Genomic DNA, 72089 nt, shown 5'->3' with positions numbered 1-72089 from the left:
TTCTTTTCCTCTATCTTTTAACTACAGCCCGATGCTTGGGACTATAAAATACATCAAGAGGATGAATTTCCTCCACTCTGAAAATAATTTATGTTGAAGGAAAGGTCGAGATGATTTCAATCTCTTGTGTTGTGATAGTTTTGTCAGTATCCCTATCAGTGAGCGAGCTTTGTCCAGTGTTTTGGAGTGTGTTGAATATTATTTCCATTTCAACACCTTTTTCCCATCACTGTCCTCTTAGTTATTCATAAAATTGTTGCCATGCCTCATCCAGTTGATTCTTTAATGGGATTTCATTTGTATGCACTTTGGTGGAAACATCTTCCACTTCTTTCTCTGTTGTGGCATTTTCAGATTCCTTCTCAGTGTTCTTTTCAGGACTCTTCTCTAGGCTCTTCTGTTGTTATGCTCTGAGTCATGTTGTGAGTCTTGCTCTGAAATTTGGGCCGATTTCTGCTCTAAGGCTTGTTTAGAACCTTGTTCTGATTTCTTCTTTGAATCATGCTCAGAACTATGTTCTGAGCCCTTCTATAACATTTGGCTTGATCTCTTTTCTTTTTGAGAATTTGGCTGAGGGATTTCTAACAAATCCAAAGGGACCTTTTGTAACCTTTTAATCCTGTACTGGTGGAAACTAGATAAATCTTATGGCTCCAATCTCAGAGTATCCAAATGTTGCACTTGTGAAAACATCTATGCTGACTCGAATAGGTCATCAAAATCATCCTTCTCATGGATGAAATGTCTTATTTTCACCGAAGCAGTGAAATTTTGTGCAACCTTATTGGGGTAAAACTCTCTAGCAAGGATGGTGGCAAGCTTTAAACAAGTAATGTGATCAATTTCAAGCAAAACATCCTTGAAATCGTATAATGCATATACACCACATTGGAGGGGAAAGGAAGGCCAAAGAGACCTTTTGGATTCTTTTAGGGTATTGGTTATTCCATCCCCTACAGTTTGGTAAGCAATTTCTCTAGCAAGCAGTTTTTCTGGCACATACCATGGGAGAACATGGGGAGCTACTATGCTTCCAAGGACTTCGACATAAGTAAACAGTTCTTCCCCAAACCACCTACCTATTTGTAAAATATCAATCTTGGCCTCATCAGATAACCTTGGCGCAGATTTTGTAGAAATGGGTTTGGAAATTTGATTCCCACAATATTTTTTGATATATGTGAATGGGGGTATGATCTTGAATAGTCCATTTCCACCCCATAGTTGGGAAACTGGAAGAGAAACAAACTACATCTATAATGTAGGCACTCATAAAAAATGGTGGGACTGTTCTAGAGGTGACATGTCATTTTTGTCTATATTCCTGAATTTGTAAGGCAAGGTTGTTAAACAAGATAGTGCCATAATCCATTATGTTAGAGTTTACTGTTGCATCTATTAGGGGAACCCAATCAACAGAAAACTTGGTTGTATTGGCATACCCAAACAATCTATACATAATATTTGTGATATAAGAGTAGGGAGCAATGAGAGGTGTTATAGGATACATACCCAATTTCTCTTGTTTGTGCTTGTTTAAGTTGGACCTCCATTGCCTAATTGGGTCTAATGGTTCCTCATTCTCTACTGCGAGATTCTCGAGGAAGGCTTTATCATATACCTTCTGTGGGTCTGTTATATGATATATTCTCTTCAGGTCTTCTGCTGTGAAGGAACCAATAATTGTTTTCCTTGAAGTCTAGAATGCCCCATCGGCAATGTTAACATTGTATATTATCCATTTTACCAGATCAGTTTATGGTAAAATCTTAGGTCTAGCAGCAATTATGTGCAGGAAAGAAATTGCAGCTTCAAAGTGAGAGACTTTAGAAGAGGTAGTGACGTTTGTTGTTTCTTTACTCTGAATTATTCTTGGACCCTCGCTTTCCAGCAAATGGTACATGGTTTCCCGTGAGGAAGTACCTTTGTCGACAGTGCATGTTGTATCTGAGAATAATGGAGGCATTTCTATTACATAAGATGTAGATGATTGTGTGGCTTCATTGGGTTTCTTTCCTTTCATAGATTTAATCGTCTTACTACACAATTCTCTCTCGAGCAAAATCTAGCAAATTGAGAATACAAAGAAATGAAGAGAAATAGGAGTTAAACACAAAAGCATTCAATCACATAAGGCTTTGAAATGATGGAAAGGGAAGTTTAAATGAAAATCAATCCAAACATGCCATCAAATCTCCTTGGGCTTTGAAGTCATACATGCCGTTTGAATCCTTTAATAGCTGAAATCATGACTTTGCGTGGTTATTTATTATTCATTAATATATCACATCAAAAAACCCCTTCAAATGGTAAATAAACTTATCTTCAAGTACCCTGCTGATATGCGATAGAGATATCATTGTATTAGTTTATTAAGTGTGAGAGATGTGCAATTGCGATAATCGCAATAGGCAGTTTCGAAAGTAGCGAAGAATGATATGGCCAAAATCTTTTAAGAGATTTCAATTTTGTGAGAGGTGACATGGCATTGTAGTGGGCCCATGGGTTTATTATTAAGTGCACCTTTCATTTTTTAACTTTAGCTTTATGATTTTCCTTAGGCACGTTCTTTAAAATAGCTTTATTGCAATTGGGGGGATTGGGGATGATACAAGTGGGGAGCATGTTGATACCCTTGCGATTTATCCGGATGCAATATTTTTTAAAGAGTATGCTTTATTGTTTTGTCAATTCTGGTGGCTTATCGCAGTTCGCAATCAGGATGTTCCTTAGTCTTATTATATATCGCTTTTGTTATAAGATTTTGATGCGGGCAATTTCTGTTGAAAAAGGAATATCATTAATACTTAAGATTTTTTAAAGGAATATATATGTTTTGGTTCCCGGGGGCTATCTTTTATCACAAACGCAAGTTTCAAATGGGTGAATCAAACTTTTTTGCTATGAAACTTTGTGATATGCGATATTGTCGAGTTTTCTTTAAGGTAATCCTTATTCAAGTCATTCAATCTTTTATGAGGATTTGTTTATTAAAAATTCTTTTTTTTTCTTAACAAAATCCCTAGACTAAACTATATTCCTATGGTTTTAAATTTTTTAAGGGTCCCTATTTATTTATACAAGAATCTCCTAAGTTATTTATAAAAATAAATGGGGAATTGTTGCAGAGCACAATACCTTGTTAAAATAATGCACTTTAAATTATTCAAAGAGTAGAATGATTTTTCTATAAATAAAAAAAAGTTGTGGTCATCATGATATTAATTATAACATCCACAAAGAAATTTTTCAATTAGATTTATCTCTGGTGGTTGTGAGGAATTATTCTTGTCCTTCCCACTCAGTTTCAATTTCCATAAGTGACGTGTTGAGCTCACAACAGGCATATTATAAAATGATAGCACACTTCAAATGAAATTGACCTTTCCGGAAGGTGCATGCTCTGAGGAGAATTGGCTCCAATCATATTTGAGGCATGTAATTTGATTGTAATTAATAAGAACAAAAAGAAAATTGATGATATAATGGTTCATAAATAAACTAAAAATGTCATTCCTTCTATATTGATTCTTTAAAAATAGTTTTCTTACCAATTTCATCCATTTGAAAGGCATCAGAAAACTTGTCACATTTAGTTTTCAATCGTGCTTCAATCTCAAGAACCAGTGACATCTGATAGCCATTACTATCCTGAGAAAGAAAAATTAATATTCATACAAGTAAAGAATGACCCTATGAGACACAAGTGCTTCAACAATTTTGCAGGATATTTTATTCAAATAAATGATATAGAAGCTCTCTGTTGTTTATCAATATTTTCTAATGTAGAAAACATGATTCCAACTATTCATAAATCATATATTCCACATTGGCCCTTGTTTTTGGGAAAACTAGTGTCTTTTCGATTGACTAGCCCTCTAGGTTTGGTAGCTACCCTAGAAACAACAGTTTAAAGCAATTCGTGATTTCCTCTATGTATAATAGATAAGAGAAAGACAAAGGAACCAACTTGGATCTTCCACTTAACTCCTTTCTTGATCTCTCTCCCCCTTGACAGAGCTTGCAACTCCTCTCCATACTTATCCCACTTGAAAGTACCTGTAGAAACACAGTAACAAAGAACCGTCAAAGCATCTTGATCTATTATATCATAATCATTACGGAATCAAAAATATAATGAACATACAATGGCATTCACAATTTCACAGTTATATGGAGGAAAACTCGAAGAACTTTATTAAATAGAAGGGAGAATTACAACCCAGTTGTCTGATCTAGCATTATCCTCCCAGAATCAAAGCCCTCTTTACCTCATGAAATAGCAAGATCACCCAACAATACAATGCTCTTTCTCAAATACAAACTATCAGCACTTCCTTGCAATTCACAATATTCCAGCCTCTGGATCTCTTAGATGAGGGATCCATTTATAGATGTGTGCAAGGGTGTGAGTCAACTCTAGGTTTTGATTAGTGTCATTCCACTTGTTACATTTGGTTCCACAAGAGAAGAGGTAACTGTAATTTAGATCTCTTACTCATCTTTGGGCTAATTCAGAGAGGAAAGTGTCATAGGAGAAGTTTCTAGAAGATTCCATGAGCCTCCACTTAGAAAACTATCTCAAAAATTTGTCCATCCTCACCCACCGTACCCTATAAAAGGCCTAACCAGTATGCATCACACCTGAGCAGTGTACCACTCAGTATGCATCGCACCTGGCCAGTGTGCCATTTAGTATGGTTCATTTTAGGCCATTTCTGGATGGTTTTTCAGCTGGAACTTTTGGGGAATGATGTAATCAGATGACCATATTCTTTTAGGGTATGAAACAACTCTTTTAGGGGTTTATGAGCCTTGGTTTATCGACATATAAGGTTTGGGGTTGAAGTGCCCAAATATGTCTATAAAAGTTTCCCCCTAAAGCATGAAGTCGTAAATCTTGATGTCGGTGAAATGCTTTATCATGACGATCCGAGGTTTTGAAACTAGAAGGTGACCTGTATAAGATACAATACAATACATCATCATAATATAATTTTTTCATGATCTAGCTGAGGCAGGCATTCCCATGCTTAGCTTTATAAATTAATTTCATGTATATAGACCAAATAGTTGTCTGCAAATGCAGACTGGTGATTCTTTAGGTGTAGAGTCATCATCCTTGGTCCGGATGACCATCTTTGCAATGTCCTTGTACATTTGATGTTTTTATATCCCTAAATATATCACAGCGCTGATAGATGAAACTAGATCTAGGGTATTCAAACTCATTCAATCTTCACCCGATGTACAAGTCGATCCATGTGAAAAGATGTTCTGAAGTCGAACATGGAAAGACATCACCTGATTACCAGCCAGTAATGTGAGCTGTTAACAGACGCGAGAGGAATCACCGATAATGATAATGACCCTCAAGGTACTACAGTACAATTTATGTGGTGTGAATATATGATCCGATGTCGAACACCACGCAAAATCTTTCGGTCAAAGGCCATTGATGTCAACCTGTCGCCGGAAGTGAGAAACTTGCCATTGAGGCATGCAAGCTTCAAAGTACTGAAAGGGTTGTTTCTAAGTCAACTTCTTGGATAATGAGCTGATGTCGACAAGAAGTGACTCATCGTAGGAGGGCCTTAATGTATCCCACATCTACGACACAAAATGAAGCAAATGATTTTCTGGAGGTGAAAACGATCGATGACACAAGGTTCAGGAATGGCGGTCATGAAAAATGGAGGTTGAAGGTATTGTAGTGGATGAGGCATTAACTGGATGGTGAATTCTTGACTAGATGACTTCTCTTGAACATATCGGCGACACTGAGATGAAATGGTAGCGTTAACCCCAAAAGATGGATGGTGTGAAAGACCAATGGTGATACCACAGGTGAACAGAATAACCCAACCCAGCTCAATCACGGAGATGAAGTGAAAGTGTCATGTTCAAGAGAAACCTGCTAACATAAAGTTTTCAAGTTTTCTTCCCTTTTTCCCTAGTCATTGTTGACCAGTACCTCTTTATTTTTGTCAAGCTTGAGGAGGATAACATATGCTTGTTCTATAATTTTCCCATCAGGCAAACCTGTCACTATGTTTTAGCGAGTCTAGAGACAGTGAAACTCGTTCTTATCTTGGTGGACAAGTTTGCCGCTATTGTTTTAACGAGTTTAATGACAAGGATAACTCGGTCTTTTTCATGTTTAAAGAGTTTGAAAAAGGACGAAAAGGAAACTCTGTCTCGTCCAGGAATGGATGAGTTTGTCACTATTGTTTTAATGAGTTTAACGACAAGGATAACTCGGTCCTTTTCATGTTTAGAGAGTTTGAAAAGGGATGAAAAGAAAACTCCAGAAGTTATTTTTCATAGAATAATCCCTCAGGTCCGAAAAAGATTAAAATAATACAAAAGGGATGACTTTTCGATCACTTTAACGAGCCAAAAAAGACAAGCGCTTGAACTTTTAAATGAGATAATCCCTCAGGTCTGAAAAAGATTAAAATATATAGGAGGGATGGCACTTCCAATCACTTTAACGATCTCGAGAGGCCAATTGCTCGTCAATATTTTCATATTTAATGAGTCTGAAAAGGGTTTAAATAATGCTCAACGATCTTTTCATATTTAACGAGTCTAAAAAGGGTTTAAAGAGGACTCGGCGATCTTTTCATATTTAACAAGTCTGAAAAGGGTTTAAAGAGGACTCGACAATATTTTCATATTTAACGAGTCTGAAAAGGGTTTAATGAGGACTCTACGATTTTTTCATATTTAATGAGTCTGAAAATGGTTTAAAGAGGACTCGAACATCTTTTCATATTTAACAAGTCTGAAAAGGGTTTAAAGAGGACTCGTTTTTTTAGGAACGAGTGGTGTCTAGGGGAGCAACTGGTTTTGAGTAAATTTGGAACTTCTCAAAACGTGGTCGTTTCTGGGAAGGGGTTGGCTAACAAGACCACTCATCGCAACAGTTCCTCAAAAGGGTAAACAACCAAGTGGAAGCGTATGATTGGCAAAAAAGAATGGAAGTGATGGTAGGTACACAACCAACGCTCAAAAGGTTGATAGGATGGCAATCACAAAGGGTATTTACCCGAAGGTTCTTTTTTAACAAGCTTGAATCCTGGGGGAACTATGCTCGATTTCAGTTTCATTTTTTTACAAGCTTAAAATGAAAAGATATGCTTGAACAAGTTTCTATTTCTACGCAAGCTCAAAACTAAAAGAGCTAGAAACAACAAAGATAAAAAAAACTAGAAAATGAAAAAGCTAAAAATCTAGGAAATGAAAATTGAAAAAAAGAAATGAAAAGTTTGCATGCCCCCAACATAGTGAAAAGGAGAGTCTCCAGCAGCTATATGGAAACTTAATGTGGTTAGGCAGGATGTTTTCATCCGCAAAATAGACAAAACACTTCCTTGGCTGCGTTCGCAGAATAGAAAAAGGTGAATGGTGTGTCAGACCAATCAAATAACCTACAGGTAAACTTATCTCTACAGGGAAACTTATCTTTTCAACTGGGTTCGTTCGCAGAATAGACAAGGGTGCATGCCCCCTAAGCTTCATTACAATCACCAAACTACTCATGGCAATTAGGTGGACGGAATGAAGGTTGGAAAGACACCGTTGATATAAAAGGACCATTTAGGGATGATGATTGACTTGGAGCTATGCTTGAACTAGGAAATGAAAGCTGGTCAATGGTGACAATTTTGCTTTCATGCGGGAAACAAATTACTCAGAAGAGTGTTGAAACAATAGCTTCCATGTTATAAACATAGTCACGTCCAAGGAGTAGATTGTAATCTAATGGTCCTGGGACTACCATCACGTTCATATGAATGACTTTCCTTCCCAAAGTGATTGGTAACTTAGGAAGGATCCCTAACGGTCGACTGGTTCCTTTGTTAAAGCCTAACAGGTTTTGTGTAATAGGCATAAGCGATGGTGAACCAAGCGCTTTCCAAGCAGTTGAGGAAAGGATACTCACTGAAGCCCCTTCATCTATGATAGTGCCAGATACAATCATTTTGTAAACTTGTAGTATGATCTAGAAAGGTACATAAGAGGGAAGATAGGATCTTGTTGGTCGATTCCAATCAAAGTAAGTGACTAGACTACTTGGAGGGGGTACCGAATAAACAGGAGAAATAACCCTTGAGTTTCAAGAACTGGAGGATTTTCCTCCTGTTGTGAAGGAATGGGTGGATTTCCCCCAAGTTCATCAGAATTTGATGTAACAAACAGAATTTGAACAGTATCATTATCACTCTCTTCGTGAAGGGTACGATTTTCTGAAGGTAAAACTGGGTCAATTGTCACCTCGACCTGTTGAATTTGGTCTGGTATAAACTCATAAATTTCACTTTCAGAGAGAGTGGTTTCGACTGACGGTTGATTTAAGTCAGCCAATTTTATAACCAATCAAGGAATTGGGGAGAGTTTCTAGTAACCAGATGGAAGTCACTGTGGTCAAGCAGATGGTTATCCAATACTCTTTTGGCTTCATCCAAAAAAGGACAATGGTGAAGGGTGTGGTTCCCTTCACATAACCTACATGGAACTTTGACCTTTCCTTTCTGTCCATTAACTTCATTATCACTAGTTGATGGTGTATTATCAACATGATCACCAAAGGTTGATGACACCGGGTGGTGTGAACGGGGGGACCATTCTCTCAAGATCCGTGGAAAGCAAGGACAATCTCGATGAAAATGGTCTCCTCTACATGTTATGCATGGAAATCTGGGTTTAGGAGCTTTAATGTGTAGGTTTTCAATAGTTGATGCATCCAAATCAATGGTTGCTTGGTTGCCCCCTTGTTGAATTGGCTTCTTCTTCTTCTCCTTACCTTTCTTCTTCTTCTTAGCCACCTAGTTATTAGCATCACTACTTTCACCAAGCGAAGAGGAAGAAGGGGAGGGAGAAACAAATGAAGAAGAAGGCGAAGGGTCAACTTCAGTATCAACTGGATGCTGATTCGATTGCTGAGGAATCACGTTATTTTGAACCACAGAGGTTGAGAACAGCCATACTGGCAGGCCAATGGTAAGTCCCAGAAGGGACAATGTGGCCATATGAGGAGCACCAATATTTCCCCAAGAAGTAAAAGGACTAGGATTCCCCTCAAGAGGGATTCCTTGATTGGTGGACTCCATATATCTCAACCTAAGATCAACTAAGGAACAAGGATGTTATTCCGTATTTAATTAATTTTAATGACGCTTTGACACAACTTTGCTTTTTTATTTTTTAAGAGTCGAGAAAAAGCTAAAGATGACTCTAGTCCCCTTTGATTTTTAATGAGCCTGAAGTGACAAGTGCTCAGATGGACCTTTTCTTTTAAAGAGTTGAAAAGGAATGAAAGTGACTACTCTAGAAATCTAGATAGAGGGATTACCAAACCAATCACAAAACTACAATATACACCTTGGTGATAAATTAAAAAGAAGTTACCAAGGACTTATGTACGGCAGTTAATCTTCCTGAATGTTGTTTTCAGTGCATTGCGATCAACAAGGCGGTAGACTCAGCTTCTTATGGATAAAGGATATAAGCCTATTGTGGTCTCCCAATATATACGTGACGGTACAGGGAGCACAATTCCATGCTAGCACTCATTGTATCAAGGAGGAGGAATCACCCAACCTTCAATGAAAACGATAGTTACTAGATTTTATGATGCCAGAACACGTCTCTAGCCTAGACCTATAGATGTGTTGCGTTAAGATCCAAAGCATTGTTAAGTTCATTGAAATTTATTTCAAAGTTGATCTTATTTAAAGTTTTCCTTTAAATGGTTCACCGCCTGATGATGATTTTGAAATTCCTAAAATGCAATCTATAATGATAAACAATCATTGTTTATTTTGAGCAATGAAAATCATAGCTACTATGGAAAAAAAATTACAATTATTTCAAACAAAGAGCAAAGAGCACACACTAGTGCATTTTCCTAAATCATTTTTCGCACAAAAACTAAATGCAAATGCAAATCCATGTATTTGTTTTCATTCTCTTTAATGTGAAAAATTCCAAAAAAGAAAACTAAATGCATCAGAGATCTGAAATATTTCTTTCAAAGCGACATTTTCGACAATTTCCTTTTCAAAATAGAAAGGAAGACTGAATGACACTTTTCAATTTCGAATAGAAAATGCTTTCAACACTTCAAATATCAACAAATCAAATCAAATACATGACAAAAAGTTCAATCGACTATCCAGGGAAGGAAGACTCCATGACACTTCTCTTTTTGACATAAGATGATAGCTATGACACTTTTTGTACCAAAACGATAGGTCGATTTAAGCAACTTTTCGACAAAGGATTGTAAATGATGAACAAATACATAAAATCATTTACTAATCCTAATCAATGGAGGCTGATCTATGTGATGCAAGAAGGCTTCAGTAATGAGGTACTATTCATAAGCAGTAAAAAAAAACTAAACAAAGATGAAAATAAGGACAAAAATCCCAAATTTCAAGAATTGAAATAGGTTCGATCAGTCATCGCACTTGGGCTTCACAAAAACAGGGATGCATCACACTTTTTAGACTCGGGAGGTGCGATGCATACTAGTTGACAGTGACAGACAGTGCAATGGGCCAGGGAGCGCAACTGAAGTGGGTTTTGGTTCAAATTTACAGTTGGTTTTAGTGAGTTAAGCTTAGCTATGATGGACAGTAAAGAGAAAAGTACAGAGGAATGCCTTGATAGGTTACTGAGCTACCAAAAGGGCATCTAGAATGTTTGTAAGTCAAATGTTTAATTCATAAACTAAACTAGAGATTGACTGAAGCATCATTCATCTACTATGCAATTACAGAGCAAGAGCAGTTCAAAGGCTACCTGGCTGACTTCAAGCTTTGTCTATAGTTTATAAAACAAACAATAACAACAAAAAAACATCTATTCAATCCCCATTGGAGTTGCCAATTTGTTTCTGGGAAAACTAGTGTCTTTTCAATCGACTAGCCCTTTAGGTTTCGCAGCTACCCTAGAAACAACAGTTTAAAGCTATTCGTGATTTCTTCTATGTATAATAGATAAGAGAAAGACAAAGGAACCAGCCTGGATCTTTCGCTTAACTCCTTACTTGATCTCTCTCCCCTTTGACAGAGCTTGCAACGCCTCTCCGTACTTATCTCGCTTGGAGAGTACCTATAGAAACACAGTAACAAAGAACCGTCAAAGCATCTTGATCTATTATATCATAATCATTACGGAATCAAAAATATAATGAACATACAATGGCATTCACAAATAATAACATTCACAATTGCACAGTTATATGGAAGAAAACGCGAAGAACTTTATTGAATGGAAGGGAGAATTACAACCCAGTTGTCTAATCTAGCATCATCCTCCCAGCATCAAAGCCTTCTTCACCTCATGAAATAGCAAGATCACCCAACAATACAATGCTCTTTCTCAAATACAAACTATCAACACTTCCTTGCAATTCACAATATTCCAGCCTCTGGATCTCTTAGATGAGGGATCCATTTATAGATGTGTGCAAGGGTGTGAGTCATCTCTAGGTTTTGATTAGTGTCATTCCACTTGTTACATTTGGTTCCACAAGAGAAGAGATAACTGAAGTTTAGATCTCTTACTCATCTTTGGGCGAATTCAGAGAGGCAAGTGTCATAGGAGAAGTTTCTAGAAGATTCCATGAGCCTCCACTTAGCAAACTGTCTCGAACATTTGTCCATCCTCACCCATCACACCCTATAGAAGGCCTAATCAATATGCATTGCACCTGAGCAGTGTACCACTCAGTATGCATCGCACCTGGCCAGTGTACCACTCAGTATGGTTCAGTTTAGGCCATTTCTGGATGGTTTTTCAAGTGGAACTTTTGGGGAATGATGTAATCAGATGACCATGTTCTTTTAGGGTATGAAACAAATCTTTTAGGGGTTTATGAGCCCTAGTTTATCGACATATAAGATTTGGGGTTGAAGTTCCCAAATATGTCTATAACAACCCCTCCTTTCTAGGAAAATCTAGTTCACCATAACTTCATTAAAGTTTGAGATTAAGAATTTCTTTGAGGAGGTTATCATTGGAAGTATAGACTGGAAAATTTTAATCCATGCCATTTCCTATGGATGAATCAACATTATGATGAAACTCAAAATGTAGGAGACATTTCAGAAGATATGAAACCAAGGAAATTTGTCCATTGCTAAGCTATTCAAGGTGCAATTTTCAATCATGAAATGCATCTACCCTTGGCAATATGAGGCTCACTTGGAATTGCAACACAAAGTCATTTCAAAAAATGACTTTAATCTTCACCTACACTTTCCATAGTTCCTTCTTACACTCTTGATAAATATTCAATAATTTTTTAATTTTGTCTTTGAATAAAAATGAATAATAACGCAATGCACTGCTCCAATGGTTGAATGCTTTGAGCTTCATGTAATAAATCTTGGGATCAATTCGCTAGGCTAGTTAACTTTGTTGTGTGCCTTAATATTCCTACTAGATCAAGAACCCTAATTATCACCAATAAGTTTATGTTGGATACCATTTTTGAAATGCAAGGAAGTACCCGGTGGTTTTCCTTTAAGATCTTACTTGGAAAAAAGAAAGAATGTGAATCAATAAACTAAAAATATTTGGATGGAAAGAGGGGTAGGTCCCACCTATGGATATGATTTCCACAGCAGAAATCAGGTGCCAACTAAGATTTTGTGGTCACCACCATGACATCTCCAACAGATTCAAGCTTTGAACATGATAGCATTGGTGATCCTAGCCCTCATAATGAGGTCTCATCACATGGAGATCATCCTAGACATAATAATGCTTTCCTTTGTGAGGAAACTTTTCGAAGTCTCTGAAGCTAAAATCTTCAATCCATCCCTAAGTAAACCCTAATGCAAAATGACTCTCTCTTTACAAATAAAAACCTAATAAGGAAATTTATATCACAATTTCCAAGTTATGGAGTTCCTGAGCTCTCAAGAATAATATTGATTTCCAAAAATTATGGGTCAATAAATTTCTCCCCCTATGGCCAAAATTATATAGCCTCTTCATTAAAGGAAGATAGATATTTGATCTCTCATAACATCTTTTATCACAAAATCAACCCCTGATAGGCTACTAATCAGGAAGACTTTGAGTAACTATTTCAAACCAACTTTTGGCTGAGGCTTAGCCTCCTCAACCTGAGAGGGTTCTCTCACTAGGTTAAAGATTTTGATAATAGATTAGATGGCTAACTCTATGAAACAAATGAATAAGTGTAAATGGTTGAAACACAATTAATAAACATCCATTGGGCTTATGGAGTCAAAAATATTAGTATGACAACAGTATCAGCTGAACATGGAAGTCAGGGCATCAAAAGTTCAATATATAAGTTAGCACATAGAGACATGTAGGAAACACAGTCCACAAATGTATGAAGGAAGTTAGAGCATGTCAATGAGTTCTAAGTATCATACATTCATACTACTACAAATAAGGAAATAAGGACAAACATAAACAAGCCACCATTGAACTCTTTCTGAATCCTGAGAAGTAAAGCCAAAGTCTGTATTCATAAAAACATAATCTTCTACAATGACACAATATGAGTGTTTCTCTGAAAATTTCCAACCCTTGATACATTAGATTTTCTCCCATATATAGATTTCATTACATGACTTATATTCCTTCCTCCAGCATGAGGGGAATTCGAATTCTTCCTAATTTGACACCTATTGACACTTAAAACCAACTATTTAATGTAACTGACTATAAACTGGCAATTCTAGAGACCTAAAACAATTAGGAGTGTAACTCCTCATTATGTTGGTAGTATCATTGATTACAACACAAACACATTCCCTAACAAGTGGCCTTCTTCATTTTGGCTTTGGTGGTGGCTTTAAACTCCCTGCTGACCCTTGATGCCTTATCCTTTGACTGTTCCTAGATATTAGGAAGTTGTTCATGTTCTTCTGCTTTTCGTCTCCAAAAAGGATCTTCGAGATTTGTTATCCTTGTTGTTCCTCTTAATTACATAAAATGCATTAGATTAGCTTGTTTTCCATAATCTGTAGACCTCGCTCCTATAAACATGGTAAGACAAAAACTCCTTTAATGTTGCTTGAAGCATCATGAACAATTCTAGCTATGAAATAATGACCATTTTCATAACATAAAGCTTGGAGTTCATAAATGTCTTTCCTTTCCTTGTTTTTCCCTTGCTTGATGTTTAAACCATATAAGTAATCCTTTTCAGAAGCCCATCTTCAAAAAGAGTTCCTTTTTCTTCTCAAAATTGGCCCACAAAATCATGATGTGCAGCTACAGCAATTTCATAGCTTGCTACAAAACTGTTGTGCATTAGGCATTGCCTATAGTAGTTTCGTAGCATGCGACGAAACTGCTGTGTGATTTCAAAAACACAGTTTTATGCCAAAATTTGACTTCCTTGATATTTCTTTATGTTGAAATGGATTTTCCATATACCATGGGGTTGTTCAAAACTGAATAAACTGATACCATTCTTCAAAGTAAACTTCAAAAAGGTGATCCACGTCAAAATTTTAGGGTTAGCCTTACTTGCTATGTAGTTTTTCTTAGCTGAGGATGTCCTTCAAGCTGGTTTAGTTGTATTTTCAAATCTTTGATTTGCCTCTTCATAATTCGGATTCCAGCTCTCAATTTTACATTGACCTTTCTGATGTATCTTGCTTCTTTTATTGCAGGGACCATCCAGGTGAAATATTAAGCATGACAGCTAACCACTTCAGGTATTGAAACTATTTTATCTTCCCATAGAGCCTCAATTTTCTTTAAATTAGCTTCTTTGATTGCATGTTTCCTTGAGGTTTTTCTAAGTTTGGCAATTTCAAGATTTGTAAGCTTCAGTTTCTTATTCAACTCTTCAAAACTACATTCCTCCTGTTGAGTGATAACTGCCTTACCTCTGTCATTTTTGTGCAGTTGTGATGATGTTTTTGATGGAACCATAGGTCCTTCATGTAATTTTTCTACCTCCCCTATCTCACTTGTTTCTGGATGTGCCTCTAATAACTTCTCCTTCATCTGTCCTGAAAACTAGGAGACTGTTCCCTGCTCTGTTCTAGACTCCTTAAACAAAAAAATAAAAATGAATTTGACCAGGAAAAATCATAAAACTTTGGAACCAAACGAGTTGTCCAAATTTTTTTGAAATTTTTTTAGTGATAACAATGGCTCCACTTGGGATAGTGTGTCCTTGTGGTGCACTAAGAACCTGCAGTTCTAGTGCTGCTACCCATATTTTAGAATAGAATTTTGAAATGCTGCCCAATATGCTTTCCATGCTTTAATGATTTCTGCAAGAGGGACTCAACCTACACCTACTAAAAAAAATGCTCAGTCAACCTACCCTGAGCTTATTTTCACATTCCTACCTACCCTATCAGCGACAATTTCCACTTTAGGTTAGGCAACATAATATTTCCAATAAATCCAATCAATTGTATTTCCTGATATTTGAGGCTCTTGACTGCATTCGACCTCAAAATAACCATGATAGTGAGATGACCAAATGAACTTATAATGTACTTGATCTTCATAATGCAATGGAAAATGAAATATTGGTGTGCAAAGCTTTACCATATATTCATTTATAGGGTCAAATAGGACATGGTTATTTTGATGATCATCATAACATTCTACATCTTCAGACAACTGATCCTCAACCACACATGATTTCTTTGATATTCTATCCAACTGCTTTTCTGAATGATTCCCACAAACAATGTAATTTTCCTCATTATTAAGATCATTCATTGATGTAAGCTTCTGCAAAGTATGACATAAAAAATAAACCTTTTCCTCTGCCTAAGGGTTATAAAAGCTATCTTCTAGTACTTCTTCTTGGTGTTTGCAATTATTTTCATCTTCATTATGATTCGAAGATTGACAAGTCTGTTGCATCTCTACATCAATCTTAGAGGATGTAAGATGATTTTCATAGGTATACTCTTGCTAATTTTCATGCTGCATTTCATGGGATGTTATCCTTTCTTCTAGTTGTTGAAATGTATTGTTATGAAGAGCCTCTAGAATTTTTTCATCCATAGATTCATCATCATCATAAAAATCCTCCAAATATTGAATAAGACTCAAAGAATATTTACAACAATCTTTGATGAGCAATAAGGAAGGATGACATTCTTTATACATCTCATAGAATTCATCATGAAAATTAGCAAGCGAATATATTGAACCATTTTCCAAACTTTTATACCAAGACCATGCTTTTCCTTCTAAAGTGGTCATAAACATCTTCGTGAGACAATCTTTAGGGAAGTGAACCTTAAGACTACGTACATGCATATGGAAACTAACCGAATGAAGAGCAACATTGTCTTTCTTTTCATCTTTGAATATTGGAAGATCATCTAACTAATTAACCTTTGGCATAAGATTTGGAAAATGAGGGTTATGAGACCGATTCATAGGGGCATACCTGGCATTCATTCTTGTAATGGAACTCATCTTGAAACTTCATCAAGCTACTGATCTTCTAGTAGTGGATTCACCTTCCAATTTGTTATTCGATGTGTGGAGTCGCCAAGGTAGATGCAGCCTCGAAAACTTTCTGAGCTCCTGCTACCTTCAGAAGTTCAGCTTCTTGATTTTGGGAATGAATAATCTTCAGACTCTCGGTAGGCGCACCAAAATGTTATCACAAAATCAACCTCTGACAGGCTACTAATCAGGAAGACTCTGAGTAACTATTTCAAACCAACTTTTGGCTAAGGCTTAGCCTCCTCAACTTGAGAGGGCTCCCTCACTAGGTTAAAGATTTTGATAATAAATTAGATGGCTAACTCTATGAAACAAATGAATAAGTGAAAATGGTTGAAACACAGTCAATAAAAATCCATTGGGCTTATGGAGTCAAAACAATCTTAGTATGACAACAGTATCAGCTAAACATGGAAGTCAGGGCATCAAAAGTTCAATATATCAGTTAACACATAGAGACATGTAAGAAACACAGTCCACAAATGTATGAAGTAAGTTAGAGCATGTCAATGAGTTCTAAGTATCATACATTCATACTACTATAAATAAGGAAATAAGGAAAAACATAAACAAGCCACCATTGAACTCTTTCTGAATACTGAGAAGTAAAGCCAAAGTCTGTATTCATAAAAACATAATCTTCTACAATGACACAATATGAGTGTTTCTCTGAAAATTTCCAACCCTTGATACATTAGATTTTCTTCCATATATAGAGTTCATTACATGACTTAGATTCCTTCCTCTAGCATGAGGGGAATTCGAATTCTTCCTAATTTGACACCTATTGACACTTAAAACCAACTATTTAGTATATCTGACTGTTAACTGGCAGTTATAGAGACCCAAAACAATTAGGAGTGTAACTCCTCATTATGTTGGTAGTAGCATTGATTACAACACAAACTCATTCCCTAACAAGTGGCCTTCTTCAGTTTGGCTTTGGTGGTGGCTTTAAACTCCTTGCTAACCCTTGATGCCTTGTCCTTTGACTATTCCTGGATATTAGGAAGTTGTTCTTGTTTTTTTGCTTTTGGTCTCCAAAAACGATCTTCAAAATTTGTTATCCCTGTTGTTCCTCTTAATTACATAAAATGCATTGGATTAGCTTGTTTTCCATAAGCTGTAGACCTTGCTCCTATACACGTGGTAAGACAAAAACTCCTTTAATGTTGCCTGAAGCATCATGAATAGTTCTAGCTACGAAATAATGACCATTTTCATAACATAAAGCTTGGAGTTCATAAATGTCTTTCCTTTCCTTGTTTTTCCCTTGCTTGATGTTTAAACCTTGTAAGTAATCCTTTTCAGAAGCCCATCTTCAAAAAGAGTTCCTTTTTCTTCTCAAAATTGGCCCACAAAATCATGATGTGTAGCTACAACAGTTTCTTAGCGTGCTATGAAACTGCTGTGCATTAGGCATCACCTACAGTAGTTTCGTAGTGCGCTACGAAACTGCTGTGTGATTTCAAAAACATAGTTTTATGCCAAAATTTGACTTCCTTGATATTTCTTTCTATTTAAATGGCTTTTCCATATACCATGGGGTTGTTAAAAACTGAATAAACTAATATGATTCTTCAATGTAAACTTTAAAAGGTGATCCACATCAAAATTTTAGGATTAGCCTTACTTGCTATGTAGTTTTTCTTAGTTGAGGATGTCCTTCAGGCTGGTTTAGCTGTATTTTCAGATCTTTGATTTGCCTCTTCATAATTCGGATTCCAGCTCTCAATTTTACATTGACCTTTTTTATGTATCTTGCTTCTTTTATTGCAAGGACCGTCCAGGTGAAATATTGAGCATGACAGCGAACCACTTCAGGTATTGAAATTGTTTTATCTTCCCACAGAGCCTCCATTTTGTTAAAATTAGCTTCTTTGATTACATGTTTCCTTGAGGTTTTTCTAAGTTTGGCAATTTCAAGATTTGCAAGCTTCAGTTTCTTTTTCAATTCTTCAAAACTACATTCCTCCTGTTAAGTGATAATTGCCTTACCTCTGTGATTTTTGTGCAGTTGTGATGATGTTTCTGATGGAACCACAGGTCCTTCATGTAATTTTGCTACCTCCCCTGTCTCACTTGCTTCCGGCTATGCCTCTAATAACTTCTCCTTCATCTGTCCTGAAAACTAGGAGATTGTTCCATGCTCTGTTCTAGACTCCTTAAACAAAACAATAAGAATGAATTTGACCAGGACTAATCATAAAGCTTTGGAACCAAATGAGTTGTCAAAAAAATTTTGAAATTTTTTCAGTGATAACAACAGCCACGTTGAAAATTATCTAAGGGACACTACCTAGAGACAATAGTATACCCTTTTTCACTACAATCCTAGTCAAAGATACCATAGCTTTCAACTCTACCCAATTATTATAACCTCTCCCAAGGCATAGTTTAAAAGAAATATTATATGAACCTGAAAGAAACAAGGAAGATCTAGCACTACACCTCCAAATATATTCGTTAGCTAGCACCATCAAAGAAACCTAATTATCTCTAATGACCTAATTTTTCTCATAGATTTGAGCTTTGGATATGACTTAACATCATCAACATATTTAATTTTATTACAAATTTCTAGCAGTGAGAAAGACTGCCCTTCAAAGAGATTGGCATTCTTAATGATTCATACACACTGGAATAAGCAGAGATCATTCTTCCCATTTCTTCTTACTTCCAAATAAGATAATAATTATTTTCCCATACTTCTTTAATGAAGTAGAAATCCATCAAAATGTGCCATGCAGATTCAACGATGGCTTCCACCACAAATAGGCTTCTCCTTGCTAATATAAAAAAACTTGTTGAATATCTAGTGTTGGTTGTGTAGTATCCATTAGCGGGACTTTTGGACCATATAAGTGTATCTTTTTTCATACTCGACCTCATATAACTACTCTAAAACTATTGAATGAAGAGATTACATTGCTTATCTTTATGTCCATCTAAATCCAGAAATCTATGTATCTCTTCCATTGTCCTTTAGTGACTAGTATGAAGCTACGAGTTCACTAGTTTTTCACTTAGCTAGTAGTATATCTTGGGGATACTTCATATCAATGTTTTTGGGTAACACACATCACTCATCCCCAGTTGCTTTCCATGCATAAACTCTAGGGATCCATGAGTTCCAAAATGCAATACAACATCAACCTTAAAGATGTTATCTAAAAATGAATAATAAGCAACAAATCCATGGTGTGGACTTGTTGATGTTTCATATATGAAAGCTGGTTTCACTCCAATAAAAACATTGCCAAATTGTTTTCCATATACAAACAAGTTCTATGCATTAGAATAAGGTTCCTTGGAGGCTTGCCCCAATTTTCTTCCACAACCTTAGCATAAGGTGTGAGCTGTTACAACTCTCGGTGGAAACAAACTCTGGATTATGAAAATACAGCGTTCAGATGCAGGGGATGTCAACAAACAGGTCATCTGTTTAATGCATGCAAAAGTCAAAACAAGAGCAAGCCGCACCAAAGGAAGCCAAAAGGATGGCAGAACATAGATGACGTCGCAAAGAAGAGAGCAGCAGAAATGAAAGCCGCACGGAGAAAAGAAGAAGAAGAAACAGAAGCAGAAGAGGATGATACCACTATAGAGGAAGATGAAACAGAGAATCAGAAGGAAAACACATCAGACAACAAGGCTTCACAGGTTCAGATGACAAGCGTGGACCAAAGCATGGGAGGCACAAAACGGTATCATCACTCAGACACATCAAACTTAGACAAAGAAACAGGCTCTCAGAATGCTGGTAACCAGTTAGTCATTGCCTCGACCGAGCCCACTCAAGGAGAGTGGCGTAAGGTCGAAAAGAAGAAGGGGAGAAAAACTTGAAATTTCTATTTCTTTTCTTTTCTCTTCTCTTCTCAGTTCTTTTTCTTTGTACACGTCTGTGTTGGGTGCGAAAGCACTCGAGCCCAAGTGTCTTCTTACGGAATGCTTCATTGCATCTGCTAGTGTAACTTTTCATTAAATTTTTTTTAATAAAAGGTTACCGTTTTTTTCAAAAAAAAAAAAAAAATAAGGTGTGAGCTGTTGGTACTCTCTTACATTCATTTTTTAAGCAACATTAAGATTTCAACTGTTGAACTTAGATTCTTTTTCATGAATTATGTCTTCAATTAGTGATTCAGAATTATTTGGTAAACCTTCTACATTATAGCCATCTTTATTTAGTTCCTGTAATAGACTAAAAAATTGAAGAGAATACATTGAGGTAAGTTGCAGTGCCAACATTTCCTTTGTCAGGTGGGAAGCTAAATAAAATTATGGCTATTTACTTGTCCTCCTACAGAAAGTAATAATATATTTCATCAGTGAAGACTATCATTATAACTAACTTCAATTATCTCAATTAGGTTGTAACATGCAAAACAAATTGAAATGGAATTTTGATATGATCACCTTTGCTATTCACTTTAGCTGAGCCCACTTGATAGCCCTTGTACAAAGTTGTTCAATAGGCTAATGAAGTGCATGGGGATTTCCTATACATCAATATCAAGAAGTTAGAAACAAATTTTTATAGCCACTTCAAAGAAACCCTACAAGGCTCGAGAGAAACTTTGATCCTACATATTTGTTTGATACCATGGCCTTGTTTTGGTATTCTAACATTGATGTAATGATAATAAGAGTTTCAGAACAAGGTTAACAATTTTAGAAAAGCAAGAAACTCCAACAAGTTTTCTTCAGTTGGGCAATAGTTTGCTTTAATTGTTTGTGTTATGGCATTATAAAAGTCATACAACTACCAATTTGGCACTCTGCATTGTTTTCATTGTTGGGATTACGTGTGGATACAGTGCATGGATGTTTTTCCCAGTGGGAAGCACCTTGCAATTTCTAATGGGATCACCTCCAGGTCTAGGTAATACATAACAGCTCTCTAAAGCTTGCTTCAATCCCCCAATTTCATTATTAGCCACAACTAGCTTAAAACAATCATAAAGAAATCCAAAGAGAGTGTGGAGCTTCTCTTAATTAGATGAGCAAAACCTTGTCTTTTCTAGATACCCAATCCAAGGCTCCTTTCTTGCAAATCCAAGAAATGAACCAATTGTATCTACAACATTGACCACTTGACCTCTCTTCTTTGGGTTCCTGTCAACAAATGTAGAGATGGACCCCCAAAATGCTTATGTTATTTGCTTTAACAACTTGACATCTTTTAGGACTCCATTGTAATTATTTGTGTAAATATCGTCTATATTTTCCTATACTTCTTCTGCAATAATCCCTGGTGTTATCACTAGGTTAGAACAGGTTGAGTTGTGTCAACCTCCAACCAAGCATAACTATTTCAAACCAACTTTTAACTGGAAGTTAGCCCTTCCAATCTAAGAGGGCTCTCTCAAAATACATATAAAATTCACTGTATAAAACTCAAATTTTTCATATGGCTAACTCTAGATTTTTATGTGATTTTGCAGGTGAAAGAGAGTGTGTTGGCTACCACCATTCAGCATGGAATCAGTTAATAAAAAATTCAATTACAAACAACATTGTTTAATGGAAGTTGAGGCATTTTTGGCTTTAAACTAGTGTGAAGTAAACATTTACAGTAAAACACAGCAAATTGAAGGAAGTTGGAGCAATCTGACATGAATTCCAAGTAATCAATATTTTATGAACACTTATAACAACATAAAAGCATGACAAGAAAACATAAAGCAAAAACTGAATCTCAGGTAGAAAAATAATTCTGCTGCAAAATGTATATTAACTAGATAAAACATTTACATAAAGTGGACTTCTCACATCATCGATCAACCCCTTCAGAGTCAAGAAATTAAACATGTATAGAGTGTGATCTCCTTTACAAAATCTTCTACCTAGACTAGATTCGATCAATAGCTAAGAGACCCAATCCTATTTGACTTTGGTCTGAATTGGATCCATAAAGATTATCAGAGAGCCATGGCTATATCAAAACAAGACAGACTTCGAATTACGAGCACAGAGCGATCAGGAAGACCACTAGATGTTGGTAGCTTGCAGCCAGCAAGGAACGACAAGGGCCTCAGTAAAAACACGCTGACCAAGGCCCATGTAGACCGCGCAGGAGGCAAAACTGGCACTTGAGAAGCCTGGATTGGGAAACAGAAGGCATTTTTGATGCACGCTGGGAAAAACCCCTTGAGAAGGAAAATCCCAGAGGCACTCAGTCACATGGAAGCCAGGAAAACTGTGGGGAAAGCGCTAAGGCGAAAGGCGGGTCCCACGCTCCAAAACCGGCAGTATATCGAGGGCACCCTCAGGCGGTAAGCAGATTTGGCTGAAAGTGAACGATTCCATTCATCACCTGATGCATGGCAGGAAGATGAGAGAGAAAACCACCGCTCATCATGCGCTAATGGTCAAGCAAGTCAACCGTGCGAAATGAGCGAATGTCGTAGGATCTGGGGGCTCCAGATCTGACGGTGGAGATTGCGCCTGATGAAGAAATTGGAATTGACAGGGGAATTAAGCCGTGACATAAAGAAGTTTGACGTCTGATTTGACCGTTGAGTTGGTGGATGACTCATTCCAGAGTGTAACTGAAAAACCGAACAGTTGAGGAAGAGCTGGCGTAGTTCGTAAGAGGACAAGTGGCCACTCCCTGTGAGCTGTTGATGAAGATGCAGAGGCAGGGAACTCCAAGCGAATAGCAGTAGGTGAACCGAAGGGGCAGAAGAGGAAGCGAGCAGTCATGAGATAGAGTGGCTTTAAGCCATGAATAGACAGAGAACAAAACAACGGGAAAAAGAAAACGAAGACAGAGAAAGCAAGAGCAAAGAAGAGATAATAAAGAAAGAAGCAGAAAGATAGAAATCCGAGCTAACCTGTAGCATAAGGCAAAATCGAGAAGACAAAGAGCTTGAGAGGTTCAAGCAATCCCTAAGAGGATTTTTTGGGAATTGAGCACCACATTGGGCTCCTTCCATTAAAGACTAGAGAAGTCAAGACTTGGATAGGAAAAGAGTCCTTGTACTCTAGTGGCTTGGGGAATCCAAGAACCACCCTGCCAAGCATCATTTTTATTTCAGGAGACTCAAATTGAGCTCCTCATTGTAAATCTCTGCTTTAAAGACATAATAAAAGAAGGCCACCATTGAAAGCTGGACCAGAGACATAGCCCTGGAGGATAGGGTGAACACCTTATTAATTGTTGTGTTCTTGCTTTTGCTTACTGTGTTTCTCTTGCTGTTTCCATTTTCCAGTGTCTGTGTATTTTGCAATCCGATCGATCTATTGCCTAAAATAACATATACACACACCAGAACATGAGTCTGTATTACCTTCATTCAATAAATATTTAACTGAGATCACTCAAGGGTGATTTTCAGATCAAGTGGTATCAGAGCCCTAGGTTATTAAGCTTAGACAAGCTTGTGTTGGTTTAGTTGTTGAATGCTAACTAGATCAAAGCTCAAGTTGGGAGAAGGAGAGTTGGTTGAAACTAATCCTAAAATTGGGAGAGTCTATACTCAAAAGACAATGTTAGAAGAAGGTTTTGTAGGACCAGAACCTCAATTCATAGATAGTTTCCTAGCCATAAAGTCCATGGTAGAGGAAATGTATAGGAACTTTAGAAAACATAAGGAGGAAGATTCATCAGGCTTCAAGCAAGACAAAGGAGAAGATGAGTCTCACTTCCATGACCACTCAAAAGCAAAAGGGAAAGAGGAAAGCTTTCTCACACCTCCTAATAGCCCTAAACATAAAAAGAAAGCATCTTTGATCAAACTAGATGTTAAATTTGATTTACCTATATATGATGGAGATTTGAATGCAGAAAAGTTGGACAATTGGATTAGACAAATTGATGTTTATTGTAGAGTGCAGAGTATTGATTCAAACAAGAGCAAGATTCAGCTGGCAAGCCTACGCCTTGGAGGCACTGTCATGGTTTGGTGGGAAGGCAGGACCCAAGCTGACATAAAGAGACATGGTAAGACTATCTATGTCTGGAGTGAATTTGTTTCTGCAATCAAAAAGTAGTTCTATCCATTGGCCTACATGTAGCAAGCCATGATGAGTTGGAAAAATCTTTGACAGTTGAAAGGGCAAAGTGTGCAAGGGTATACTCAAGAATTTAGAAAGAGAGCATTGATTCTAGGAATCTCACTAGACTCACCTGAGACTCTGTTGAAGTACATTGGTGGTCTACACAGCTACATGAGGCACACTATCCTCATATTTAATCCCACTATTATAGATGAGGTATATGTACAAGATACTCATCTAGAAGCTAGAGGAAAGAATGGAAGTCCAGAAGTCGGGGGACCATCCCAACCCACTACAAGCAATAATAAGGAGAAAAGAAAGCAAAAATGGAAAGAAAAGAAGGCTAATACTGCACAGAAAAGCAAGGCTTCGTGCACTCACTATAAAAAGGATGGGCATGATGATGAGCACTGTTGGGTTCTGCATCCAGAGCTAAGACCTAAGAAGTTCGAGGGAAAGAAGAAGAAGACTATTGCAGATATTAAGAAGGATTTAGGGTCAAACTTAGGAGATGAGACAACTATTGCAGCCACAGGTATAAAAGGTAAGAATTCTGAAGCATCTACTAGTAATTCTGCACAATCTATTATTGATGAAGAAAATGAGAGAAAAAGACATGAGCTTTTCCAGATTCGAGTTATTTCCAAACATCAAAAGATTGATACTTTGTTTGATAGTGGCTCACAAGTAAATTTAATTTCTGAAGCAATTGTAAAGAAGTTGGGATTAGTAACTACACCTCACAAGAAACCATACCCATTAGGATGGTTAAATGACAAAGCACAACTACAAGTGACTAGACAGTGCAAACACAAGTTTTCTTTTGGGTCAGCATTTGTAGATGAGGTTGAGTTAGACATAATTCCTTTGGATATATGTGGAATTGTTTTAGGAAGTCCTTACTTGTATGACAGAAAATCTATTTTCTATAGAGTTGAGAACAAGTATCTACTTGTTAAAGATGGAATCGAATACTTTGTAAGAGCTCATAAGCTCAAGAATAATTATACTTTCTGTTGGTCACTTTAATTGCTTATTAGTTTAAACAATCAAGTGCTACATGAATTGTCAACCCAGGGAGGTCTATTTGTTTCAAAGGCAATCACACACTGTATATGCTCAATCCCAAAAGCAATGAAAAGTTGTAGTAACAATTACTCTAATCACACCTTGCTTTAAACAAACTGAAGTTGTACTTTGAGGTATAGCAGGAACAATCTCTCTATTGCAAACAAAAATCAAAAGAATCCTGGATTACATTAAAAAGAACAATCTAGGAAAGGAAATCAATCTGCAAAGGAAAATACTAGTTGTGCTCTAACAAAGAACAGGACCCTATTCCTCAAGCAGGAACCTTCAGCACCTGTTTCTATTTACCATGCTTCACAAACTCACTCTAGAAAACAAATTAAAATAATAATTGATCACCTATGAATGAATTTATGGAAACAATGCAATAATCAAATAGAAACAGAGTTTCAACAATACATACAGAGTTCCAATAACGCATAAGTAAATTCAGAAAACAAATTTTAACAAGGTATGAATGAAAAAATAATAGTTAACACACTACAAGAACTAATGGGTGAATCTTGTGATGGAGGTGGGCCCTTTCCTTCTCACAAGATTCCCCAGAAATGGAACTTAAGAAGGAATGCTCAGAACAATATTTTATTCATCTATCAAAGTATCACATTACAAAAAGATTCGAGTACCTTTACTCCCAGCTAGACCTTCCCGTATTCTGTCTATCCCCTCTAATGTTGATGTCTCCTCTTTTTAAAGAGGAGACATCTATTACAATTGATTACATTTTGTATCCTATCTTTGACCTAATATGCTAAAATAGGATAACTGATTCTTCCATTAACAAAATTCTGTTACAATTGTTGTGACAATGCCGACTTAGGAATATAGTTGTTACGGCTAGTGTAACAGCTCCTTCGATGATCTCTTCCTGTTTCTACCGAATCTAAAATGCAAATCACAAGATGTTTCAGAAACGAGATTTGCACATTGTTCTAACTGTTTCAGTAATGTAGACCGCAATGATAAATCTGCAGTATTTAAACTGTTTCAGCAACTATCCAATCAACGATTAATTATGAAAGTAATGTAAAATTATATGTAAAACAAATCAAACATATAGTAATGAGAAGAAATGTTATATACCTTTGGAAAATGGATTAAAGTAATAACATGGACTTTAATTATGGATTGAAAAAGGATGGAATGATAGCAAAATATATGAGAAAAAAGGGACAATGTAGGGTCCTAACATCCCCCCAACTGAAAGGGTTCCATGTCCTCATGCAACTTCACTCTGAATCTAAGTTGGGGTACTAGGCCTTGGAGTACAAATTACTTAGGCAGTAACTATAGAAGGTATTCTCAGCTAGATCTCTAAAACCGTGCACATTTTGTAGCCTCTACCATGCTACTGCTTCTTCCTTTTTAGTCAACCTATAATGAGCCTTATATTCTTGTGCTAGCATCCATAGAAGAGGAAAACAAAAATGATATCCTATCCATTTTTCAGCACATTGCTGAACACATCTGATATAGTCAGGTACCCTTGAGATTGCTGCTTCAAGATTAGGGGGACTAAAGGGGTTATACTCCTGCCTTTCCTTAGAGGACTGTTTCCAGAATAAATTGTTTGCTTTTAAGGCAACAACTTCCTTAGTCTTAACAAAATGTTGGTAGTCCTGTAGCACTATTGCTTGTAGTTGACTGATGTGTTCAACCATCCTTGGTTCTTTCAAAAATTGAGAATATTCCCAAATGAAAATGGCAGGATTTTGTGGCTCTAGTCGAATCCACAGGAGGCGGTTGTCTTCATTATGCTTTGCTGCAAGAAAGGCAGTCTACCATGTGATATGATTGGCAAGGAAAGAGGCAAATGCCCTGATCTGAACATCACCAACCAAAGGGTTAAGATTGATCTTCCTATTTTCAGGGATAGCCTCATTGTGGAGATACAACTCATAGAGAAAATGTTGATAAGTCGTGGATGCTTCAGTGAAAGTATCCACAAACTGCTCGGGTGTAGATACTTCATGAGGTCTCCCATTTTTAATTGCCTTTATCTGAAAGAATGCTAGGCGTTATACAAGAAAAAGAGAATAATTGGAAGATGGTTTCCTGGCAGCTAATAATTTGTGAACAAGATCAAACATATGGAATAGTTTACTCTTTAGCTCTTTATTCAGTTTCCTCTGTGCGTGAGACTGCTGGAGTACTTGCTCTAAGGCTTCCCAATTTGAATATATATGATTTTTCCAGAATGACTTATGCTCCTACAAGATCTTATCTTGCAACATAACATATGCTTTCTTCCATTTATCAATTTTTTATTCAGTACTGGGAGTCTGAGTAAAAACAGTTTTTGTAGGTAGAGGTTCAGTCTGAGTAAAAACAATTTTTGTAAGCTGAGGTACCTGATCTTCAGCTTTAACAGGCATAGTAGGCCAAGGTATTTGTGGTTTGGCTTCTTTTTCACAGGTTTTCGAAGGCCCTACTGGTTCTTGTGTAACAATAGGGCGTTCCTCTTTGATTGCAGGAGACATGGATGCATAAATTTTTGAGGGCCCTATTGGTTCTTGTGTAACAGTAGGGCGTTCCTCCTTGATTACAGAAGACGTGGATGCAGGGGAGGCTCCAGGCAGTGGAATTTCAACTACTTTATACCCTGCTTGATGATAAATATTACTACATTGGCTGCACATATATTCCTTGTACTAGTCTTTCTCTGTACTTTTCTTGGTTGTGGATGTTGCATGGCCTAAAGTGTACAAATTAAGCTCTCTATCATAAGCTTCCCTTGTCATTACTAATTCCTACTTATAGGCTTCAAGTTCTAATTTTAGAAATTCGTTTTCCTATAAAAGGGAAGCCAGTGTGACTGGGATTTGTGTATTAGTCATGGTCTCAGTAGTTGGTTCTTGTGTGGCAGCTGCTGAATGAGTAGCTGGTTCTTGTGTGGAAGCTACATCATGTGCAGCATCCTAAGCATCCAGGTTTTGTATATCAGCAGTTGTTTCTTGTGGGGCAGCTACTAGTTGGGTAGCTGGTTCTTGTGTATCAGCTACGCCATGTGCAACATCCTAAGCATCCAGGTTTTGTCTATCAGCAGCTAGTTCTTGTGGGGCAGCTACAGAGTGGGTAGCTGGTTCTTGTGTGGCAGCTACCTGTTGTGCAACATCCTGGGCATCAGGATTTTGTGGATTAGCAGTTGGTTCTTGTGTGGCAGCTGCTAAATGAGTAGTCGGTTCTTGTGTGATAGCTACTTGCTCTGAAAGAAATGATGTCGTAAAATCCTAGGCATCTAGTTCTTGTGTTTCAGTGCCCGAGGGTGAGACAGGTAAAGATTCAGGGACTTGGGACTGTGGTGGGGTATGGGGTTTTAGATGAATAGGTGGGGAATTTAAGATGGTGGCAATAGTTTCCGCTTTAGTTGACACCCTCATTCGTCTTTGGGGTAAAAAGGCAGGGAGAGCAGTAATTTTCCTTTTATGAGTGGGTTTCTTCTAAGGGGGAGGGCTATCAGAAATGGAAGCTTCTTTGGTTGAGGCCCTCATTTGTCTTTTTGGTAGGAAAACAGTCTTAATCTTCCTTTTTCTTTTTAGCATAGCGATGGGAAGGTTATCTTCAGAACCATCACTAGGAATATGAACGATAGTTTTAGATGATTTTGCTAAATTGTGGGATGGAGTTGATGTGGTGGGAGGGTCAATTGGATTGACTGATTCTACTGGTGGGACTTCTGGGGGATCAGGAATATTCTTTGGTTGCTGCTCGTGGGGATTTTCAAGAATTTCTTGAGGATTTTCAGCAACTTGCTGAGGGATTTCAGTAGCTTGCTCAGGGTCTAGGGGTGGATTATTGAGAGGGGGAATTTGTTGAGCAAAACCCCTCTGAATTAGTAGCTGGACAAGATGGTGATGGGTGAGGGAAAGGAGTGGGAATTTTACCTGTCTACAGTAATGTGACATATTCTTTAGACACCCAAGTAAATAATATGGAATATTCAACAGTTGACCATGTCTCAAATGATTTAACAAGACAAAATCATGCTGATAGACTACCTGGTAGCGACCTTCACAAGTGAGATAATGCTTGATGAATTCAGCAACCGTCGGCCATGGAGGTGGTAATGAGTGAAGTCAGACACCCCGGCCTTTGGGCTCGACTTGTTCTCCTAGCAGGAGAAAGTCCATTTGTGCATTGAGAATGATATGCTTGCAACTAAACCATCGAATTCCAGTGACTAGCAGGCCTAAAACCGATGCTATGTCATGCTCTGAGACCAGAATTCAAACTCCTTGAATAGTAGAATGGCCCTCCCATAGATTACATGAAAATTCAAGGACCTTTTGTGGATTGAATCCCTGGAGCCTCTAAAAATAATTTACCTAGCCTGCCCGCTGAAAAATCTGATATATCTCTAGATGTAATTCAAGTAGAGCTATCGAGCTGGGCTCATGTCGAATAGTAGGTCCTCCCATAGTTAACCTGCTTCAGTAAAATTCACAGTCAAAAACCGAGTTACCGCACTTTGGACATAGTAAATTTTGCAAATGAGAACATGGAGTAACACCGTAGAGGCGAGGTGATAAGACGTGATAGTGGGTAAGAAAAATGACGGTAATTAGCTTGCTGTGAAATGATGGCGTATAATCTTGGTATTCCCCCCCAACTACGGTTGAAATAATAGCTTTAAATGTACGGGGATCATGGTAATAATGGCATAATCTTCTCATTTAACCATAGTTTAATAGTATTTACACATAATATTTACATACCTCATGTTTACCTTTAATCCATATTTCGAAAAATATAGTGCTCGTTGCCAATAGATCACCAATAGTCATGGAAGAAGCTTTTGAAGCATGAGGGTGATTATATTAAAGGTCTGTGTAATCATAGGAGAAGGCAGTGAAAGGACAGAATTAGCATAGAATTGGAAGAAGTGATTTTCATGAGGGAAAGTACTGTGTGGTGATGTATTTTGAAAAGAAATGGTGTTTCAGCAACGGGGAAAATGAGTAAATAATAGTGTTTCAGCAACGGGAAAATGGATGAAGGGTGGTGTTTCAGCAACGGGAAAGATGGGGAAAATGTTGCTAAAGGATATTGTTCCAGGAATGGGAAAAATATGGAAAATGTTGCTGAAGGGTATTATTTCATTGATAGGAAAAATAGGAAAAATGTTACTGAAAAATGATGGGAAAGATGGGGGAAAGAAAGGAGGGGAAATGATGGAAATGTTTCTGGAAGATGGGTAAATGAACTATGGATGGATTGAAATGAGATGATAGTGCTTCACAGGATGAAGCTTGGATCTTCTTGTAGTAGGATCTTCCTTTTCAATCAGCCTTTCCTAAATCTGGAATCTACAAAATAATCAATTGCAACATGCCAACCCTTGATAGGGATTATTAGTTAAGAAATCTAATCTAATGCTAAAAATACAATGCAGAAATTAAATGCAATGAGGGGAAGCAGGCTCCCCCAAAAAAGAGATAATGTGAATCTACCATGCACATGGCCTTAAAATCCTCTTTGGAAATGGGTCATTGGTACAGACGAAGCCAATGACCATTTACTAATAATGGTGTTCTAGAATCATCAATTGTTAGAAGCCTTATTGTTCCATTGGGAAAAACACTATCTATTTCGTAAGGTCCCAACCATCTTGTACATAGTTTCCCATGAAAATTTTCAAACTGAGAGTCATACAATAAAGCCCAATTACCTTTTTGGAACTACTTATGCTTGATGGTTTTATCATGCCACCTTGTCCTTTGTTGTTGGATCATAGTTGTTTGATGGATGGCATAAAACCTCTTTTCATCCAATTCCTGAAGCTGCTGAAACCTGGTTGTCTGTGCATCAGTCAAATCAAGGTTAATAGCTAAAGCAGTTCTTAAGGTTTTAATTTCAAATTCCACAGGAAACACAACACTTTTACCATAAACCAATTCATAGGTAGAAAATCCTATAGTATTCCTCCTAGTAGTTCTGTAAGCCCATAGTTCTTCGGGGAGCCTTTGAGACCAATCCTTCTTGTTTTCCTTCACTGTTTTTGTTAGAATGGCTTCTATGACTTTGTACTCTCCACCTATCCATTGGCTTGGGGGTGGTATGGTGTAGTCATTCTATGATGAATATGATATTTTTGAAGGGTGGTTTTAAAACCATGAGAATTGAAAGGACGTCCTCCATCTATAACTAGCTCTCTAGGCACTCCAAATCTAACAAAGATTTCTTCATATAGAAAAGCTAAAACAGATTCTTCATTAGCTCTAATGAGTGCCTTAGCCCCCATCCATTTAGTCATATAATCTGCACAAACCAATATGTAAACTCTTTTATTGGATGGAGTATTAATGGGCCCTACAAAGTCTAGAGCCCATCTTTCAAAGGGTTCAAGTATTACCTGGGGATTCAATGGCATTTCATCTCTATGATTTGGTTGACCCATTCTCTAATAGCTATCACAGGCCTGAACATATTTCTTTGCATCCTTGAAGAGTGAGGGCCAATAATAACCCATCTTGATAATTTTATGTGCCATTCTCTTATCAGCAAAATGCCCTCCACAAGGGCCATCATGACAAGATTTCAGTATATCATAAACCTCATCTTCTCTAATGCATCTCTAGATTTTGTGATCTAGTCCTGTGTAGAAAAGACACCCACTTATCCAGCTATACCGAGAACTTTGTTGAATGATCTTTCTTTTCTCTCGATGTGATAGGTGTGATGGTAACTTTTCCGCAACCAGATAATTGGCAATGTCTGCATACCAAGGTGAGTGAGCACATACTGCAAATAAATATTCTTCAGGAAAGGAATCATCTGCTAGAGTATTATCATCAACTTTTAACCAAGAAAGAAAATCAACAACTACATTTTCTTTACCTGGTCGATCTACAATTGTAATATCAAACTCTTGTAATAATAATAACCACCTGGTAATTCGGGTATTTGCGATAGATTTGTTCTTTAGATACTTAATAGCCGAGTGGTCAATATGGACAAAAGTAGAGTAACCAGTAATGTAATGTCGAAATTTATTAATGGCATAAATGACTGCTAAAAATTCCTTTTCAGTAATTTTGTAATTAAGCTCAGCAGGAGTCATATTCTTACTAATGAAGTAGATAGCATAAGGAAGATGGTTTTTCTCTTGTCCCAAGACAGCTCCAATTGTAGTATCCAAAGCATCACAGGATATATGGAAGGGAAGTGCCCAATTAGGTCCCCTAAAAATAGGAGTTGTAGATAGCTGATGCTTGAGTTCACCAAATGCTTTCTGGCAAAGATCAGTCCACTTGAATTCAACATTTTTCATAAGTAACACAAACAAAGGAGAAGTTGTTTTGGAAAAAAATTGATAAATCTTTTGTAGTATCCTGCATGTCCTAAAAAACTTCTCACATCAGTTTGTGTTCTAGGAATAGGAAGGTTCTGAATTACCTGTATTTTGGATGGATCTACTTGAATTCCCTGAAATGAAATAAAGTGTCCAAGTACAATTCCTTCATTCATCATCATATGAAATTTTTCAGTACTTAAGGAAAGGTGAGCTTGTACATAATGTTTAAGTACCTTTTCAAAGTTTTGTAATGCATCCTCAAAAGATGCACCATAAGGGGTAAAATCATCCATAAATATCTCCATAGAGTCATTAAGCATATCAGAAAAGATTCCTATCACTGCTCTTTGAAAGGTTGCTAGTGCATTACATAATCCAAATGGGAGAACTCTATAGGCAAAAGTTCCCCAGGGACTAGTAAAAGTGGTCTTATCCTCATCTTGGGGTGCAATTTTGATTTGATTATACCCACTAAAACCATCTAAAAAGGAGAATAATTTCTTCCCTGACAAACTATCTAACACCTAATCAATGAATGGAAAGGGAAAGTGATCCTTTGAGTGGCTTTTTTTAAGGCTTTATAATCTACACACACCCTCCATTTCCTGTTTTTCTTAGGTACTATTACCAATGGAGAAAACCATTCATTGTCAGATATGGGATATATAAACCCTGCATTAAGCAATTTTTGAAGTTCTTCTTTGACAATTTCCCTCAAATTGGGATTCATTCATCACTGGGGTTGACAGATTGGTCGGCAACCCTCCTTGATATAGATGCGATAAGTACATAATTCATGAGAGATTCCCTCCATATCTGTATAATCCCATACGAATGCTTCCTTATTTTCACAAAGTAACTTCATTAGCTGTTGTGTTTCAGCATATGTCAAGTTGGGGTTTATGTTCAATGTCTTGCCAAGTTCGATTTCTACTGTTATGCTTTTAGAGGAGATGGTAGTTGATTTTTGATGTAGATCTTCAAATTTAAGCTTTTCTTGGGTATCAAATTCCAAAATTGCAGTTAACTGATTATGCGTTTCAGAAGTGACCGAGGCAGGTTCACAAATAAAATTATTAATTACTTCATCCTTAGTGGTATATTTAAGGCTTAAAGCTTGTCCGATAGTCAAAATAGGTTGAGTAGCATCATCATCATAGTCCAACCATATAGAATTATTATTATTAATCATAGGTGTTACATGAGGGTAGAGAGTAATCTGCTTGGTTTCACATCCATTAGAAATTGTCATTGAGCCAGATCTACAGCTAATAAAGGCATTGGCTGTAGCCAACTAGGGCCTTCCCAGAATTAGAGGATGTCCCCCCAACTTTGTTTTAGTCTGTAATACCACAAAGTCAGCTGGGTAATTCCAGGATTCAACTAAGATGATTAGGTCTTCAATGACTCCTTCTGTTTTGATTGTGGAACGGTCAGCTAACTCTAGAATGGTTGGTGTCTTTCTGATCACATTCTTCAGTTGTAACATTTGTGAAGTTTCAAGAGTCATAATATTTATAGCAGCACCTAAATCTAATAGAACTCGTGAAATGATAGTTTTTCCAATTTGTACTGTAACAGTAGGATGGCCGGGATCACCATATTTAACAGGAGTAGATTTACCGAACATTAAGGCTGATAGATCACCCATAACATGAACTGTAAGGGGATCTTTAGCTTTCCTACCAGGTTTCTTAATACAAATATCTCTCATAGTTCTAGCATAAATTGGTACATCTCTTAGTGCTTGTAAAAGTGGAATTTTAACATAAAGATTCTGTAATGCCCCCAAAAGATTGAAAGTAGGTGGCTCAGGTGTTTTAGTCAAAGCTAATGCTCAAGGAATGATGGCTCTATTGTTTCAGCACCCTTATTAGAGGGTGGCTATACCTCCTTATGTGAATTATTTTTCTCTATCTCTTATTTATCAAAATCAGAAGGGGTAATATCATCAATAATGGGTTCGACTATTTTCCCAGATCGTAAATGAATATCATTACATTGTGCAAGTAAAATAGAATGTATAGGCTGGTTCTGAATATCAATAACTTGCACAGCTTTATTACTAGGGTTAGTGTTTGGTTGTACAAGTAGCTGGTGTCTCATCATTTGATTATTTGGTGCAGCGCCTGATGGTAGAGGGAGTGGTTGCTGGAACTGAGGAAATTGATTTGGAAACAAGAGTTGCTGACCCCTCCAGTTTGGATTCCATTGATTAAAGTAAGATTGTTATTGTGGAGGCCAAGGAGTCAACATTGTTGGGTCTACAACGGGAGGGTTTGGTTGTTGCATGGGTGGGTAATTCATTTGATTGAAGGGAATGTATTGCATCTAGTTAAAGGGAGGGTAATTTACTTGACTAAAAGAAATATAATTGTTCCAACGATTAGAAAATGGAATATTAGAGTTCATACCTTGTCCTCGTGGTTGCCATTGCCTTCTCTCTATCAGCAGATAGACTGCTTCAGCTTCTTCTTCGATTGGTTGCAATGCTACTTTTATTCCTGGTAAAGAAGGACATTTTTGTGTTTCATGATCCCTCTCACAAAGGGTACAAATTGGCACTTTATCCAATGGGCATTCCCTTAGTGGGTGTTTATCTCTACATTTGGAACAAAAGATAGCCAGAGAAGCTTCTGCTTCTGCTTGTTTCTTTTTAACCTGCAAGGTGTCAATCTGTGAAGCAAAAGAACTTAACATTTCAGTTTTAAATTCCTCAAGTAAATTACCTATTTCTGCTCTTGTTGCTCCTCCATTGGCTGATTTTTGAACTCTTGAGTATGTATTATCCTTGCTATTTGATCTATTCCTTGCAGCTCCTCTTGAACATCCTTTGTAGAGTTTAACAATTTCATCATATGATTCTTTAGATATGTCCCCTTTACCAAGCATATTTAACATGTCTAAACAATCATCCCTCGCCCCTTTCAACAATATTGTTTTAAGAATATCTTTACTTACATCGGGATGATTGGATCTCTGCAAATTATATTGTAGCCTTTCCACAAAGTCCTCCAGATTTTCGTCCTCCTTTTGTACCATCTTAAATAGTTCCTCCCTTTTTTCTCTCGTCCGGCAGTAGCCTTGATATTTGAGTAGAAACTTCTATTTCATCTGTTCCCATGTTGTGATCACATGGCCTCCCAGACTCATGAACCATCTTAGTGAATTTCCTTTTAGTGTTGTTCGAAACAGCTTCAGTCTTTTAGCATTAGTAACATAATCATAACTTCTGCATAATATATCAAACTCAAAAAGAAGCTCATCAGGATCTTCAGAAGATAAACCATGGAAGTTAGGTAAGGCTGAAAGTGGGATATTCTTCATGGGAGTTGCTCCTCTGGGAAGATCACCAATAGGAAATCCCAAGGTAGAGAGAGAATTCTCATCTCTTCCTTTAGGTTCTACCTGTCCTCCACCAAAGAATCCTTCATTTTTCTCTTCCATTGGTTGTTCTCCTGCTGCACTCACTCTGTCTTCAATGTTTTCTGTTGGCTCTTCAACGTCTTCGATTGGTTCCTCAATGTCTTCGACTGGTTCCTCAATGTCTTCTACTAGTTCCTCAACCTTTTCAGGGCCCACAACTTCCTCTGTTTCGTAGTTTGTTTGAAGGGAGAGTTGAGGCTTTGGCTTCTGAGAGCTTAGCCTCTGAGAAGTTTCAGCTTTTGATATGATATCGTCAATAAAGGTCTTTCTTCCTCCTCCTTTGCCCTTGCCACCTGTATGGTTAGTTTTCTTGCATCCTCTCATGCATTCTGCATATCTAAAAGAAAAACATTAATGCTTTTGAAATCTACAATTGCCTTCCCCGGCAACGGCGCCAAAATGTTGGTCACTTTAATTGCTTATTAATTTAAACAACCAAGTGCTACATGAATTGTCAACCCAAGGAAGTCTGTTTGTTTCAAAGGAAATCACACACTGTATATGCTCAATCCCAAAAGCAATGAAAAGTTGTAGTAACAATTACTCTAATCACACCTTGCTTTAAACAAACTGAAGTTCTACTTTGAGTTACAATAGGAACAATATCTCTATTGCAGACACAAATCAAAAGAATCCTGGATCACATTAAAAAGAACAATCTAGGAAAGGAAATCAATCTGCAAAGGAAAAGACTAGTTGTGCTCTAATAGAGAAAAAGACCCTATTCATCAAGCAGGAACCTTCAGCACCTATTTCTGATTACCATGCTTCACAAACTCACTCTGGAAAACCAATTAAAATAATCATTGATCATCTATGAATGAATTTATGGAAACAATGCAATAATCAATTAGAAACAGAGTTTTAGCAATACATACAGAGTTCCAATAACACATAAGTAAATTCAGCAAATGGAGTTTAACAAGGTACGAATGCAAAAATAATACTTAACACACTACAAGAATTAATGGGTGAATATTGTGATGAAGGTGGGCCCTTTCCTTCTCACAATATTCCCCAGAAAATGGAACTTAAGAAGGAATGCTCAGAACAATATTTTATTCATCTGTCAAAGTATCACATTACAAAAATATTCGAGTTCCTTTACTCCCAGCTAGATCTTCCCATAATCTGTCTATCCCCTCTAATGTTGATGTCTCCTATTTTTAAAGAGGAGACATCTATTACAATTGATTACATTATGTAACCTATCTTCGACCTAATATTCTAAAATAGGATAACCAATTCTTCCATTAACAAAATGTTGTTACAATGGTTGTGACAATGTCAACTTAGGAATATAGTTGTTACGGCCAGTGTAACAGCTCCTTCGATGATCTCTTCCTGTTGCTGCTGAATCTAAAATTCAAATCATGATATGTTTCAGCAACGGGATTTGCGCACTGTTCTAACTATTTCAGCGACGTAGACTGCAATGATAAATCTACAGTCTTCAAATTGTTTCAGCAACTATCCAATCAATGATTAATTATGAAGGTAATGTAAAATTATCTGTAAAATAAATAAAACATATAGTAATGAGAAGAAATGTTATATACCTTTGGAAAATGGATTAAAGTAATAACATGAAATTTAATTATGGATTGAAAAAGGATGGAATGATAGAAAAATATATGAGAAAAAAGGGACAATGTAGGGTCCTAACACTCTCATAAACTCAGGGTAGATGAAACGAATGATAAATTCATGTAAACATTTCTTACTGATGGTTGTAAAGGAAAAGAAACCTGATAAAACCAATGTATTTGAGGGTTGTAATGCTAAACAACAAGCTAATTTAGAAAAGGTTGTTTTAGAGTATGATATCTTATTTCAAGAACCTAAAGGTCTGCCACCCAAAAAAGAAATAGTACATGATATTATTTTGTAGCAAGATGCTCCATTGCCTAACATTGGAATGTACAGGTTGTCTGCTTTAGAGAATGCTGAAATCAAGAAGCAGGTGCAAGAGTTTCTCGAGAAAGGGTTCATCAGACCTAGCACATCACCATGTGGGTCACCAATCATTTTGATGAGAAAGAAAGATGGCTCGTGGAGAATGTGCATCGATTACTGAGCACTGAATAAGATAGCGAATGTGCATTGATTACTAAGCACTGAATAAGATAGCGAATGTGCATTGGTTACTGAGCACTGAATAAGATAACAATCAAAAATCGTTATCCCCTTCCTCGCACAGATGATCTTTTAGATCAGTTGAAGGAAGCTATTTATTTTTCCAGTTAGACTTGCACAGTGGATACCATCAGGTCAAAGTTGCAAAACAAGATGCATGGAAGACTTCTTTCAAAACAAAGCAGGGATTGTATGAATGGCTGGTTATGCCTTTTGGCTTAACTAATGCTCCTGCTACTTTCATGAGATTAATGAATGATGTACTCAAACCTTTTCTTGATAATTTTGTTATTGTGTATCTGGATGACATTCTGATATTTAGCAAAACATGGGAAGAACACTTAAAGCATGTTAAGCAGACACTAGATGTTTTGAAAAGCGAAAAACTTTATGTTAAACTCTCAAAATTTGAATTTGGCAAAACTTCTCTGAATTATTTGGGTCATATAGTAGGGGGTGGTGAATTGAAGATATATCCCTCTAAAGTGGTAGTCATTGTGAACTAGCCTAAACCCAAATATGCTACAGAAGTTAGAAGCTTCTTAGGAGCAACACAATATTGGAGGAAGTTCATTTCTAACTTTTCCTTAATTGCAGCTCCCTTACATGCTTTAACAAGATTGAACAAGGTGTTTCAGTGGGTAGGCAAATAGCAGAAAGCCTTCGACACCTTGAAAGAAAAGATTAGTACAACACCTGTACTAGCAGTGCCTAGTCTTCAAAGACCATTTGAGATCCAAACAAATGCCAATGATTATGCCATGGGAGCAGTGTTGACACAGCACGGTAAACCCATATGTTATCATTCTGAGACATTTAATTCTACAGTAGTGTTACACTAAAAAATGTCACCATGACTACTTACAGTTAGTATGGCTCAAATCAACAGTCATGCTACCCTCTTAGGCAAGTCTTATGCCTCTGCTATCCATCTCAAACTCAAAGAAGAGAGAAAGTCTTGTAAAAAATGTGTTTATCTCTGGGGTCGTAGGTTCTCTCTAGCCTTACCTGCGGGGACGCTCACAATGTTCACAAAAGTTGCGTCCTTGGACGCTCTGTATGTTAAGGGACAGGTGCGTCCTTCTGTAAAAGGCAAAATGCGCGAGTTTCATCTTAAAAAAGTTACTTGTGGTTACTTCTAGAACTTTCTAGAGGTCAGTTTGATGAAATGGATGCGCCTCCAGTTGGTTCATGTATCCCTATTAAGGAGGAACTTATCCCATCAATAAGGGAGCTATCCCACCCAAAGAGGGGGATTATCCCATTGATGGTGGACCTGAATAACCTCTTTACAGCACTATAAATAAAGACATTGAGCCAGAGGGAGGAGAGGTTGAAGCTATACATTTTCTAAGGGTAAATGCTGCAGGAATTAGGACTCCCATTTAGAACCTTGTGAGGAGAGATTGTCTTTGCTTGATTCTACTTGGAAGTGGGTGAGCTTTGTCAAAGTAGAGGAAAACCCTTGATGGACCCTGGGAGGAACTTGCACAACACCAAGGCCAGGTTGTAAGAGTTTCTTTGTTTCGTTATTAATACAAACTGGTTCATTTTTCTCAATAGCTTGTTTTAATGAGTTATTTCATGTGTTCCTTGGTCTGCATGTTGAATATATGTTTTATTATATGAGATGCAAGTGCTTGGTAATTGTTTGATTGTTTGTGGTTGCAGGAATTGATGTGAAGGAGGAGCTCATCCGGATCGGCAAGGACGGACTACAACAACAGCGTTTTGGAATAAGGGAAGCCTAAACACTTGTAGTTTTCATGTTTTAAAAGGTGTATTTAGAGAAAGATCGCTCCATTTTGTCTTGTTTGTCGCTAGAGAGTTTAGACTCCTAGGGAGGTCAGTTGTGTCCGCACAAACGACTTTTTCCGCCACGACAAATTGGCGACTCCACTGGGGAATCCATTAATGTGAAAGTCTTTTCCTTTGTGTGAACTTTGCTCTGAGAAAATCATTTGTATTTTCTGGTTTTTGACTGTGAGAATTAGTATTTGGGTGGCTTAGCTTTAGATTTAGTTAGATTTGGTTTTTCTTAACTTTTCCAGAAGGACGCACCCTCTGAGTACTGCACAGTGCGTCTTTGGACGCGCTGTTGCCGTTTGCACAGAGCGGGCCCGCGCCTGTTCTAACGGGTGGCCTGCGTCTTCCTGTAAAAATTTAGGAAAACTCCATTTTTGCTTTAATTGCTTTTAGATTTTGGTTTTTCTTAGTGTTTTCTGCCCAGATCCTTTAGTACCCTGTCAAAAATTTTCACCTGAACTTGTTTCATTAGCATTCCTGCTTTTAGCTTTCATCAATTGGGTGTTTTGAGTCTCTTTTTTGAGAAATTCTTAATTTGATTTCCTTTGGTCATTACTTGGAGGTTTCTCTCAGTCTTTTCACAATTTTGCATCTTTTTGCTTTTGTTTTTGCAAAAAAATTTCCCCCTCATTCGCCGGGGGGGGCTAAATTGTGTATGAGTGTGAATCGCCTTTGAGTGTTTTTATGTTTTGATCTTTGGAACTCTCACCCAATTTTCTCGACTTGCACTTGATTGGTTCTTAGATTACATTAGAATCATCTTGTGTTTGAGAATTCTCTTGCATAGATCACATTTGCATAATTAGAGTTCTCAGTTTCAGAATATGAATGAAAAATGTGCATAGATTACATTTGCATACTTTTCATGTGAATTGTGCATAGATTACAATTGCATAGTTTACATTCTGAAAAATCAATCGTAGATTTAGATCAGCTTTCTTTGATTTGAATTTACACAAAAATAAAAATAAAAATTGGTTTGGAATTGATTTGCATTAGTTTTTCTTGATGAAATTAGTGCATTAGAGAATTTGTTAAATTTTCTCTTAATGATCAATTTTTTGCATTGTTGGAAGTGAATGGAAACTCTCTCCTTACTCTAGTTAGGATTCATCGAATTGAAAGGATTGCATTATCATATTCGATTGCATTCAGTTGAGTCGGGTCATAACACCATTGGTTTCATCTCCATTTACCCATTTGAGTAATAACAGCCTTAATAACACAGCGCTTAATTAAAATTCATCTAGTAATTTTTACATTTCTAGGGCTCTGAAACACCAACATAGCTTAGGCTAGGGTCTTGGAGTAGGTGAGTACTTAACTCTCCAAGACTACAAAACCAAACAGATAGTTTATCTTGAGTAGAATAAATCCAATTGTTTCAATTGCACTCTGGGAAAGCTCCTCTTAAAGGAGAAGCACGAGCTCGTGTCCGAACCAGTGAGGGGATCATTCCCCCCTCGTTGGGAACGACGCCAGACAGTACGTATTACAAACGGTAAACCTCGGATTAACCATTGTCGAGGAGCCAGGGGTCACTTATCGGTAAACCTTGGATTGTTGTCAAGGAGCCGGTAAGGGGATTGAGCTTGCTACTCTGCCCTTGCGTGCTGTCGAAGTTTAGACTGTTCCCCCAGGTGTATTTGTTACTGTTGGTGACCTTAGTGACCATAATCTTTAGGGTTCTACCGAGGTGACGGTGGAGGGAAGGTCCCACTGTACCTGGAGCAGACGTCGGTTATACTCACTTGGATTTTCCGGGGGGTTCACTTCACTTCGAGACGGTTAAAGTGGAGGAACTTGTGCCGGTCTATTCATTAAGCAGGTTGTCGGGGTAACTGTTCCACCCGCCATTTCTGTACTAAATTCTGCGAGGTTGGGCTTCATCACCAACTAGTGTTTTCGGTCCGGAGTGCTTACTGTTTGTGTTTGGTTTGACTCCTAGATTTGATAGTGCGTGTTAATTTGTTTGTTTTTACTTTGTGAGACCATAGGTGTGAATTGTGAATTTTAATTGTTAGGTGTGAATTGTGAATTGTGAATTGTTAATTTTAGTTTTAAATTGTTAATAAAATTCACTGAAGTGGAATATAATGGCAAATGTTCCGGAATTTATCAACCTAGGAACCCCTCCTAATGAGAATCCTAGTACTTTTCCTTACTTTGGAAATGTTGGTCCTCCTTATATGGCTACTTTGTCATTACCTGGATTTACAATAGGTTTACCGATATGGTTATTTTCAACTTCGTTGGCCCAAAATACTCCAATTGTTCCATCTCAACTGGATGCTTCGCCTCAACAGAGTTCACCATCTCAACATCACCAACCTTCTGTTGACCCTTTACCTTCTTCGCCTAATCTTTCTTCCTCCATTTCTTCCTCTTCGCCTGGTAAAAGCCTTGATGTTAGTAACCAGGAGGCTAAGAGGAAGAAGAAAGGGAAGAAGAAGAAGAAGAAGAAGAAGAAGCAAGATAAGAAAGAAGTCAACCAACCAACCATGGCTGTAAGTGTTAGTTGTGTTGAGGAAAACTCCGACATGCACCGTAAACCTAAATACCCTTGCAGGCTTTGTAAGGGTGACCACTTCCTTGTCAATTGTCCTGGTATTCCAAAGGTCTTGGAAGTATGGTCAGAAAAATCTCATCAACTTTCCATTGATCCATCAACCAGTGATAGTCAGGTTCCTGGGAAAAAGGGTAAAGTTAGGTTTCCTTGTAAGTTATGCAAAGGGAGTCATCAAACTCACATTTGCCCTCACATGGATGAAGCCTCAACATTGTTGGAAAACCTTACTGTTCCACAGCAAGAATTTCCAACTGGTTACCGTAAACTTTCTCCCAACCTACCGTCAACTGACGGAGTGATTGATCTAAATTCAAGTACAGTCGATCACACTCTCCCATTGGAGAGTGAAACTCATGTCACTCAGGTTGATGATCCATTAGTTGATCAAGTGGTCGATTCAATTTCACATTTGGTCGATCACACTCTCCTTTTCGAGAGTAAATTTCATACCGCTGATGTTCTTCTTGTTACATCGGATTCTTCTATGCCGGGGGGCATTTCACCTGTTTCTACAGGACCCCCTCCAAGCACTGAGGTCTTTTCCTTTGATTGGAATAGACTAACAGAACCTCGTCTTCCTTCCTCCATCCCTTTCCAAATCATTGTCAAGGCTGGTGGTAGGGACATACATTGTACTCAGGTAGATGAAGGTGCTTCTGTTAGTATTTTATCCTCAACTGTTTGGAAAGCTTTGGGTTCCCCTCAGCTTGCGCCTATTACGCAGAATCTGAAAGCTTTTAACAGAACCATTAGTGAACCTTTAGGGATCCTTCCTAAGTTTTCTATTACCTTGGAAGGTAAAACTGTCTGTATTGATCTTATGGTAGTTCGAGGTCCCTTGGATTTCAATTTACTCCTTGGGCGAGACTATGTTTATGCAATGAAAGTTGTCGTATCGACACTCTTTCGCATGATGTCTTTCCCTCACAATGGCAGTATTGTGACTGTAGACCAGCTTTCATTCCCTAGTCTTGTCTCAACTACCAATAATATGACACCCCTAAATGTTGCTGATTCTAAAGTGGTATCTACCCTGCCACGGGTTAATTATGTGGCAACCGGTCCCATGATTTCAGTTACCGATGGAAGTGAGCCTCTCACTGTTTGCTCATCTTCCTTGGATTTAGATCCGGTAATTGACATGGAAAACTCTATGGGATTACTTGAACACGATGTTCTTATCCCTTTTGAGTCCCTTGACGTGTGTTCCTTCCAAAAAACTATTCTTCCTTCGGATGAAGACCTTTTGGAAGCCATGATCAAGGTGTGTCCATTGACATGTCTTTCTTCCAGTTGGAAGCCATGATCAATGTTACAAGGATAGTTTGTTCCTCTCTCAACCTCGTTAAAAAATGAAACTGGATGGTACGAGGAAAGTTCCTTTTACTGTGTCAACCTCGTTAAAAAATGAATCAGTTGGTGAGGATAGTTTTGTTCCTGTGTCAACCTCGTTAAAAAATGAAACAGGGTGTTAGAGGATAGTTCCTGTTACTGAGTCAACCTCATTAAAAAATGAATCAGCTAGTTTTTAGGTCATATAGATAGTTAGAAATCAGTGTGTGTGAGGAAAGTTCCTTTTACTGTGTCAACCTCATTAAAAAATGAATCAGTGTGTGCGAGGATAGTTTTTTCCTGTATCAACCTCGTTAAAAAATGAAACGGGCTAGTGTGAGGAAAGTTCCTTTTACTGTGTCAACCTCATTAAAAAATGAATCAGTGCGTCCAAGGAAAGTTCCTGTTACTGAGTCAACCTCGTTAAAAAATAAATCAGTTTACGAGGATAGTTTTTTCCTGTATCAACCTCGTTAAAAAATGAAATAGGCTAGCATGAGGACAGTTCTTTTACTGAGTCAACCTCATTAAAAAATGAATCAGCTAGATTTTCGGATATGTAGGTAGATTGTAGAAAGTAGGGTTTGAGGACAGTTCCTGTTACTGAGTCAACCTCATTAAAAAATGAATCAGGTTCGAGGATAGTTTCTGTTACTGAGTCAACCTCGTTAAAAAATGAATCAGGTTTGAGGATAGTTCCTGTTACTGAGTCAACCTCGTTAAAAAATGAATCAGGTTTAAGGACAGTTCCTGTTACTGAGTCAACCTCGTTAAAAAATGAATCAGGTATGAGGATAGTTCTTTTCTTGTGTCAACCTCTTTAAAAATGAAACAACTCCATTTTCAAGTTAAATATTGAAAGTAAACCTTCATTTCATCTAGCCGGTTGAATGCAATGAAGCCTGGGGGGCATGTACCTCATTTCGCATCATTATGCTGGGGGCATGCGAACTTTTTGAGCATAGTTCCTTGTCTTGTGTCAAGCTCGTTAAAAAATGAAACAAGGGTAGGTTAAGTAGGTAGATTGTAGAGAGTAGTCATGAGCATAGTTCTTTGTCTTGTGTCAAGCTCGTTAAAAAATGAAACAAGGATTTTAGAGCATAGTTCCTTGTCTTGTGTCAAGCTCATTAAAAAATGAATCAAGGTTTTTAGAGCACAGTTCCTTGTCTTGTGTCAAGCTCGTTAAAAAATGAATCAAGGTTTTTTAGAGTATAGTTTTTTGTTAGGTAGATTGTAGAAAGTAGTTATGAGCATAGTTCCTCGTCTTGTGTCAAGCTCACTAAAAAATGAAACAACTCCCACGAGTCTTTCCAAGATTTTGAAAGTAAAGCTTCATTCCATCCACCTCATTGAATGCAATGAAGCTTGGGGGGCATGTACCTTGATTTGCATCATTATGCCGGGGGCATGTGAACTTGTAACAAGCATAGTTTTTCGTTTCAAGCTTGTGTAAACATGAAACCGAATCCGAGCATAGTTCTTTTCCTGTGTCAAGCTCGTTAAAAAATGAAACAAATCCTCCTCTACTTGAGTCGAGAGTTTGACTAGATCTCGTAAATGTTAAGTTGTATATTTAGGTTAGTTGTTTCGGTGTTTTGCATAATTTTCTTACAGTTTTAGGTCAAAGTCTTTTAAATGATCTCGTACTTGAACCTTCATTTCATCCTACTGGTTGAATGAAATGAAGCTGGGGGGGAATGCGCTCTAGCAGTTACGCTTAGGGGGCATAAAGCATAGTTTTTATCTGTTTCAAGCTTTTGTAAAAATGAAACCTATCTCGAGTCAATTTTAGTTATTTTCAAGACTCGTTAAACTCATGAAAATACCGAGATTATTTTGCTATCTTTCATTCTCGTAAAACAAATGAAAATGCCGAGTTCTTTCCGTCTTTTCCTACTCGTAAATTAAATTGAAAGTCGGCCATATGAGTACATTTTTATCATTTTTTCGAACTCGTTAAAACTTACGAAAAAGTGAAAACCATGAGTACATTTTTATCCCTTTTTCGAACTCGTTAAAACTTACGAAAAAGTGAAACCTTGGAGTTCTCTTTTAAGCCCTTTTCAGACTCCTAAAACATGAAAAGATTGCCGAGCGTTTCTTTTACACTCGTTAAAACGGAATTAAAAGACGGTCCCCTTATAGCCCTTTTCTGACCGTAAAATCAGGAAAAGATTGCCGGGTTTTTGTCGTTTCAAACTCGATACGGAAATAAAACGACGTGTCCTTGATCGCTTTTTACTTTTCAGGTCAGTGGCACTAATTATGAAAGTACTCCTTGGTCGCAAGATCAAGCGGTTCCCCCAGGTATTATTTTATACTTTTTCGGGCTTGAGGGACACAAATCTACGAAAAAGTTCAACTTGGAGTCTTCTTAAGTTTTTCAGACTCTCTAAAATTGAAAAACGCCGAGTTTCTCCGATACTGGGCTCGTTAAACTTTTACAGTAGAGGACCTGTTCAATTACAAACAGGAACGAACCACTCCTTCCTAGGGTTCGAATTTAAACTAGGTTGGACTCGTCCGAAGGATGAGCTTATAATCAAGCATATGTTATCCTCCTCAAGCTTGTTAAAAATAAAGAGGTACTTGCCAGAAATGGTGGGGGAAAAGAGAGAAGAATGAACCTGTTTGTTACCTTTTGTCTCAAAAGAAACTTTATTACCACTCTTGAACACGACACTTTTCATTCACCTGGGTTGGGAAATCTTTTACCTCACAGTTGATCAAACCACTTTGAAAGTCTTTAACCGGGTTCCGGGGATTAACTTTGAGTTATTCATCACCAAGCCATCTGTCGTGTCGTTATGTGTTTAAGAGGTCTGCAAGCAAAACTTTCATCTGCAAAATACTTGTCATCCATTTGACCATCCCTGAGTCAGTCCTTACAGCAACATTTCTTCAACTTGAACAATGATTTCGTGTTGCGGGCTTGCCTGCAACGGGTCGCTTTCTATCGACATCGACACATTATCTAGAAAGATGACTTAGGAATCGACAGTACCTTGAAGTCTGCATGCATCAATGGCAGGTTTCTCGCCTTTGACGTCAGTTTACATCATTGACTTTTGATCAAAGGATTCCGTGAAGTGTTCGACATCAAAACATCTATTCACATTTCACGGGTTGTGCTTGGTACTTTGAGAACCATTGACATTACTGGTGGTCTCTCTCACGCTTGTTAACAGTTTACATCATCGACTGGTAATCAAGTGGTTTCTAACATGTTCGACATCAAATCATTTAATCACATGGCTAGAATCGTACCAATTCGGGAAGTAGAAGTGAAGACCCTGGATCTAGTTTCTACCATCCAGGCTGCGAGGAGTTTTGTATTCATTATCTATGTAGACTAATCATAAACAGATGGCTGCGTCCATACTGTGTCTACAAAAGTCTATAAAAAATGATGTACTGCAAGATCATTCCTGTATCAGAATAGTTAGTCCATTAGTTAAAGTTTTGAATCTGAGTATGGGAATGCCTACCTCAGTGATGATATAATCTTATACATGTATTTTGTGTTGAAAATTGCAGGTTCCAACCAGGTCATCCACAAGACAATCCTTGAAATGATAAAGCGCTTCACCCTTCCTAGAATTACAAAACCCTAATCTATTCCAGGCTTCGCACTTTAGGGGGCAATCTGTTACACTAAAAAATGTCACCATGACTACTTACAGTTAGTATGGCTCAAATCAACAGTCATGCTACCCTCTTAGGCAAGTCTTATGCCTCTGCTATCCATCTCAAACTCAAAGAAGAGAGAAAGTCTTGTAAAAAATGTGTTTATCTCTGGGGTCGCAGGTTCTCTCTAGCCTTACCTGCGGGGACGCTCACAATGTTCACAAAAGTTGCGTCCTTGGACGCTCTGTATGTTAAGGGACAGGTGCGTCCTTCTGTAAAAGGCAAAATGCGCGAGTTTCATCTTAAAAAAGTTACTTGTGGTTACTTCTAGAACTTTCTAGAGGTCGGTTTGATGAAATGGATGCGCCTCCAGTTGGTTCATGTATCCCTATTAAGGAGGAACTTATCCCATCAATAAGGGAGCTATCCCACCCAAAGAGGGGGATTATCCCATTGATGGTGGACCTGAATAACCTCTTTACAGCACTATAAATAAAGACATTGAGCCAGAGGGAGGAGAGGTTGAAGCTATACATTTTCTAAGGGTAAATGCTGCAGGAATTAGGACTCCCATTTAGAACCTTGTGAGGAGAGATTGTCTTTGCTTGATTCTACTTGGAAGTGGGTGAGCTTTGTCAAAGTAGAGGAAAACCCTTGATGGACCCTGGGAGGAACTTGCACAACACCAAGGCCAGGTTGTAAGAGTTTCTTTGTTTCGTTATTAATACAAACTGGTTCATTTTTCTCAATAGCTTGTGTTAATGAGTTATTTCATGTGTTCCTTGGTCTGCATGTTGAATATATGTTTTATTATATGAGATGCAAGTGCTTGGTAATTGTTTGATTGTTTGTGGTTGCAGGAATTGATGTGAAGGAGGAGCTCATCCGGATCGGCAAGGACGGACTACAACAACAGCGTTTTGGAATAAGGTAAGCCTAAACACTTGTAGTTTTCATGTTTTAAAAGGTGTATTTAGAGAAAGATCGCTCCATTTTGTCTTGTTTGTCGCTAGAGAGTTTAGACTCCTAGGGAGGTCAGTTGTGTCCGCACAAACGACTTTTTCCGCCACGACAAGTAGTTAACTATCCTACATATGATAAAGAATTGTATGCATTAGTACATAGTATGAAAAAGTGGAAACATTACTTAATGGGCAAAGATATAGTAATACATACTAATCATCAACCACTTCAATATCTACACTCCCAAACTAACTTGTAGCAATCAAGACACTATAGATGGATGGGTTTTCTACAATAGTTTCATTTAGTCATCAGATATAAAAAGGGCATACATATTAAAGTTGCAGACATGTTATCTAGACCCATTATAAGTGCATCTACTATACTTAAGCATAATTCTGTGTTACATGAGAGTTACATTGAACAATATGCTAAAGATATAGACTTTAAATATGTATATGCAACTTTAAGTCAAGGCAGAAGAGTAGAAGAATTGGACTATCATGTAAAGGACGGACTCTTATACCATTGTGGAAAGTTATGCATTCCACAAACTGAAAGAGTAAAGATCATTCGAGAAGCACACACTTCTCTAATATCAGGTCACTTTGGGGTAAGTAAAACAATTGCACATCTGTAAAGATTTTTTTATTGGCTGAAAATGAATGAGACAGTTTCTAGATATGTAAGAGGGTGTACTATGTGTGCTAAAAGCAAGCCCAGCAATACAAAACTAGGCTTGTACACTCCATTACCAGTTCCTTCTCACCCTTGGGAAAGTGTTTCCATGGATTTTGTTGGAGGACTGTCTAAATCTAGGAAAGGTCATGATTATCTGTATGTTGTTGTGGATAGGTTCAGAAAAATGTGTATTTTGATACCTTGTAATAAGCAGATCATAGCTGAACAAACTGAAAAATTGTTCTTTGAACATGTATGGGTTCATTTTGGATTACCCACTTCCATTGTATCTAACCGAGACACCCAATTTGTGGGGAAGTTTTGGTCAAGTCTATGGGAACTAATGGACACCAAACTGAATAAAAGCACAACTTTTCATCCACAAACTGATGGCTAGACAGAAGTAGTTAACAAGATAGTGATCCAGTTACTCAGAGGATATTGTAGCAAACATCCTAAGCTTTGGGATGAACATTTGTGTTATGCGAAACATGCTTACAATAGAGAAAAACATTCTTCTACACAGATATCTCCTTTTGAGACCTGTTTTGGTTTCATACCAAGGTCTCCTTTGGATTTTATCTTTAGTAAAGACACCATAGTTGATGGACATAGTGATGTGGATAGGGCAACTAGGTTCATCGAACAAATCCAAGAGATCCACCAAGTAGTATAGGAACAACAAGAAAAGAGCCAAGCCAAATACAAGGCAAGGCATGATAAGCATCGGATGGAGCATAGTTTCCAAGTTGGTGACCAAGTCTAGCTGTACATTAGCAAGGACAGGATGCAAGGTGAAGGTAAAAAGCTAAAGCCCATCAGGTATGGACCTTTTAGGATACTTGAGAAGATTGGTGAGAATGCTTTTCACCTTGATCTGTCAGCTTACATGCACATCTACTTAGTCGTGAATGCAGATTGCTTGAGACTGTTTGAACCCTCAATGATTGAGGATCCCAAAGAGCAGAGTCAATTGCCTTTTATTGATGACCTGCTACCTGAATATCTTAATTAATTGCAGGAAGGCACAGTTCTGGATAGGAAGGTGAGGACGACGCGCAGGGTAGATGTTGAGTACCTTAGAATTGTGCTCAAGGGTTCAAAGCCAAGTAGTGCAAAGTGGATAGAGATTGGACAAGTGAGACAGTTTTACCCTCACTTAGTCGATGCTTGAAAACCAACTTTTGGTGGTCCAAAATCTTCTTCAGTGGGAAGGCTGTGATCCGAATTGGATCCATAAAGATTATCATAGAGCCATGGTTGTATCAAAACAGGACAGACTTCGAATTATGAGCACAAAGCGATCCATAAGACCTCTAGACAATGGCAGCTTGCAGCCAGTGAGGAATGATAAGGACCTCAGTCAAAGCGCACTTACCAAGGCCCATGGAGACCACGCAGGAGGAAAAACTGGCACTTGGGAAGCCCGGATTGGGAAACAGAGGGCATTTCTGATGCGCGATTAGCACTAATCGCACATCGCTGGGAAAAACCCCTCGATAAGGAAAATCCCTGAGGCACTCGGTCGTATGGAAGCAAGGAAAATTGTGGGGAAAGTGCTAAGGCGAAAGGTGGGTCTCGCGCTCCAAAACCGACAATATATCGGGGGCACCCTCGGGTGGTAAGCGGATTTGGCTGAAATTGAGCGATTCGATTCAGCGCCCGATGCGTGGCAGGAAGATGAGAGAGAAAACCACCACTCAACGCGTGCTAACGGTAGAGCAAGTCAACCACGTGAAATGAGTGAATGTTGTAGGATCTAGGGGCTCCAAATCTGATGGTGGAGATTGAACCCGATGAAGAAACCGGAATTGACAAGGGAATTAAGCCAAGACATAGAGAAGTTTGATGTCTAATTTGACTGCTAAGTTGGCGGATGACTCATTCCATAGTGTAACTCAAAAACCAAATAGTTGAGGAAGAGCTGGTGTAGTTCGTAAGAGGACAAGTGGCCACTCCTTGTGAGCTATTGATGAAGACGCAGAGGTAGGGAACTCCAAGTGAACAGTAGCAAGCAAACCGAAGGGGTGGAAGAGGAAGCGATCAGTTGTGAGACAGAGTGGCTTTAAGCCATGAACAGACAGAGAACAGAACAATGGGAAAAAGAAAACGAAGACAGAGAAAGTGAGAGCGAAGAAGAGACAGTAAAGCAAGAAGCAGAAAGACAGAAAGTCGAGCTGACCTGCAGCATAAGGCAACATCGAGCGGACAAAGAGCTTGAGAGGTTCAAGCAATCCCTGAGAGGATCTATCGGGAATTGAGCACCACATTGGGCTCCTTCCATTAAAGACCATGTTGGAAATACTGAGAGGGGGGAGTGAATCAATATTTCTTACTATTTATTTAATTTTTTAATTTCTCTAGTGATTGCCAACAACCTATATAGATATGTATATGTATACACAGAACACATAAATCAATAGCTGAATTTAATGCTTTTATTAAAACTCAAGACAGTGCAAAGAAATAAATACAATATAAGTATAAATCTTATTGTGAATAGTTGCCAAGCTCCAACTTGGACTTCAGTGAGGCTCCAACCTCCAGAGCACCAACTCTGTTTTGCAGTGGTTTTACACTTAGGAGCACCTACCCCAATGACTTCATTCCTGTTCAGTTCTGAGGCACCAACCTCTTGGCTCCAACCCAACCTTGGTATAAACAAGTATGCTGCTGCACTCTATTCAATTGAGGTTGTCTCACTCCTGCTCTCCTGCCTCTGCTGCTTCTGCTGCCTCTACAGCCTCCGCTGCTTTTTTCTCCCTCTTTTGCCTCTGCCGCTTCTACTATCTCACCCTCGGGTTCCTCACCACCATAACCGCACCAACAATTCTCTATTTCTACTCTTTTATACATTCCCATGCCTTTGTCGATTCGTTTCTGCTTCCACCGTCTCTTCGGCTTCCTCCTCAGTCGCTGTTGTTTCCTCTGACTTGCTTGATTTTAATGTTAATCAAAAGAAAATGATAGCTGACAAATATAAATTACAGAGGAAGTAAAATACTATTTGGAAAGCCAGAGAAGCTATCACTTCTTCCAAAGACCGAGTTCAGTCCATTAACTAGTAGAGTTCAGTATCAACTTAAAATCCCTAGCTCGCAGCAGAAAGCCTAAAAGTCATAATAGAAACGGTTTTGGGGTTGTCCTCTGTAGCGGTAAAACCCCAATCAATCTTATAAAACCTCAGTGGTCCAGAAAGTACCTAGATTTCAAAACCCTCAGTTGGAATGGTTGATGAAGTGTTCTAAGCCTTTTAGCACCCATGCTAAGCTAAAGAGTGACCTGTTAAATGAACCCTGAATAATAATCAGCTTCTGAGTGGATATGGTGCCAAAGCGGACGCGTTTACTCTGGATTTCCAAGTTGAAGAGGTCATCAGAACCGGCTATGAGCTTCCTGTCGACAGAGGAGTTTGTAGAGAAAAACCCTACCATTGCAAATCCCAAAATGTGCATGATTATCCCAGTCATTCAATCATTCGCCACAAGATCTGACGACGTTCGCAGCTCTCGCCCCGCAAACTTGCGCACGCGATAGCCCGCGGGGAAAGTTGTTTCGTACCCATCGCACTAGCCATGTGTCGCCATTTCACTGGATCGTGTGGCCATATACGGATACCGCCCATCTCTGATAGGTGGTGCGATAATCCCACTTACCGCCTGTTTGTACGTCTCCCACACATTAACCTCCATGCCACTTTCCTGCGCGATAGCCGTTGGATTTGCCACGTGGAGATCTAACAACTCTCGACCACCCGTTTCCGCTGCTTCCCAATGGTCGTCGGATTTGCATGGCCGCGATCCGACAACCCTCATTTCTCCATCTTATTTCCTCTCGATGGCTCCCTCTGATACGATCACCGCCGTCGAATCATGCAATTCAACGGTTGAGCTTTATCCATGGTATATTTGCTCCTCTCGTCTCCATCTGCTCCGATGGCTCTGTGTGCTCCTCTTCTTCGGATCTGTCTGCTCCTCTCATCTCTATCTACTCCTTGAATATTGCCATATTGACATTAATGAAAATCTATTTCCAACAGACCAGAGAAGTCAAGACTTGGATAGGAAAAGAGTGTCTATACTCTAGTGGCTTGGGGAATCCAAGAACCACCTTGCCATGCATCATTTCTATTTCAGGAGACTCAAATTGAGCTCCTCATTGTAAATCTCTGCTTTAAAGACACAATAAAAGAAGACCACCACTAAAAGTTGGACCGAAGACATAGCCCTGGAGGATAGGGTGAACTCCTTATTAATTGTTGTGTTCTTGCATTTGCTTATTGTGTTTCTCTTGTTGTTTCCATTTTCCAGTGTCTGTGTATTTTGCAATTTGATCGATCCGTTGCCTAAAATAACATATACACACACCAACACATGAGTATGTAATACCTTCATTCAATAAATCTTTAATTGAGATCACTCAAGGGTGACTTTCAGATTAGACTTACAAAACATTGAGATTTTGTAGGGATTTTTTTGTTTTACACAATTTCAATACAAATAGGATTCTTCCATCATTTATGAGCTCAAAAAAATTTTGCTGATGAACCTTATCGAATCCAACCAAGTGTTGAATGTGTTGGACTATTGGTGTGCTTTTGACACATGGATGTTGACCTAGTTGACTTTGGTTACCTGGACCTCCACCAAGTCAAATTTCAAAATTTCTGCAACAAATTTGGCTAGGAAATATTCTGTAAAATAGGACTCAAAGATAAGTGCATATCTTCCAAAACCAGATATCTTTGTAAAAACAAAGAGAGGCTTTTGTAGATGAGCTTGTTTTGAACAAAAATGTTCTTCCAATTTCCAAAATTCCTTTCCATTTGGTCAGAAAGTGAGCTTTAAGTTGACTACTAAAACATTCATTTCCAAAATTTCCATAGAAAATTTTGCTAGCCAGTTTGGCAAAAAAACACCTTTCTGCTAGCTATTTGACCTTTCTGATAGTGTTTAAGTCTTCATTGATGCTTATTAGCTAAACACATGTCATTTACACTCCATTAGGTGAGGTTTATACTTGATTTTTCCTCCATGAAAATCTACAAGAGCAAATTTTCAGCTTAACTATGGGGAGTTGCTACGAAATTTGAATTTTTTGAGTTTTTGATTTTTTTATGATTTCTTCTGCCTTCACATGTATAGTATTTTTGGATGACCATTAAAATTTGGAAAAAATATCTTTGAGGCAAGTTCTAGTGATGGTTGTAGTCATATCAATCCCTTTGTGCTCTTCCTTAAGAAACTCATCACAATTCAACAGTTGAAACTTATGCACCTTAAACCACATTTCTCCAAAACTAGGGATTTCTATAGCATGAGAAATGGTGTCAGGGGACACTATAAATTTCAGCATGACCACCTTTGTTTCTATTCCTGTGAAATTTATGGCAAAGGATTTGGCAATCTGTGAATGGAAACCCTACAACTTCTCACAAAAACATAAGCGTCCCATGCTGACAAAAGATTGGATAAAAGTAGGGTCTTCCTCCAACATCTTCATGTATGTGGGTTCATAGCATACAATTGAGCCTCCTTTATACTTATTTTTATGTGCCATGGATGCAACATGTAGAGATCTCCTTCTTACCACCTACAAATTATCCTAACGATAGCTTCACCTGTTTTGACATCAATGGACTCTTTTCTAAAGAAATCAAGACCAACTCATATGACAACAAAACTAATCTAAAGTGAAAAGAAAACGAGGTAGGAATGAAGCTATACGGTGTGAATGTTTAGGGGATAAATGAAAACATCATGTATTCATGACCCACCATGACTCTAACCCACAACATGTTTAACAAAAAAGTATCGTTACCACAGCAACACAATTCCATAGTAGGAAAGGTGTTCGAAGAGATGGATTTGCTACGGAAGTGTTAGGAACTTTTGTAGCAAACTCTCGATTTCCCCAACTGGAGTTGCTACGAATTTCTGAAAAACTATCAAAATTCAAATCAGGAACAAATAAGCTAGACACACATCGAATTTTGGATTTTAACCTTTATGATTGGCCCTATTTAAATTCATATTGACCCTACATAATGACAAGGTGACCAAATGACACCTTGTACATGAAATTTTATTTTGAGAAAATTTAAAACCTAAACTAATTTGACCAATTGACCCAAAAACTATTTCTAAGTGTTATCATGGATAACAATGGCTCCAATGGGGATGTTGCGCCCCTGTGGTGTAGCAAAGAACAAACAGCTCTAGTGCTTGACCATTGGGTTGATCCTAATTTGAAGAATACATTCAAACCAACTCACCAAACTGAAAAGCAAAATGCAAACCAATTGGAAACCAATTACTACTACTGCAATGTGATATCAAATTTCTATACAAACTAAAACTGACAACTGCAAAATGTAGCCTAAAGTTGAAGGAAATGCTTGCAAAACAAGATTATTTATGTATCAATAACCCTAATCTAACATCTGAAAATCCACCTTCTTAATTCAAGCAATATGAAACCTCCAGTATAACAAATCAAAGAGCTGATCCAACACTTGATCTCCTTGATTGTTCATAAGTGGACAATCTATTGGCAACTCGGAATAAAAACTGAATCCATAACCTTAACTTATAAATGAAAGAAACTCCACCTTCACTGATTACTGGAATAGACTTACCAAATGATCTTGATAATCATGAAAAATCACCTCTTCTTGATGAGTAAAACCATGAGGTCTGAATTTATTCATAAATGATTGCTTCTTTTGTCCTATGTATTCAATAACAAGAACATCATCAAATGAAAAAGAAACAATAGATTTGTCTTCACTTTCATGTAAATCAACAAAAACATCCATACATTCTTAAACATCTTCAAACATGACATCCATATTGTGTGCATCAAAACTAATCTTTTTCTTATCAAACAATTCTGATATGACCTTTGGTAATTTTTCTTGAGTACTGTCATCTTTATTTTGAACACTAACGGCTTCTATAGGAACAACTTTATGCATATCATCCATGTTGTTTTGATGATCCTCAAATAGAATAGGTAAAACATGTATATTCATCTCTTCACGTAACTCGAGTTTACCTAAAAGTGAACTTTCATGCACTTTAACCAAGACAACATCATTATGATTTTTAACGAAAAAATTTCTTGTCAAGGTAGACAAGTTTCATCACATGTTACCTCACTGTTTAGAAATTTCATGCATGTATTTTCAACAACCTGACCTTGAGGAGTTTCTTCTTGACATAAAATATCATAAAAGGAATGGGCTGAAAAACAATTTGAATGATTTGGCTCATACCTTTGACTGCATATAGATTGACAAGGCTGAAAATTCTCATAAATTTCATGTAATATGACTTCACTACCAAATTGTTGATCCATTTCATCTTCAACTAAAGAAGAGACATCTTCTTGTTGGAAAACTTCTTGATCATCATGACAACTAGCTTGAGAGGAAAATTCATAAAGTGCCTCTAACATCTCCTCGTCATCCATACATTCTACATCATCATCAATACTTTCAAGATATTGAATGAAACCCTTACAAAAATTAGAACTGTCTTGAAATAGTGGTAAGGAAGGATGAGACTTCCCATAATGTCCAAATAATATTCTATGGAAATCTTTAAGAGAACACAAGCTTCCTTACTGCAACCCTTCATACTGTACTCTAGCTTTGTCTTTTAGGGTAGCCATAAACATCTTCATGAGACAATCATCAGGAAACTCAACCTTCAGTCTACATACATGCATATGAAATCTAACCAAATGCATAATAGCATCAGCTTTCTTTTCATATTTGAACATGGGAAGATGGGTTAACCAATCAACACGAGGCATAGGATTTGGAAAACCATATATATGAAATTGATCCATAGGAGCATACCTGGCATTTCTTCTTGCAATAGAAATCATCTTGGAACTTCTTCAAGCTACTCATCTTCAAGAAACGGAGTCACCATGAAGCTTTCATCTTCTGAATATTTTGAGATTGGAGTCGTTAAGGTAATATCACAACCTTCAAAAAACTTTGGTTTCCTGTTACCCTCAGGAAACAAAATGAAGAAACTCAAAGAGAAACCATGGAAATGGAAATTTTTGGCTCTAGGAAGACGCACCAAAATGTTATCACTAGGTTAGAAAAGGTTGGGTTGTGTCAAACTCCAACCAAGCATAACTATTTCAAACCAACTTTTAACTGGAAGTTATCCCTTACAATGTGAGAGGGCTCTCTCAAAATACTTATAAAATTCAGTGTATAAAACACAAAATTTTAGATGGCTAACTCTGGATTTTTATGTGATTTTGCAGGTGAAAGAGAGTGTGATGGCTACCACCATTGGGCATGGAATCAGTTAAGAAAAAATTCAATTACAAACAACACTGTTTAATGGAAGTTGAGGCATTTTTGGCTTTAAACTGGTGTGAAGTAAACATTTACAGTAAAACACAACAAATTGAAGGAAGTTGGAACAATCTGACATGAATTCCAAGTAATCAATATGCTATGAACACTGATAAAAACATAAAAGCATGATAAGCAAACATAAAGCCAAATCTGAATCTCAGGTAGAAAAACGAAGTCTCCTACAAAATGTATATTAATTGGATAAAAGATTACATAAAGTGGCCTTCTCACATCATCGATCAACCCCTTCAAATTCAAAAAATTACACATATATAGAGTGAGCTATCCTTTACAAAATCTTCCACCTAGGTTATATTCGATCAACAACTAAGAGACCTAATCCTATTTGACTTACAAAACATTCAACTTTTGTAGGGATTTTTCTATTTTACACAATTTCAATACAGATAGGATTCTTCCATCATTTATGAGCTAAACAAAATTTTGTCGATGTAACTTATCGAATCCAACAAACTGCTAAATTTGTTGGACCATTATTTTTATTTTTACATGTGGATACTGACCTGGTTGAATTTGTTGACCTGCACCTCCACCAAGTCAAATTTCAAAATTTCTGCAACAAATATGGCTAGGAAAAATTCTGTAAAATAGGCCTCAAAGATAAGTGCATATCTTCCAAAAACGGATATTTGTGTAAAAAATGAGAGAGGTTTTTGGATATTATCATGTTATGAACAAAACACTCCTTCATATTTCCAAAATTTCTTTCCATTTGGTCAGAAAGTGAACTTTAATTTTACTACTAAAACAGTCATTTCCAAAATTTCCATGGCAACTTTTGGTAGCAAGTTTCAAAAAAACACCTTTCTGCTAGCTATTTGACCTTTCTAACATGGCTGAAACCTTCATTGACGTTTATTAGCTAAAAAACTCTGTTTACACTCCCTTAGCTAAGGTTTAAACCTGTTTTTTCCTTCATGAAAAGATACAACAATTTCAATGAAAAATTTCAACTTAATTGTGGGGAGTTGCTATGAAATTTGAATTCTCCGATTTTCTTTATTTTTTTATGATTTCTTCTACCTTCACTTGTAGAATATTTCTATATGACCATTAAAAATTTGGAAAAATGCTCTTTGAGGAAATTTCTAGAGATGGTTCCAGTCATATCAATCCCTTTGTGCTCTTTGTTAAGAAACTCGTCACAATTCAGCAGCTGAAACTTCTGCACATTAAACCATATTCCTCCAGACCTAGGGATTTTTGTAGCATGAGCAATGGTGTCATGGGACATTGTAAAGTTCATAATGCCCACCTTTGTTTATATTCTTGTGAAATTTATAGCAAAGTCTTTGGAAATCTACGCATGGAAACCCTGCAACTTCTCGCAAAAATGGAGGCATCCCATACTGGTAAAATATTAGATAAAAGCAGGGCCTTCCTCCAACAACTTCATGTCTGTGGGTTCATAGCATACAACAGAGCCTCCTTTATACTATTTTTTTTGTGCCATGGCTGCAACATGTAGAGAGCTCCTTCTTACCACCTACGAATTATCCTAAAGACATCTAGACCTGCTTTGACAGCAATGGACTCTTTCCTAAAGACAGCAAGACCAACTCATATGACAGCAAAACTAATCTAAAGTGAAAATAAAACAAGGTAGGAATGAAGATATACTATGTGAATGTTTCGGGGATAAAGGAAAAAATCATGTATTCATGACCCACCATGACTCTGACCCACAACGTGTTTTAAAAAAAAGTATCATTACCACAGCAGCACAATTCCGTAGCAACAAAGGTGTTCGAAGAGACAGATCCACTACGGAACTGTATAGAACTTTTGTAGAACTCTAGTTTTCCCTAGCTGGAGTTGCTACGATTTTCTGCAAAACTTTCAAAATTCCAATCATGAACAAATAAGCCTGACACACATGGAAGTTTGGATTTTAACCTTTATGATTGACCCTATTTAAACTCATATTAACCCTACATAATGACAAGATGACCAAATGACACTTTGTACATGAACTTTTATTTTGAGAAAATTTAAAACCTTAGTTAATTTTCTCAATTGACTCAAAAATTATTTCTAATTGTTATCATGGATGACACCTAGAAAAGAATAGATTTCATCCTCAAGTCTATCTAGGACAACTATGTGAACTAGAGCAGCTACAACTTCCATTGCAGAAGGTGATTGTCCAATAACTTGCAGGCCATAGGGTAACAATCAATATTCTATCTCCATGATCTTACTATATAAGTTACCTACTACATAATCCATCTCTTCAACTAAAATTTCTCTACCTTCCTCAGGAAGGGAAACATGTTTTTCATGGTTACATTGTTTAGTAGTACTAATGATATTGTTGACTATTTGTGTGCCTCTTCCACTGTCCTTTAGTGACTAGTATGAAGCTCTGAGTTCACTTAATTGTTCACTTAGCTAGTAACATATGTTGGGGATATTTCATATCAAACTGTATGGGTAACACACATCACTCATCCCCACTATCTTTCCAGGCATAAAATCCAAGGATCCATGAATTCCAAAATGTAATACAACATTGACCTTAAATATTTTATCCAAAAATGAGTAATAAGCAGCAAATCCATGGTGTGTACTTGATTTTACAAAAAGAAGCTTCATTAGATCGCCTTCATATCTGAAAGTTGGTTTCACTCGAAGGAAAACATTGCCAAACTATTTTCCATATACAAGCAAGTTGCCTGCATCAGAATAAGGTTCCTTGGAGGATTGCCCCGATTTTCTTCCAAAGCCTTAGCATAAGGTGTGTGTTTTCCATACTCTCTCACATACATTTTGTAAGCAACATTAAGATTAGGTTGGTTGAACTTAGCTTCTTTTTCATGAATTATGTCTTCAATTAGTGCTTCAGAACTATCTGGTAAACCTTCTGCATTATAGCCATCTTTCTTTACTTCTTGTAATACACTGAAGAATTTAAGAGAATACATTGAGGTAAGTCGTAGTGCCAACATTACCTTTGTCAAGTGGGAAGCTAAGTTCAGTGAAGACTATATTTATAATTAAATTCAATTATATCAATTATATTATAACATGCCAAAAGAAAATGAAATTTCATTTTGACATGATCACCTTTGCTATTCACTTTAGTTTATCCCACTTAATATCTGATGTACAAATTTGTTTGACATGCTAATGAAGTGCATGGGACTTTCCAATACACCAATATAAATAAGATAGGCACAAATTTTTACAGCCACTTCAAACGAACCCTACAATGGCTTGAGAGAAACTTTGACCTACCTATTTGTATGGTACCATGGCCCTATTTTAGTATTCTGACATCAATGTAATGATAATAAGAGTTTCAGAACAAGGTTAACAATTTTAGAAAAGAAAGAAACTCAGATAATTTGTCTTGAGTTGGTCGCTAATTTTATCTAATTGTTTACTTTATGGCATTCCAGAAGTCGTACAACTACCACTTTGGCACTCTGCATTGTTTCCACTGTTGGGATTACTTGTGGATCCAGTGCATGGATGTTTTTCTGAGTGGGAATCACCTTGGGATTTCTAATTGGATCACGTCCAGGTCTAGGTAATACATAACAACCCTCTAAATCTTACTTCAATCCCCCAAGTTCGTTATTAGCCAAAACCAGCTTCAAACACTCATAAAGAAATCCAAAGAGAGTGTGGAGCTTCTCTTGATCAGCTAAGCGAAACCTTGTATTTTCTAGATACTCAATCCAAAGCTCCTTTCTTCCAAATCCAAGATATGAACCAATTGTCTCTACAAAATTCACCACTTAACCTCTCTTATTTGGGTTGCTGTAAACAAATGAAGAGATGGCCCCCCATGATGCTTCTGTTATCTGCTTTTAGGATTCCACTGTAATTATTTATGTAAATATCTTCTATATTCTGGTATACTGCTTCTGCAAGAATCCCTAGAAAAGAATATATTTCATCCTCAAGTCTATCTAGGATATCTATGTTAACTAGAGAAACTACAACTTCCATTGCAGAAGGTGCATGCCCAATAACATGCAGGCCATAGGGTAAAAATCGAGATTCTATCTCCATGATATTATTATATACTCTACCTAATACAAAATCCCTCACTTCAGCTAAAAATTCTCTACCTTCCTCAAGCAGGGAAACATCTTTGTCAAGGTTGCATTGCTTAGCAGTACTAATGATATTGTTGACTATAAGTGTGCTTTTCCACTATCCTTTAGTGATAGGTATGAGGCTATGAGTTCACTTAGATGTTCACTTAATTAGTAGCATATGTTTGGGATATTTGAAACTGTCTGGGTAACACACATCACTCATCCCCACTTGCTTGCGAGGCATAAAATCTATGGATCCATGAGTTCCAAAATGCAATACAACATCGACCTTAAAGATTTTATCCAAAAAGGAGTAATAAGCAGCAAATCCATGGTGTGGACTTTTTGATTTTACAAAAAGAATCCTCATTGAATCGCCTTCATATATGAAAGTTTGTTGCACTCTAATGAAAACATTGCCAAACGGTTTTCCATATACAAGCAGGTTCTCTGCATCGGAATAAGGTTCCTTGGAGGCTTGCCCTAGTTTTCTTCCAAAGCCTTAGCATAAGGTGTGAGTTGTTAGTACTCTCTCAAATTCATTTTGTAAGCAACATTCAGATTTGGGTTGTTGAACTTAGCTTCTTTGTCATGAATTATGTCTTCAATCATTGCTTCAGAACTATCTAGTAAACCTTCTAAATACTTGAGGACTTTGGGTAGGGTCCTAACTAGCTTAAGCATGCTTTCCTCAAAACCTGTTGACTTCTTCTTTCTTTTAAACATTTGAAATAAATGGCTTTTGGATTGGCCCAACTGAGACATACTAAAAGAACCCAGTTTATTTAGTCTCATTACCTTTGGCATTGAAGGGAAAACCAAGACAACATCTAGTCTTTCTCTTTCAGTCTCCATTGCAACCTTTACCTATAGTTATATCTACCCTTCACATCAGTCGAATTATCATTTGAAACAATTAAATTTCCAATAGAGTCTCTTGTATTTTTAGAACTTGAGTTACTACCTTTTGGCTCAACTAGTGACGATTTCTCAACTTCATTTATGCTGCCATAATACCCATCATTCAGATCATGGTCATGATCCTTTTATGTGGTCCCTTTAGATTTACCTATAGTCACACTACCATCAACTAGGCCCAAATCTTGATTGTCCACATTCTAAGTTTTGGTTGTTGCTTCTAAAATCCTTGGAGTCACAACAAGGTCCTCTGCATGACATTCTTGTTTTTGAGTTTTCTCATATATTACATCATCCTTGATGAAATAGTAGCTTCCTTCAGCATTGTTCTTCAACAAATATTGAAATCCAACCTGTTTGTTTAACTCAACATAATTAGATGCCAAATTTTCTTTGCATGAAGATGATTTTGGCATTTGAGTTCTATAAAGGGATATGGATTTTGCAATGGTTATCAATGAAATATTGTGATTCCTATCAGCAAGAGTAAATAACTCTTCCTCTTTGACATCTATCATCCCCCTCATACCTATAGAAATAGTTGAAGATCCATCCACAATTCCAAATCTATCTTTCTCTCTTAAAGATGTTTTTGCATTGATATGTGTTTATCTTAACCTGTTTCTTCTCAAATTAACTTGATTTTTCATTCCTATATGAAAAACACTGGAGTCCTATGATATTCTATGATGGTCAACTTGATTTACATCCACCTGTGGTTCCTGTCCCATTTGACTACATTCACTCCCCAAATTTTCAATATCCCCTGCCACAAATATCAGACTACATCTTGAGTTTGATCCCCTACCCAAAAAATACCCAACCCTTCCACAATCATCTCTAGATTTCCCATTTGGCAAGGGAGATGTACCAATCTTGCCTTTAGATTCACTATCAAGGAATCATTAAATAGAATCTCAACCTTTGGGATCATCAGCACATGTCTGGAACTTTGGAGAGAGAGCTCACTTATAATAACTAATAAAGAGCATTCAAATAATTATACAAAAGAATAACACATGAAAAAATAAAAAATAAAAAAACTATGATTGTAATCATGGATTTAAACCTTGTAAAAATCTACTTGGCCAATGGATTCATTGGTGAGAGAGAATGAATACCAATAGCAAAAGTGTCACCAAGTGTAAAATCTAAGGGATTGCCACGCTGCATGAGTAAATAAAAATAATCCATTGCAGAATCAATAAATGTCGTAATTATTGAAGTGATTTTGGTACCTATGGGTGCATTATAGAGGCAACATTATTAAATACTTATCTTTATTACCTTCTCCAGAAATTCCAGCTCCCTTCTCCGATCTTCACAGACAACAATTTCCTGCCTAAGTTAATAACTCCCCCGATTAGAAATAAGATCGCCAAATTCTTACCAAAACGTTCTAAATTCTAAGAATAGTGTGGGAATCAAATGATTTCTACCTAAGCTCAGCTTGGGCCTTTTCAATGGCTACACAATGTGGAGAAGATTACTTGTCAATAACCACTCTAGCATTCACACCTCTCCCCGTGGAACCTTGCTCTATATTGACTGAGAAATTAAACCTTGGGTCAAGTCCAAGGTGTTTCTTTTCTAGTAAACTTTAGATTCCTATGGCTTTGAAAGACATAATTGCATCGACAAACTAGACCACCAGTGAGATACCATACATAATAACCATCAAATAATTAAAACTAAATTTCATCACCTTAGTAAATGGTAAAATATTGTATCTTCAAAGGAAGGCTTACCACAAAGCGAACCTATCAACTTTAATATATGGAATATTAATTCCCTTGCATCCCACCAGTCCACCATATTGTTGACATTTTAATAAAAGGGGCACTATAGCATCTTTTCATATTCAAATAGGGGTCTGGACTCTGCCAGCTAAATATGATATCTGGAGGTGCACTGACTTTCTAATCCCTGCACTATTTAATTTCCTAACTCTATAACCTGTGAAAATGCATAAACCAATCACCTTAAAGTCCTAAAATGTAACTCTATTTACATAAGAAAATCATAAATAGAAATGAGCATTATAGACCAATCAATCAAGAAAAATAAAGGAAATACCTTTTCCTAAATGCAACATCATGATATTCAAAATAGAGTAAAACAAACAAACCAGAATAAGGGCACTATTTTGGAGAAGTTTTCTTTGAATGGCAAGTTGATTTTCATCTAATTTCATGTTGATTTTAACCAGCAAGAGGAAACACTTATGTGATAACTATTTCAATGAGTGTCTTCTGATATTATTCACTAAGAAAGGGCACTCATGTGACACCTATTTTCATGGGAATCTTTTGGTATTCTTAGCTAAGGAGAGAACACCAATCTGAAAGCTTTTTAATGTTTATTTTGTGCTATTTTGCACTAGAATGGTGCTAATATGGAGGGTGCTATATTTAAAAAATGATGCTGCTAATTTTGGAGAGGGTGTTTTTGCTCTTTTTCTAAAGCAAGCTTCCTATTTTCATAAAAGCATTTTGGATATTTTCAAGAAAAATTATTGCCACTATTATTGAATGGAGATTTATATGGTTAGTAAAGAAAATCAATGATTTTTTTAGATGTTTATATTTTGGAAAAAAAAAAAGTCATCTTATTTTTTAAAAGTAATATCATATTTTAAGGAAAACAAACTTTGGATAGAAAAAAGAGCAAGGAAGCAGTTCAATCTATTAGTGCTCAATGTCTTACATCTTCCTCAATATTTCTCTTATCTTTTTTCTGCATTAAATCTCTAAGCCTAAGGCCATTGTTAAGCATCCTCATAGGTCAGCGAAGGCTTGAGTAGATAAGATAAGATAAGATAATTTTATTAATATCCAACAAATGACCTCAAAAGTAGGCCAATAAGACTGAATAATACAAGCAGTAAGAGCACAATGTGGGAGAGCAAGTGCATCTCATGGAAAATACTGAAAATAATATAAAGAAAGATACCTTTATTGACGTAGCCACAAAACACATGTATAAAACCATGACATGGTTATAGTGATACAAAATACTAAGTATGTTGACACCTAATCCGAAACGGATGAGGTGAAGTCGGACAGTCATCTAGAAGATGAACTGATCCGTTTTATATGTGTATAAATAAAGTGCTGGCTAATGAATAAATCAATCAATCAGTGTTTTCTCATTTAATTGTTTTCTTGCGCTCATTGCTGGAGTTACCCTGGCCTGACATGGTATCAGAGCTCAGGTTTCTTAAATTAGTTGTAACTCCTCTCTTAAGAGCAGCTCTGGCGTGATTCCCTGGCCTGACCTGGCTCTGCCTCTGAATCCGTTGCCCCTCTGACGTGATTCCCTTTGCCTGAATCCGCTGCCCCTCTGACCATAATTCTCTACGCTGCCTCTGACTGCCCTGGCGCTCTCTGACACTGACCTCTCATGAGACTGCGCCCTCTGTATTTGAATAAACGGTTCTATCTCTGCGTTTTGGATAGACCATCCGCATTCAATGCGTAACTCTCATAGAAGTTGATTGGAGAGGACCTGCAAACAATAGCTGAAGTCTTAGTTGAATTCGTTGAAGCCTCGGTGCAGAGAGATGGAACATGAGCGTTAAAAGACTGTAAGCTGGGTCGAAACTTGGAGGTGTTTGCGGCGTTTGGTAAGTTCTTTCAATAATCAGAATTCATTATCAAGCAGAAGATTGATGGTCAATGGCATATATGGTGAATGCATGAAATTTTTGGTCGGTTGAATGGAGCTATACGCGGTCCCCTCGGCTCCCACAAATGTATTCACTATCCTGCCATCCCCTCGCTCTCCTTCTGTTGCATTGTATTAAACCACCTCTGCGCACTCCTCTCCACTATGCAACAAAGCCCTATGGTATCATATCCCGCACAATGTTTGGCTCCTACACTATCCCATAAACACGTTGTTCCATATATATAAGGCTGGTATCGTTTTTTTATCGTTTTTTAATCTGTGGTAAGAACTGGCATATAGCTGTGGTGACAGCTGTGGGATGAACTGGCATGAGTCGCAGCCCTTCTTCCGGAGAGCAGCAGCGGTAGAAGAACGGAGAAGAAGAGTGTTAAGTGGAAATTGCAATTGAAACCCGAGCGCGGTGACATTTCTATCAAATATAGCTGTGGTGCGGAAGTGTGGAACCCATGATGTGGGTGCGCCCAAGTGTGAAACTGTGTGAAACTGTGTTGGTATCATTTTTTATTGGCCTGACATTGGTGTTGAGAGTGGGATCCCGCGTTCATTCCATCAATTCATTGCCAGACATCTGTGGCAACGAAGAGGTGGTGTGATACCTGAAATAAATTTTTTTTGTAATCTGTGCATCAATTTTTGCGGGATTTGAAAACTGATATAGTCAAGTCATCGGAGCGCCCTCTTTTTTAAACTGTGATATATTGATATATGTTTTGTTGTGAGATATTGATATATAAGCAGTGAGCGCCCTGAATATATATTGAACAGTGATATTAATATATGAGTTGTTGAATATATTGATGCGAGATATAAGCAGTGAGCGCCCTTGATTTTTTCATTGAGACAATGATATATGTTGAAGATACAACGCTTTCCTTTTTCTCTATTGAACAGTGATATATGTTGAAGATACAGCACTCTCCTTTTTCTCTATTGAACAGTGATATATGTTGAAGATACATATGAGCGCTTTCTTTTTCTCTGTTGAACACTAATATATATATAAGATTTTTTTCCAGCAGAAGTCTTGCTGTGACATAAGGATTTTTTTTTTCCCAGCAGAAGTTTTCTATCAACAGAAGTTTTTTTTGGCAGAGATAATTTTTTTTACAGAATGCATTCAATCATTTCTATGGTCGGAATAGTTCTCACTGGCAAGGAGAACTATTCTGAATGGTCTCGGATGGTGAAACACACCCTCATCTACAATGAGCTGTGGAAAGGAGTGTGTGTCGGAGAAGAAGACAGAGACCCTGTGCAGCCCACATCAGACAAAGAACTCGCCATTTGGGAAAACAAGAACAGCAAAGCCTTTGCATTGATTGCAGCATCTGTCAATGAGGAAGCAAGTCGTCATATTTCCTGCTATTCCACTGCTTTTGAAGCTATACAAAAGCTGAAAGAACTCTATGATACACATTCTGCACTTGAAGTTGTTCAGCTCATGATTAAACTCTTCACTCTTGAACTGAAAAATAATGATCCTCTTGCTCTTGCATCTGAAATAAAGTCTATAATGCATGATATAAAATCCACTAAGGTTGAGCTGGATATCTCTCTTATTGCCTTTCTCAAAGCACTCTATCCTACCTACTCCAATTATCTTGAGTCTTTACAAGCAAATGGAAACCTTAAAGATATAACCTTTGACTCTCTTGTGAAAAAGTTTGCTGAAAGAGAGAAAGCCTTTGGAAAGAAAACAGTCCCTGAATCTTCTGAAGAGGCTGTTTGCCTTGCTCACAAAGAAAAGCATCCTGCTCAAGATTCTGCAAGAGGAAGAGGTGGACGAAGAGGAAGAGGAAGATACTTCAGAGGCAGGGGGGGCAGACATTCTCAAACAGAAAAGGTAGATCTGCATTGCATTCGCTGCAAACGAAATGGATCACATGATGCTTCTACATGCAAGCTACCATGGGACAAAGTTGAGCAGAGAAGAAATCAGCAGAAAGGTAAAACTGATGACTCAGACAAAGGTAAAGCACCCGAATCTACACACTATATTGAGGCACAATGTAATATTGGAGTAAATGAAGATTTGTTTAATGCTTCACTTGCTTCTTCGAAAAATGACTGGTTGCTTGATTCAGGAGCAACCTGTCATATGACTCATAGGAGAGATTTCTTTGAAGATTTCACTAACAATGTTGATGGAGCAGTATACTTTGCAGATCAGTCAAAAATCAAGCCATCAGGGCTTGGCACAATCAGGCTTAAACTGCCTGGTCTTCCAGACTTTCTTCTGGATCATGTTCTATATCTCCCACAGCTGAAGAGAAACTTGTTGTCCTTGGTTCACATCCGCCAGCAAGGTCACTCCATTCACATGTTTGATGGCAAGCTTGAGGTAAGAAAGGCATCTGACCACTCACTTGTCATGAGGGGTATAGAAGAAGAAAGACTCCTTAAACTGCAAGGAACCTCTGCTCATGCACAGCATTTCTCATATATTTCTCATCATGAAGAAGGTGCACTTCCATCAAGTTTATTATGGCATGCTAGATTTGGACATTTAAACTATGATAGTCTCCGCTTGTTGAAGAAAAATGGTGTTGCTGGTTTGCCTACAATTCCTAGAAAACATAAACAATGTGATGCTTGCATTCTAGGAAAGCATAGCAAACAGTCTTTTCATGATTCACATTCAAGAGCACATAGGAAGCTTGAACTTATTCATTCAGATTTATGTGGTCCAATGCCTGTTCCTTCTGCAAATGGAAATAAATATATCATGACATTTATTGATGATTACACCAGAATGTGTTGGGTTTACTTATTGAAGAACAAATCTGATTCTTTTCAAACATTTAAGAATTTTCATAAGTGGATTGAAAATGATGCACAATCTCATATTGGGTCTATTCGCACTGATAATGGAAAAGAATATACATCAAATGAATTTGAACACTATCTTCGCCAACATGGGATTAATCATCAAACAACTGTGCCTTATAATCCTCAACAGAATGGTGTAGCTGAAAGAATGAACAGAACAATTTTGAATATGGTACGATCCATGCTTTTCTTCAAAAATGTAAAGACAATGTTTTGGGCTGATGTTGTTCTATGTGCTGCATATATAAAGAATAGATGTCCATCTAGTGCTATAAGAAATAAGACTCCTTATGAATTGTGGTATGGACATGTTCCTTCGGTAAAACATCTCAGGATATTTGGTTCCACTTGTTATGCTTTAATACCAAAGGTACATAGAAACAAACTTGGTGCTAGAAGTCGTAAGTGTATATTCCTGGGGTATTCAAACACATCTAAAGCATACCGCCTTTATGATGAAGTAAATAAAAAGTTTGTTTTATCTAGAGATGTCATTTTTCTTGAATCATCCAAATCTGACAGCGTTGTTGAGCGGCAACTTGATCGCTTGGATAGATTCACAAAACCAAAATCATTCCAAGAGTTTGATAATCAGATTCCACATCTTGAAGGGGGGATTCCTATACTAGATCAACATGTGGAATCTTCTTCTGAAGAACAATCTCCCCTGCATGACACTCCAACAACGGATGATGCTTTAAGTGATGTAATTGATAGAATTGGGAGACTCAATCTTGATTCAGACCCAACTCAATCAACAGAACAGCCTGGACCATCTCAGAAAGGTCCCCCAAAGTGGCTGACAAAGACACTTGAAAGTGTTCATCCTGATGAAATTGGAAAAACAGGAACCCGAAATTCAAATCGACAAGATGGAGGTGATGTAGATAACTCTAATTCACCTGTTGATATGGATGTTACTTATGATTGTGAATTGAACTTGTCTACAGATTTTGAACCAACTTCCTTCAAAGAAGCTACTTCTTATGATGAATGGAAAGAAGCGATGCAGAAGGAGTATGATGCCCTCATAAAGAATGGCACTTGGAAGCTGGTTGATCCTCCATTTGGAACCAAACCAATTGGCTGCAAGTGGGTCTACAAGAACAAGTACAAAGCTGATGGCTCACTTGACAAGCACAAAGCTAGGCTTGTGGCAAAAGGTTTTGCACAGAAAGAAGGGGTCGATTACGAGGAAACTTTTGCTCCCATAGCAAAATGGGCCACCATCCGGACACTCTTTGCACTAGCTGCTCAGAACGGTTGGAAAGTCCATCAAATGGATGTAAAAACTGCATTCTTGAATGGAGATCTAAAAGAGAATGTTTTTATGTCACAGCCTGAAGGATTTGCTGTGAAAGGACATGAACACAAAGTATGCAAACTTGTGAAGTCCTTGTATGGCCTCAAACAAGCACCACGAGCCTGGTATGAAAAACTAACTGAGCATCTTCTGAAACTCAACTTCAAACATTTTGATCTTGATGATGCAACTTTATTTGTCAAGAAAGTTGGCAAAACAGTTGTATATCTTGTGGTATATGTAGATGATCTTTTAATGACAAGGAACAATGAAAGCTATATTGCATCCATAAAGAAAGAATTAGGAAAAAATTTTGAAATGACTGATTTGGGCTATGTTCATTACTATCTTGGCATTGAAGTAACCCAACATCCAAATTCCATATTTCTTTCTCAAAGGAAATACATTGGAGATTTGTTATACAGATTTGGCATGAGAGAGTGCAATCCCCTTTCTACTCCAATGGAACAAAACTTGAAGCTCACATCTACTGAAGGAAAGGAATTTGAGGATGCAACAAGGTATAGACAGCTTGTAGGAAGTCTCATCTACCTCACTACTACCAGACCAGACATTTCATTTGCTGTTGGAATCCTCTCCAGGTTTATGCAAAAGCCTTGTGAGGGACATTGGTCTGCTGCAAAAAGAGTTCTAAGGTACTTGAAGGGAACTCAAGACCTTGGAATCAAGTATACACAGGTGGACGACTTCAACTTGATTGGATACTCTGATTCAGACTTCGATGGAGACAAAGAAACTGGGGTATCTACTTCAGGATATGCTATGAGTCTTGGATCAGGAGCTGTCTCCTGGAGATCACGCAAACAATCAGTACCAGCAGATTCCACAACAGAAGCAGAATACGTGGCAGCAGCTGAAGCAACGAAAGAAATTGTGTGGCTCAGGAAAATTCTTGAAGATTTGCAGGTAAAACAAATACAATCAACTCCACTCATGATTGATAACACATCTGCAATAAAGTTGGCCAAGAACCCAAAGTTCCATGATTGTACTAAGCACATCAATACTAAATATCATCTGATCCGACATCATGTTGAGGCCAAAACAATCCATCTTCGTCATTGTTCCACAAACGAGCAAATTGCAGACATCTTCACCAAAGCGCTTGGAAGAGAAAAGCTTGAAAAATTCAGAATGATGCTTGGACTCACCAACATCCCTTCAGATTAAGGGGGGGAATGTTGACACCTAATCCGAAACGGATGAGGTGAAGTCGGACAGTCATCTAGAAGATGAACTGATCCGTTTTATATGTGTATAAATAAAGTGCTGGCTAATGAATAAATCAATCAATCAATGTTTTCTCATTTAATTGTTTTCTTGCGCTCATTGCTGGAGTTACCCTGGCCTGACAAGTTTATCCAACACTAGAAAAGTGGACAACTCAAATAGAGAGAGTGACGGAGATAAATATAAAAATGAACCCAATGGCATCAAGGTCACCTAAGTCTAAT

At 37.5% G+C, this 72089-nt stretch overlaps 2 pseudogenes; both read right to left on the bottom strand.

Moving 5' to 3' along the window:
- Nucleotides 1-21248: 21248 nt before the first annotated feature.
- On the bottom strand, nucleotides 21249-61259 carry LOC149161539 (magnesium-chelatase subunit ChlH, chloroplastic pseudogene; annotated as a pseudogene).
- A 123-nt stretch (nucleotides 61260-61382) lies between these two features.
- On the bottom strand, nucleotides 61383-62486 carry LOC149161538 (magnesium-chelatase subunit ChlH, chloroplastic pseudogene; annotated as a pseudogene).
- Between the last annotated feature and the right edge of the window lie 9603 nt (nucleotides 62487-72089).

Source organism: Pinus tabuliformis, chromosome 5_2 (genome assembly GCF_031772625.1).
Source record: "Pinus tabuliformis cultivar Carrire ecotype Pingquan chromosome 5_2, CPIR1, whole genome shotgun sequence".
Classification (NCBI taxonomy): Eukaryota; Viridiplantae; Streptophyta; class Pinopsida; order Pinales; family Pinaceae; genus Pinus; species Pinus tabuliformis.
The sequence above is the reverse complement of the archived record's forward strand: the minus strand, read 5'-3'. Positions and strand labels throughout refer to the sequence as shown.